At 40.8% G+C, this 72089-nt stretch overlaps 2 protein-coding genes across 3 annotated transcripts in view; both read right to left on the bottom strand.

Moving 5' to 3' along the window:
- Positions 1 to 5874: 5874 nt before the first annotated feature.
- Positions 5875 to 38104, bottom strand: kita (KIT proto-oncogene, receptor tyrosine kinase a). Of its 2 annotated transcripts, none has more exons than XM_033621078.2 (21): positions 37729 to 38104; positions 33533 to 33787; positions 30561 to 30845; positions 30310 to 30449; positions 29446 to 29617; positions 27954 to 28140; positions 26589 to 26704; positions 26201 to 26315; positions 23422 to 23606; positions 20089 to 20195; positions 19822 to 19948; positions 19162 to 19266; positions 18721 to 18831; positions 17255 to 17396; positions 16994 to 17088; positions 16748 to 16878; positions 16283 to 16405; positions 11939 to 12050; positions 11730 to 11829; positions 11308 to 11413; positions 5875 to 8903 (listed from the first exon to the last, which is right to left on the bottom strand). In XM_033621078.2, exons 1-21 carry the CDS (start codon positions 37781 to 37783, stop codon positions 8721 to 8723), a joined length of 2952 nt encoding a protein of 983 aa, XP_033476969.2. In that variant the 5' UTR covers positions 37784 to 38104; the 3' UTR covers positions 5875 to 8720. The 2 variants fall into 2 exon arrangements, with proteins under 2 accessions (XP_033476969.2, XP_033476968.2); XM_033621077.2 differs by having other exon boundaries at positions 29446 to 29638.
- Positions 38105 to 68414: 30310 nt separating this feature from the next.
- The window catches only part of pdgfra (platelet-derived growth factor receptor, alpha polypeptide), a 21382-nt gene continuing 17707 nt past the window's right edge, over positions 68415 to 72089 (bottom strand). The window contains exons 25-29 of the mRNA XM_033621075.2: positions 71918 to 72029; positions 71726 to 71825; positions 71406 to 71511; positions 70399 to 70634; positions 68415 to 70304 (exon numbers count right to left, since the gene is read on the bottom strand). Of these exons, the coding sequence (XP_033476966.1) occupies positions 70157 to 70304; positions 70399 to 70634; positions 71406 to 71511; positions 71726 to 71825; positions 71918 to 72029 (702 nt within the window). The 3' untranslated portion in view covers positions 68415 to 70156. The remainder of the gene's footprint in view (positions 70305 to 70398; positions 70635 to 71405; positions 71512 to 71725; positions 71826 to 71917; positions 72030 to 72089) is intronic.

The raw sequence follows: 72089 nt of genomic DNA on the forward strand, positions 1-72089 counted from the left end.
GGTACCGTCCGACACACGTTTCCTTTGCCCGGTCCATTTAAATCTCTCGCTTCACGTTTCTCTCCCGGCACAACACAACGTAAACAAAACAATTTGCCCTTAAAAATGGCGCTGGTTACACACAATGCATTGCTAAGTCACATGCCCTTTTGAGCCCTATAGATAGTGATGTCTGTCAGTCCACCACTGTGACTCAAACATCTCAACAGTTGTTTGATGGATTGCCATTAAATTTTGTACGGATATTCATGTTGCACAGAGGATGAAGTCAACTGACTTTGTCGATCCCCTAACTTTTCACCTGGATCCATTTTAATGAAAAATTGGATGCAAAAACTTTTTAAGGCTTTGTATATGTGAAACATGCTGTATGCTTCATTGCCTTTTTGCAATTTAATGGCATAAAAGAAAGCAATATATTCTGCTTGTACTTTAAAGAATATTTAAACATCTTAATTAATACACTTTTTCACTTTCTTGCCAAGAATTAGGTAAGAAGAATGATACCAAAACTCCTCCTTAACATGAGCAAATGCCTTAATGTTATGTGAAGCTATTAGGTAGTGTGTATATAGATAAGACCATATCTTGGGCAACTTTTGAAGCTTGAATCTACAACCCCTGGCAAAAATTATGGAATCACCAGTCTTGGAGGATGTTCATTCAGTTGTTTAATTTTGTAGAAAAAAAGCAGATCACAGACATGACACAAAACTAAAGTCATTTCAAATTTCACCTGACACTGTGGCTGGTGTACTCCAAAGTCTACCAGGCCCGTCACTGATTTTTGTGGCTGGTGGGTGAAGAAAATCTCAGTTAGCTGGTGGCTGGTGCTAATTTCCAACCCTGATTTTGGTATTGGAATAGGGAACATTTGAAATGAGTAGAGCAATCTTGGGAGGTTCTCTTTTATCCAACAGGGAAACCACTCTCATTTCTGTATGATGAATATGATGCTGGACCGAGGTTAACCGAGGTTAACTTAGCTTAGCATACAGACTGGTGAAAAGGGAGAACTGCAGTGTAACACACTTCTAGGTAGGTTCGAGGTACAGAGGTTTATGCTCAGACAACAATTTCCTAGAGTCTCTGCTAGTTGTCTGTTTGGTTTTTGTACAGATAAAATAAGTGAGCTTTAGAGGTGCTGGTAGGTGAATTTTGTTACCTTCTGATAGAGCCAGGCTAGCCTTTTCCCTGTTTCCAGTCTTTATGCTAAGCTAAGCTAAGCGGCTGCTAGCTGGAGCCTCGTATATTACAGATAAGAGAGTGGTATCAGTCTTCTCATCTAATGCTCTGCCAGAGAGCACATAAATTTATTTCCCAGAATATCGCACTATTATAAAAATATGAAGCAGGAGCCTGGAGACAGTAGTTTTATCTTTTTGTTTAATGATAGGAACTGGGGGAGAAAACTGTGACAACATTGCTCCAGGAGGTTGCTGTGCCCAGCCAAGGAAATAGTTTCACACATAACTCCACATAAAACCACAACTTGTGGCTTTTTAAAAAAAAAGAATAATATCTGTAATTATGTTATTAGTGTTTAATCACCTCATACTAAGAATTGTTATGTTTCCATTAGTCTAGAATGAGAGATGCACGAAAGGGTTCCCTGTTGGTATTTGAAAACCTGGGAATGAGAACTCATCATTGAACTCTCTGCAAGCAAATAAGCGTATTTCATCTACAAGTTGAATTCCCTTAAATTTCCAAGACCTTTATATCTCTACCAATATAATCAGAAAAGACAATGTCTATGTTCACTTTACATGTCATGAGAAACAACTATAAAATGTTACAGATCAAACAAAGTATAAAGTTGTTTGTCCATCAAGTTTGTTCAGTGTTTTTTCATATTTACAACAGAGTCATGGCAGCCATCTGCTAGAGTCGGGAGCCTGTTACAGACCCAACACCCAGCGCTGGGAACAGAAGGTTCTCTCTTAACACATGAGGAAGTGCAGTGTACCTTAGATAAAATGTTGCCCCTCAACGACCCCCCCCCACACGCACATCCTTTACCCACCTTCTGCACACACACAACCACACACAACTCATCCTCATCCAACCATCTCCGCCTGCTCTCTCTGCGGTCCGTGTATCTCGGCACTTATGGCTGGCAGGCCACAGCAGCACCCCTTCTCAGCTCTGCCAGGGTGCACATGGGGGTTATGTGTTTCCTGAGCAACTTGAGCAAATATGGGAAGTGGTGGTGACCTGAAAAGTAACCCTTATGTGACACCCATGCTGCCCTGCTTTCACACCCAGCACATCAGTTAACTGCTAAAAGTGCACAATATTAATAATTTAGAGACTTCATGTCGGTTAATTTTGGTTCATGCAGGACACAGTCTGTGACAATGGCAGTATTCAGCTCAGCAAAGCTGTGGGAGACCAGCGTGTGTGAGAATGTGTTCTGGTGAACAGTACATAAAGAAAACCCTTTTTTCAAACCAATGAATTGATGTTATCTTCGTAACATAGTAGCTCGCTGATAAAAGGCATAAAGCATCACATGGTAAGGTACGAAGCGTCACATGATGCTGAGGAAAGACACTGTGATGTGTTCAAGGAATGCCTTTAGTAGAGGCCCTGGAGGTATGCTGTAAAATGTTTTTTTCTCTTAATACATTTCTATAAAAAAGTGAACATCACAGAAGCTGCAGGCAAACTTTGTTTTTGTGTTTCCTGCAGTATAAAATTTTTTGGAAATGCAGAAATTCCTGGCAGTCTTAAACCAGTAAAAGTCACACTACTTTCCACAGAAACGGCCTCCACGCTTTGTACTTGCCACATCGCACCAGCAACTCTGTTTCCTTCTTACCTTAAGCTTGAAAACATGCAGGAGTGTTTCATATTAAACTGCCAGATTTACCACAAACTGTGTCGGAAGGAGTGTGACATGCTTATCAAATTTACAACCACAGCAAGGAACCACAGCAAGGTTGAGCAATCGCAGCCAGCACATATTGACAGGGGACCTGTTGCACAAAACACAGGGGGTTACATGCACATGTTCTTACTTATCTTTTCATATTTCAAATTGCAAAATATGAGTCTACTCTTTTGGAGCCAGAACATGTCCCAAAGTTGCATCCTTCTGAGGGAAAGGGACTATTGCCAAGATGAGTGATGGATCATCTTTATAAAGTCTGATTTGGAAAAAATAAAAACAAAAACTGCAGTGCTAAATGTGTCAGTATCAATAACTCTCTAGGATGTTTGCTTCAACAAACCTGGAGCCTAGAAGTCAAAGTGATCTATTGTTAAATAAGAGCTGACAGGTCTTAATAGGTTAATCAGGGTTCAAAAGCACCTCGTTCCACTTTATTCCCACATCTGCTGCATATGAATAAAAGGAGCAACTGACTGTGTAACTAAAAATGACTGCTAACTGGGGAAACAACAAGAATGTTTCTAGGATGTTTCTTATAGCCATACTCAAGGCAAACTGTAAATCAAGATTATATACAGAATTAAATGGGGCTTCTCAAAGTCAAGGATGCTTCCTTGGTAGGATGGGTCCTTCGAAGTCGGATCCTACAGAGGCTAAGTAGGCAAGACTCCTTCCTAGCATTCGATAAACACACAGTGGAACAGGCTAATGAGTGCTCAGGTGTGTGTCATTGAAGAGGCCCCGACTTTGTAACACATAATCATGAGTCAGTAATTCGTAATATAGTCCACATAATCAAGAAGACTGGAAAGAAGGAATTATTAAGAACCAAGTCACTGTAAGGACGGAGGTTAAGGTGGTGAATGGGTCAAACAATCACAGTACTTTCCACCAGGAGACTGTTTGCGTCCTGTGTGAAACCAAGTGAACTTTTAGTTATTTAAGGTACTTCATCACTGTTTCTTTTTCCTAACCTGATCTAACCTAACCTTACATAACTTTACATTAAAGCCACAGTGTGTAGGAATTTCTCCCATCTAACGCTGAAATCATATATTGTATTCAAACAGATAGCTCATTCTAGCGCCTCACTGTTTCAAATGCGTATTGCAACAGCAGCTTCAGCAGCTCTTTCCACCTGGGAAAGGCTACCCTGATGCTGACCCTCGTTTTTTGAATTTGCTGGTCATGTTGCCTTTTTGATTCTCCATTGAGCTTTTTGGTGACGAGGATTCCGTCTGTCGTGATGCTGCGTATGCATGATCCTGCATTATGCTCAAAGAGTGGGACTTTGTTATGCTGCAGTAGCGCCGGGGTAGTAGCAAAGCGCTGGCTTGGCTCTCAACTAAAACACAGAAGGCCGGGTTCTTCCCTGGTAGTGCTATATGTCCTTTACTGGCAGATGCATTTTCAAGATGGTGAATGTTATGCCATATAGTTACCTGACAAGTAACTTAGCAGTGTTCCAAGTACAAATGTATTGTTATCTTCCCTGATGTGTTTTATCTATCAACTTCCTGGTCCTTTTATCAGCCAGAAATGAAAGAATGAGCAAAAGCCATTGCTTATGTGAGTATATCGTGAAAAATAAAGGGATGATCCACACACCAATTGAAGCTCCCATAGTCAAATTTATTCTCTCATAGTGTGACGTTTTGAGCCAGCAGCCAGAGCTTCAATTGGTGCGCGGATCATCCCTTTATTTTTCATGTTTATACTTTTTTGATCCAGCACCCTGAACCTTCACTGTCGGATGTGCGTGTTTTTTGATCTTTACTTGCGAGTATATCCCCATACAAGACACACAGACATCGACACTTTCTTTTTCTCAAGAGAGAAAGTTTTATGACGTCACCTACGTAACTTGTGTAGCCTTTCAAATCATGCATTGTCATAGTCTCATACTTCAACAGTTAGTGAACTGAAAAGATCATTTTGCAAGTCAAGAGGTCGCTGTTTGTCGCCAAACATCATGTGTAAATTACGGCACGGCAATTCAAAGGGGATCAAAAAAATGTCTCACCATTGACTGGCGTACAAATTTCACCAGAAGGAGAGGGGACATAGTATGAGTGTGGTTTGACCCCCAGCTCCTCCAGTCCACATGTTGAAGTGTCCTTGGGCAAGATACTGAACCTCAAATTGCTCCCGATGGCTGTTCCATCAGTTTGTGAGGGTGTGAATGGAGTAGCAGTTTGCACCATGTATGGTAGTCTTGGCCACTAGTGTGTAAATGTGTGTGTGTGAATGGGTGAATGTGACACTAGTGTAAAAGTGCTTTGAGTGGTCAGAGCACTAAAACGATGCTGTACAATGCGTCCATTTACCATTAACAACTAACTTTAATACTGTGAGAGCTGCCTTGAGTGTCAACATCACACCACTGGCCTAATTACAATGATACTACAAAGATTCTTCTCAGCCTTTCTCTCTTTTTAAAACTTCCTTAAGTCTGACAAACAAACATTTACATCAATGGTGGGATTTCCTGTTTTCTCTTATCAGTTAGATCCTGAAACAATGGACTCTGCCCACGCAAAATTTGTGCACCAGGCTCGTCTGCTCACAGCGCTGTCGTCCTCCTCGCGGCTTTCCCCTTGCAACCAGATGTCCCTTTCTGGGCTGGAGCCAAAGGATTTAGAGTACAAGCAGGAAGAATGGCTGGCTAAAAAATCAGATAGTGTGTCATCCATTACTGTACTTTACGTTAGCTTTTCAACCTCCATTTCACAGCAAAGTAGAGATGATCTGGATTACTACTCCCTCGGGGGAGAACCTGCTACGAGCATTTACACACATGTGCAGCTGGCTGGCACTGCACTTGGAAAAATATGACTGTCATATGTCAGGCATGAGAAGATTTCTTTGCATCACCCTGCAGACTTTCAAAGATATGCAATGATAGAAGCTGCATGGAATGGTGTTGAGCCTGATGTGGTTGTGTGCAAGGACGTAAAAAGGGACCAAAACTATTTCACTGGGAATTCAATATACACAATTTTATTTACATTGACACATGTAGTAGCAACACATCAAATTTACACAGTAACACTAAAGCCTCAGGTTTAATAAATATGTAGCAAAATGCAGGAAAACTCGTAGGGGAGCAATGACATGAAAAATAATCTCTTATTCTCTTATCCAGAAATATCATTTCAACTGATATTACCAGGGATATTGATGATCAGATATGATCACTGGGAGCAGTTTAGTCTGTTTGACGAGGCAGTTACCAAGTGAACTGGTATAACTGGTTACAATGGTGAATCAGCCAAAATTAAAACATTAGCCAAAATGAATCTCTTCTGTTTAAGTTACCATGGTGACAGAGACACAAGCAGCTTTTTTTTTCCAGTTGAACCTCCACTTTAAAATCTGTGCACACATAAGAAAATACAGCATAATAAAACTCTGCGTCAGTGTACCACATCTTCATTGAGATAAACATCTTCAAAAGCATCGACATTACTTTACAATATACACACATTTATATTTACAAAAAGACAGAGCAGTAAGACTGGAGTTTTAGTAGCCTAAACTATTTGATGAATCTTTAGTAGTGGCACCTCTTGACAGTGAATCTTTTTAAATTCTGCAATCATACCGACATGCACATAAAGACAAGTACACGTGCATGCTCACACACACACATTCACACACATGTTCATACACACAAACAGGACACTTTCCTGGTGCTCTTCACAACAACATCCACCAGTGGGAAAAGGGGAATCATAATGGTCTGGAATGATACAGACTACTGGCTGAGAGGAGCTGAAAGTCCCACTTCTGATGGAGGAAACAGCTGGATACAAAGAAGAGAAGAACTGCCGGGAAACCAGCTACTGGTCGGAGAACAATGAGATGACCAACACACTGAGACTGAGCACTGTGCCCAGCGTCATAGTCTGAACAGATAGTCTTGAAGACCGACTGGCTTGTCACCTCAGGGAATATTGCAGTCCACTTAATGGCAGTTCACATGAGCATTGCCCTGACTTTGTCCATGATATATACTGTACTATGTAGAACCACAGCGGAGCATGGGCAAAAACACTCCCAATTGCCTCAGCCAAAACAAAAAGTTCCCGTTTCCTGGTCCTTCATGAAGGGGAAGAGGGTGAAAAGCAGAGAAAACACGTCTCAGAAATGGCAGTACCTGTCTCATGCTTGTAAACAAAGATCATACACTGGATGTGGCAGGAGAGGCAAACCATATAAACCTGAACACCTATTTACACCTTTACAATAAAACTCTCCAGCAGTCCAGCTGTCAAAAAGTGAAACTATACACCTGCATTACATGCTTATGCAACAAAGCGAAGATCAAAGTTAAGAGTTACAGGCTTCTCAGACTGTCTTCTTTGTCACACATTTAACTGTCAGCCTAGTTGCCAGAAGGAAATGTTTGGATTTTAATTTCTGCAAACCACGGACATTTGTACGTTTCATTCGTATCATATCAACATTTATAAAGTGACACAGCTGATTACATGTATATGAGTTGACTTTGTCATTGGGAGGTGGAAGGGACAACTAGGTGAAAGGGCTGCCAATCTGTAGACTACAGGTTGAGACCAACCAACAAGGAAAGTGGTTGTTTTTAGCAAGACTTTGGCGGCATTTCAGGTGGTGATTGTGCCACAAAATAGGGTGTTTTCAGCCAAAATATGATCTCCTCCTAACCATTACCATGTGGTGTTGTGCCTAAACCTTTCAACCATCATTAAGCAATGTTAAGTTTCAACATTTTCACTGAATAATAACATACAAATGTTACATATCATCAGTGGTTTGCAGAAAGGTACAATACCAATATTTCCTCTGGCAATTGGATTGTTAAACTCTCAGCTCATTGTACAGCAATGACTAATATCATTACCTACAGATATGTACACATATACAGTCACAAAGCACATATATGAAAAGCTAGCGTACCATACCATATCTCAGAAGATGACTGTGTGTGTGTGTGAAGCAATCCACATTATGTGTTAACAGATCCAGTGAAGATAGTTGCTCTCTCGATAGTGACATCCAACATAAAAAGAGCAAAAAAATGTATTTTCTAATTGACTTGAAGCACTTATGGACTCTAAGCATGACCGACCACGCTGTCTAATAGCTTATATACCAGTGTTTCGATATCTATATTTGAATTGGCCCCCGAAAAAGTGTCTCCTTCATATCAACATAGGTCTGAACAGTTGGAAATAATACTGACAATAAAAGAGTAAAAAAAAAAAAAAAAAAATTAAAGCTGCATTATATGGTGTATGTAATGATGAAGTTCAAGTGCCTCAAGTGCTTCTCCTCCAACAATTGCAACAGCCAACCAAAATAAAAATGCTACATAAATATCCATGACAGAAAAACAACAAAGAATAACAAAACACAAAATGTATAAAGAAAAAAAACTCCAATTATTAGAAAGAAACAAAATAAACTTTATGAAATGTTTAGGAAAAATGTAACTGAACAAAAAAAATAACAAAACAGATAACAGTGTAATAATGAAGTTAATGACAGTTTAGAGTAACGGTTGATGTCCCTCCACCCGTATCGGTGCCTTTACAGTTCTTTGCTATGAGCAGGGAGCATTAGTCCAACTGTCCTCCCTGTAATCAGTAGGCAATCATAGAAGTGATAATGATAAAAGCCATTCATCCTTTGTTGTTTCTGGTAATAGACGGCAATTACCATTCCTCTGCAACACTTGAAAACAAATGCTGCTGGTTCTGGGTGGGAGGGTGTAGTGGTTGGATGGTTTGTGGCGGAACATTACAGGCACTTTATGAGGCAGCCAGACAGGTTGGGTGGGTCCTTACACCCGTTGGGCTCTGAGGGTTGTCCCCTCCAGGAAGACCTCGTGCTGGACCAGTAAGGGCTGGGTCTGAGCGCTGTTGTTGCCGGTTGAGTTGAGACGGTGAAGCCCAGCGCTCTGAGAACTGGGCTCCTCCCTGGCTCTGGGCGTCACAGGTGGCCTGGAGCTAAAGTTCAGATAAATCTGTAGATAAGGAAGAGGTGGTAAAGAGAGAGAAAGGAGGGTGGGAACTTAGTTTGATATTTCATATTGGTTCAGTTCTGCATTTTCAAACATCTTAGTTAAATGTCAATATTTATCTTATCTGCACGGGTTGTCTCTTGTCACTTAGATGTTTTATTCATGCGTCATTACATCATGCAGAGAGAAGTAAAAGGAATAGTCTGACATTTTGGGAAAAACACGTATTCACTATCTTGCTGAGAGTTAAATGAGCTCTGTCGCAAATCTCCTGCAATCAGCGTTATGCACGATTACACTAAAAGAATGCGTTCATTTAACATGCTCGTACTTTTGGTGAACGGTGAACTGAATGTTTTAGTTTGCATCATATGAACTTGAAAAAGAGCGGTGTTCACTCCAGTGACAGTAAACAACACTTGTGCTGATGCCACTTCAGATAATGCAGCTACTGCTAGTACAGATTCCAACAAAAACACATGACGTTTTTATGCGCATTGTGCCTGCCGGTTCTGACAAAACCAGTCTGAACCTCAGCCACCTTGGTAAACAATTTTAAAACGACACATCAAGTTAAAGCTACCGACCAGTGCTGGGAAATCTGACGATGAAAAGGAGTCATTAACCATGATTCAGCAGCCGCAAAGTTCCTCCACCCTCGCCAGATTTACAACATATTGGTAAAGGACCAGGGGTCTCATTTATAAAACACTGCGTAGAATCTAAACTAAAAATGTATGGACAAAAGCCAAAAATGGCTTTTCAACAATTTCTACAATCAGGCTTCCACGTCACCATCTGCATCGCCAATGTCCGTCACCAAAATTTCTGTAAGTTTGGTTCAGAGTTTCTCCCATCAAGTCTGTTTTTATAGATGACAACTTTTGTGTGGGGAGTAGCGTTCGCCTCTCTCAGGCCTCGTTTTGTGCCCGTGGTCTTTTTTTCCATATTATTGCTTTCTGTAAATCATGCGCTCTGCAGAACTGAAATCACAACACTTCTTTCAGATAGTTTGAATTACTTCTTTCACCTAAAGCAACTGTAGTGATGCCAATGGTGGAGCCGGTGCCAGCTTGTTTGGAAGAATTCTGAATTTTATATTTTATGTTAATGAACTGCTTCACAGTTTGGTTCATGCAGGTTAAATACAATTTCCATTGCATCTACAGTTTACCTTTACTGCACCTCCTTTGTTTTCATTTTCTGCATGACATTATATTTTCTAAGTGGTGAAAACTATAGGCCTACTCAGTGTTTTCTTGGCTTTCAAAACTAAACTCTGTCTGTGATTCTGTAGTAGTATACAGTAATTCATTTAGTTTGGGAAGTGGGCAGTGGCAATGGCTGGGGGCTGGGGATGGATGAGTAGGTGAAGGTTCAACATAAAAAGAATAGCTCGGAGCAGCTAATTTTAAACTAGAATTACCGCCTTGCAGTTGTATGCCTCCACCCACCAGTCAAGCTGCACCTACAGTCCAAATCCACATCTGTGAAACATGGATGCTTCACACACATCTTCCCCTCCGGGCAGCAAAGATCTGTACAAGCAGCACACTTTGAAGGTGGACACTCTAAGGTAAGTGTCACCAATTCACTATCTGACCAAATGCCCCCCCCTCTGCTCCTCAGATGTGATGTTCAGTAATGGCGAGAAAACTGTTTTTGCAGAACATTATGATGTCACAGTGAAGCTGACCTTTGACCTTTTTGGATATAAAATGTCATCTATCTATGCCTCAAATCTAATGCACGAACACAAGAGTGGTATAGATCTTTTTATCTAACTCTCGACAAGAAGCAAACAAGATTAATTCCCAAAATGTCTACTTAACATTGACATTGAACTGTGTGAGCTGTTGGAGTGTGACAGGACAGTCATGAGAACAGTGGAGGAACTCATATGTAGCATGATCGAATCAGACCAGCTGAGAGTTCTAACACAACAGCTGGTGCTGTGAGAGGCCCCTGACCTTTGGCCGAATTATGTGTGAACGCTCAGGAGGTGATTTTAAAAAAACAGTGTTCCCACGAGAAGTGATGCGACAGTCTTACAATCGCACAACTGGTGTGTTAGCTGAGAGATTTGTATCAGAAAATCAGAAAAATCAGAAAAAATTAAGCACTTTTTAAAACGTTTTTAGCATGAAATAAGCCTGGTGTCCATTAGTCAGAGTGCAGTGTTAAGCACAGAGGACAATATTTAGGTTTATGTTGCCCAATATGTAGAAACATTTTCTTTTGTGGAGACTAAAAAATTGTGTCAAAGGTACAGTACACAACCACTTTAAGACCCTGGCGTCGCTTCTTTCACTACCTCATAATTCTGCTGAACCACCTGTGAAGTCTTCATTTATTATTTCTAAAAAATTAACTTTTAAACCATTTAAAGTGAGAGTAAACAACCTACATGTTTAGTGGCATCTGACAGCTGTTGTTCGATCCTTTCCACGACCTTCCTGAAGGGGGGTCTGTTGAAGGGGTCAGGATCCCAGCAGGACCTCATAATCTGATACCTGCATCGCAGCACAGAAACACACAAACACATTCATTTGTCTGCAGTTATTACATCCCCTTTCTTTTTTTATGTGTATATTATTCTCTGTTCTCAGTTCCACCTAAGAGTTTTAGTTATGCTTGTGAAAAGCCAAACGCAACAGGATGAGAGCTGACTGCTATTCAACCCCCCACACACACTGCATTCTTTTATAGTCTCACCACCTCCACCTACCACCTTACACCATCTCTCTCCTATGATCCTTTTACGCACACTTGTGTTTCACTTCCAACACCTTTTACACACACTCATATTTCACTTGAGCAAGAACTCACATTTCACTGGGTGCAAACTCTGGAGCATCCATTCTGTATCCTTCTTTTATCAGTTTGTAGAACTTGGCGTCCACAGGCATACCAGGATAAGGACTGTTTCCTACATTCAGCGGGGAGATTCAGTTACATTGTGCTCCTCTGAACACACACAGCCAGCCAGAAAAACGCACATATACACAAACACACACACAATAGATGTATAGACTTACCTAGTGAAAAAATTTCCCAAAGCAAGATGCCATATGACCACACGTCACTCTCGAATGTATAAACACACTCGAAGATACTTTCTGGAGACATCCATTTCACTGGCAGACGAGCCTGAAAGAAAAACACAGAGTGAGTAGATTGAAAGATTAAAAGCCTTTCCCCAGTGATGTTTTCTTTTCCTTTCATTTTCTTTTTTACCATGGCTTAGGTCAAAAAACTTTGTGACTGAGGAATTCTAACTTAACACACTGTACAAAATGTCAAGTATGCACACTTTGTTTGCCTGAGGATCTAAAATAACAGACAACCACAAGAGCCCATCTGCAACGCCCGTACCTGACAGGTATGGAAAAAATGTACCGACGTGCATCGCAGTCAACTCATCAGCTGTCATTTGGAAATACTACCTGCTTGCCAGGAGGCACAATAAATGCAGGATTTAATATGATTTAATGTTGTATCTTGAGGCTAATGATTTCAATAAAATAGTATATTTGTCGCGATCAATCAGACGAAACAGTTCAACTGAGGCCACCGCAGAGACTGAGGAAAACAAAATGGTATAAAGGTAACACTAAAGTTTAAAGGGAACGTACACCTTGAGATGTGAAATGAGTACTTTTGGGTAATGTACGATAAAGTTCAAGGACGAAATAAGTTTGTCTTGCAGAGAGATATATGTACCTGTGATATATGCTATCCTCACATAAGAAGAATGAAGTGCAAGCGCAATAGATGCCCGGATTTTTTGTTTATTTGTTTTATAACATGATGGCTGCAGATATGAAAACTTTCACATCTCTGGATTGGGTTTCACGAGTTTTGTGTGTGAAATACTAGCTAGCTGAAACCAGGATGTACAATCGAAACCTAAGAATTGCCGTAGCTAGCAAAGCTAAGCCTTTAGTAATGTGTAAATCCATCAAAAACATCTGAAGCTATGTTGTCTCAAAAGCAATCAGCTCTATGTGAAAGTCATTAGTTGGGTTTCCATCTGAATGGGACACAAATTTTATATAAATTTTCAGAATATCGGCAATAAAAAATAGGAATTTACTGGTATGCGCTTTTCTATCCACTATTAAGTGGATATCTGGGGTTGGTTTGAGATAAGCAGTAGGTGGAGCTAATTCTCAGTCAGTCAGGTGCCACTAAAGAATAAGACGAAGCGACAAAATGACATAATTAAGAACGCCAGCCAAATATCAAACCAAGGAAACAATGGATGCATAATAATGGAGAACACCCTGGACAATGGAAGTAAAGACTTTTTAACAACTAATTTTACAGAGCTGTTACCAGAACTCTGTGAAGAGGATCTGGGGTCTCATTTGTAAACGTTGCGTACGCACAAAACGAGGCCTGAAAGAGTCGTACGGCACTTCCCACGCAAAAGTTGTCATCTATAAAACCAGACTTGATGGGAGAAACTTTGACCTATGCTTATGAACATTTCGGAGACAGGAATTTGGCGATGCAGACGGTGAGCTGGAAGCCTGATAGTAATTTAATATTTTTTCAGTACAAGCCATTTTCGACTTTTGTCAGTACGTACACTTAGTATGGAATCTACATTGTTTTATAAATAAGACCCCTGGTGACAGCCCTGTGTGTAGTAAGTGTGTAAAAAGCCATTTACAGATGATAGAGAGCTTCCAATGACCTTTGCAATGACGTAACAAATACCTAACATTATGGTTCAATGGTGTTCATTATGCCTTTAGTTTATGATAGTGACTTTAGTTGTTCTTTTATCTCAGACATGTTAGGATATTCCGCCTTCCTCAGAAGTGTCACTTGGTGGTGGTTGTGACGCGTCTTTATCAGCTGATGTGTCAATCAGTCAATCAGTCATGTGTCCCTAACATCGGCTGATTGACAGATCTCTTATAAAGACGCATCACTTCTGAGGAAGGCGGAAGTTTCCACCGAAACATGTCAAGGTATGTAATATCCTAACATGTCTGAGATAAAAGAACAACTAAAGTCACTACCTAATATTATGGCATGTCATAATTTATTCGTTGAATCTGTTTCCATTGCGCTTAGTCACTTCTACCTTTTAATGATAAACCAACTTTTCTACCTCCCCCAAGTGTAAATACCATATTCACAATACCTCAAGATCTTTTTTAACTGTTGCTGTTTCCATTCAGGTGAATGGAAACACACCTACTGTACTGTTGCACCACAAGCTTTAACCGAACCGCCAACATTAACAGTTAAATGAGGCTAAATGATGTATTAAACCTCAGTGCTAATCCTTTCTATATGTAGGCATGACTGATTTTCTCACTTTCTTTGCTTCTTTATTTATGTTTGAAGAAATATGTGTCAGAGTTGATATTTTCATGGAGTTTAGAGTGTAAAAGACCTAATTATGCTAACGTAACTGACATCATCAGTCTAACATTTTGTTGTTTTAATCTAATTTAACAGCGTACATTGTTAAACGCTTCATTAGTGTCATGTCGATGTGTCAATATTTCATATTACCTCCTTTAGTCTTCACTTTACTCTTCACGTTAGCAAGCTAACATTAGCTTTGTCAGTCAATTACCTATGCAAGAGTTGGCACCAGTAGGTGTAAATATTTAGTGACAACTTATCTCTATGTAAGAACAAGTTTCAGTGGTGCAACCTGTTTCATTTTAGTGTTACGTAAATGTTCACTTTGTAAACACTTATAATTGTGCTAAGTCTGAATTTACAAATAGCTGGGAGGAACCAGGGCTCTACCAGAGGTGACATTAGCTAAAACTTGCCTCGAAGTAGAAAGTCAAATGCAGCTGTATTTACTGTTTGGTCTTGAACATGTGTTGTAACATTAAATAACTTGACTTATCTTAACACACATATAGAGCTAAAAAAATAGCTTTCTAGTGAATTGGTACAGCTCCTGAGGTGGAGGTTTGCTGCACAGTAGCTCTGACAAGTAAAGACATAATGGACTAAAGCCTGATTTATGAAAGTACACTCAGCACTTCCAGTGAATGTTTCATTTTTTATTTTTAGCAGGGAAATGTGTTGCTTGGCACTTATTTCATGATGCAAACCTGGAGAATTTTAAGTTGCAGACACTGTCTTATATTTTTTGCACAATAGACTCTAGGTATGATGTTTTTCTGTGTGCTGACTTGGAGATTTGTGTCGTCCTGGTTCCCTCATTAGAAAGCCAATGCGATTTTTCCATTGGATTTTGCGTCATTGCAGGAATAAGCTCTGTGGTAAACAGGAGTTTTGTGTTCAGCAAGATGATCTACACAAATGAGCACAACTTTCATGACTTTTTCAGCCTACATGAATTTGCCAGAGGTAAAAGCTAACGTTAGGCTGAAAATGAACTACACTGTGGTCCCATGATTTAATATCACTACCATAACAAGACTGAAGACGAGTTCAGCGTGATGACGTTCTGTCATCTCATTTAGCCACTTGTTTGCAAACGCCTTCAAAATTCAAGTGAGGTATTAACTCATGTATTTTCTCGTAGAACAAAACGGGAAAATATCTTCTTACCAAAAACCCATTCAAAAAAACCCATTGACTTTGAAACAAGTAAACCGGGAGTGCTAAAATGCTAACTCATTTCTGGGTTTTAGGCACTCTATGCGATTAGGTAGTCACAGCAAACTTCTCTGACACATCTATTGGAGTTTTTGTGCGCCGGAATGAGCAACATTGGGCCGGTGTTGTGTTGAAGACTTTTTCCCCATCTATGTGTTTCCCCTACTTGAAACAAACCTTGTCCCTGACCCTAAACTCAAACACAATCCGAAGGGGAAACAGACTTTGATACAATGGCAGATCCGGTTGACCATGTCATCAAAACACTTTGCAGACATCTGAAAAAATCAAACGTCTCCTTGTCCATGGTCTGCATTTGTTGGTCCAAAACATATTCACCCTGTAGCTCCCTTGTTTGGCTCAATGGACGTACTGAAGACCTCCTTTTCTTGCTCTCCCTCTCAGTAGAAGTAATCGTTCAACTTACAATCTCCTCCTCTTCAACTAACTCACTGATTTTATCAAATCCCTTCTTTACCTAAATGCAAAAGGATAAAAGGTAGCACAAAAATAGACACAAAGCAAACTGCCCTCAGAAGGACATACCGATCAGGATGATATAATGTACATAAACAATCCTGCTATCGAGCAGCTCTGTAATTTCTGTCTATCGAGCAGCTAAGTACTTTACAAATTTAATGAATTAGAACATCGTTTCAACTCAGGAAGCCAAAGCACTGGGTTTGATTTAAGACAAACATGTTGGAGGAGGAACTTCGTGACACCACTGGATGTACCCTGCATCTCAAATTCCCAAGTGTCAAGCGCAGACTTACATTGCCTTTGACTACGTAGTTGGAGTCCGTGTTGATGTCCCGGGCCAGGCCAAAATCACAGATCTTTGCCACCCTTCCTTGAGTCAGGAGAATATTTCTGGCAGCCAAGTCTCTGTGGATACACTTAAGAACAAATGCACCACTACCTTTAATATCTGATTATACATGTGATGTACGTGACCAATCAATGATATAACATTAGGCATGGATGGAGCTCTTTTTATAATGCAGCTTGGTACTGAATTTCCACACTTGAATGTGTAACACGCAACCACTGACACTGATACATGAGCTCACTGACAACAGTATCTTGCCTCCACAGCTAATAAATCTTTCAACAGCATGCTCCAATAAGCATTTTAGATCCGTTTACTAGCCGTGGAAACATGATTCATGCTCTGATATCATCGATAGAAATAATATCTATCATCCAAAACCAAGATATGATTGATATGCGATGCTCACATTTTTGGAGGCTAAGAACTCCATGCCTTTGGCCACTTGATGTGAGAAGCTGAGAAGGTCTTCAGTGTCTAGAGACAGACCGTCCTCGTCAAACAACTCACTCTCTGCATCTGCTTCAAAGTAGGAGCCGCCTGAGAGGACAAAACAGGATAGATATTATTTTTCTGACATGGTATGAGTCTTACTTCAACTGCTTCTCTGTGTATTTTAAGACTGAGATATTTGATGAATGGCTGGCTTGCTTGCCTTTGCGTAGCGAGCGTCTCTTCTCGGAGGATGAGCTGGACGGCAGGTTGCCAGCAGCAGAAGGCCTCATGGTCATGTAGCCGTTCAAGCTGTCACTGTGAAGAGGAAAGGAGCAGTCTGGTCTCAGCTGAGCACAGCCACACAAAGACACGCTGCTGTCCAAATACCCTCCTCCTACGCACGTTCTGGATAGTAAATACTAGTACTCTTTTCTCCTACACACACAATATACCACTCTTCATACACAAAAAAGAACCTGACCCAGCAGCGTCTCTCTGCGGCATGACGTTGCGGTAGTAGCTGTCTTCCTCGAGCTTATAGCAGATGAAGGATTCCCTCTTTCTGCGTAGAAAGTTAAGGAGGTCTCCAAAGCAGCAGTACTCTGTGATCACCAGTGTAGGGCCTGCAGACAAAGAAATGTGCCTCATGATCATGATCTGTCAACATACATGACTCACAGCTTTTGTAAAAAGGCTGAGTAACTAGGTGAAATAAAGCTCTACGGTGACGGCAAACAGAATTAATCTCTTTAAATTCTGTCAACATTCTCTAACGTTTACAGTTTCAATCCACAGTCTTAAAGGGGCTCTTTGGGAAATTAAGAGTGTATGAGTTGTCTGGTCACGGTGCTCAACATAGATGGGGCTGAGCTGATGGCAAGCAGCTGACAGTGCTAATTCCATTAACAGTGCTAAACAACAGCAGCATTGCTGACATAGATCAGTGTTGATTGGGGAGAACTAGAGGGTGGAGGCTATGCTTCAGCGTGGTTCCGTCTTATACACTGTTTGTACGTATACTATGAAAACTAATGCACCGCAAATTGTATTTAATGCATGTAATCATGAGCCAGTAATTTGTGTATGATAAATGTTATCGAGAGGCTGCATCACATAACCAATGCACCAATATGTAACATTATGATGCCCAACTGTGTTTCTTTTCCTATACTTAACATACCTAACTTTACTTGCCTCAACCTAAGCTACATTTCAGTAGGACAACTCATGTCTTTAATATTTATTTCACCAGCAGAACATAGCCGGAGTTTGGCATATAGACTCCGGCCTCTGATTAAATATTTCCGCCTTAGCCGGAGCCTGCAGGTGCATGCTGAGGTGGAGGTGGGGCTGAAAGAGCGAGCAGCAGTACTGATGTAGGACAGCAGTAGCATTGATAAGGCAAAGGGAGAGCTGGGAAGATTTTGCAGCTTAAATACACGCCAAACTGGGAGGGTGTGTTTTGTAGATGCCATATGGAGAGTGATGTATGACGTGTGTGTATGAATCAGTGCAGCTCGAGTTGACTGCCTGAACTAGCTCACAGGTGTCGCTCCATAACTTAACTTGCCTAAACCTAACCTTTGTAACTTTATATTAAGTTCTTAACTTTACATTTTGTATCTTTCATGGAGCATTAACTTATTTGATATCATATGAACTGCTGAATGTGCCTGTCTGTAAGATATCGTATAAGCTGTTGTACGAGGATACGTCGGTGGGACACACACGTGCACTAACAGGCGTGCTCAGGAGGACTGCCTTACCACAACTGACCACAAAGAAGATCAGATTATAACACACAGAGCATGACTTCATTCTTTGCCCAGGATGCCAATACTCCACTTTATCTTAACACAGCAAATAGTTGTTTGCTGTTATATTAACACTCTGAGTGTCGCGCAAAGAACCTTTAAATGATAATACAGGACAACATGGATGACGCACCTCCAACAGTGCAGGCTCCCAGCAGGTTGACAATATTCATGTGGTTTCCCAAGTAGCTGAGGACTTTCAGCTCTGACATCAGTGCCTCCTTCTCTGTTGCATGAGCGCTGGCTGTGGGAATGAGAAGGAAGATAATCAGAGTCAAATCAGTCAAACAGTGATGACATATCTTGATCTTGTATTTGCAGGATTAAAAAAGAGAGAGCGGCGCTGGAGGCTAATTAAAATAAAAAGGTGCCTGTTAAATATTTTCAATTTGGCAGCAGTGTGCAAGTCACCAAATAAAATTATCCACATAATTGCTGTATTTCTCTGAACACCTGCAGCAAAGTTATTCATTCATCACTACTTCAAAAGCTAGCATGCACATTTGTCATAGAGTCACAAATAGCCACGCTGTGCTTGCTCCACTTCATTTGCATGTGTGTTAACAGTGCTTACATTTGAGCATTTTCACAGCCACCGTCATGACTGAATCTGCTTTCGAGAGTCCATATGCAGTGGCTTCCACCACTTTCCCAAATGCACCAGATCCCAGAGTCTTCCCTGTAGACAAGAAGACAAAACTGTTATTCCCCATCCTGTTTCCCTCCCACAAACTGGCCCTGTGCCAGCGTTCCTAGGACAACACCAGTTTTAGCCCCGGGGCTGTGTACGTAGGCACCAGGACACGCAGGATCCTGTTTAAGGAGGTTTGTTAAAAACAACACCCACAATATGTCAACAATATCATGTTTGCAGTGAGGGAGTGAGGTTACATCATTAATGAGCTGTGAAACTGGTTAGTGACCATGGACATGGCTAAAACCTTGATGCTGTGACCATACACAAAAAACAGAGTTTGTCAATCAGCATGAAGTAGCCTGAGGGGGGCAGCGGTGATGTCATGCCGACTGCACTGTTAGGCATTATTACTGAGACTGTTACTGACAAAAGCCTTCATTTATCTCCACATCACTGTGCTCAGAGGGTGATTTACACCCAGACATAAAAACCAGGACGTACACTACGGTGTCAGAAATGACAGATTAACTAAATTATGGAGGCCTCATCGCAGATCACGCTGCAGATAATTGTGAGAAAGGAGTGCTGGAGGCTCACCAAATCGCAAGTTGTTTCGAGGAAACTCCCACTGGTGATCGTATGGTAGCTGGGTGGGGTCAATGTAAACATAGTTGTTTCCATGGATGCCTTCGATGACTTTCCACTGTATCTGGTATTTGGGTTTCTGGCACGAACGCAGAAAAAAACATCAATTTACAAATGAACTTATGTGGTTTTGACATGCTTTAGTCTACTGATTGACTCTTGTCTCAAAATTAGATAGAAGAGGGTGTGCCATGTGGGAAAAGTGCAGAGCTGTCTTACCTGCATGTACTTGTAGAACAGCATGATGAGGACGAGACAGAGGATGCCTGCTGCTGATACAGAGCCAATTAGCAGTGGGGTGAATAGATCATGGGGAACAGTTCTCTCTGCAGGGAGACAGAAATTATCATTTTAGATACAAGTGCAGCAGCCTGTTATCATGCCCTGTTTGTACGTAAACCTACATAAAGTAATGCATCGCAATTTGTATAAGCTAACCCATGTAATCATGAGCCAGTAATGTGTGTGTATAACCCAGGTAATGGGCAAGGTTGCGTTCACGTGACCATACACTGACATGAGTAAAAAAAGGAAGTAAGACCGAAAGTCCATGTAAGCAGGTAGGCTGGGGTGATGGATGCATCACAAAACACAGGACTTTCCCAGGGAGATGGTGTTGGAAACTATGTGAAACCAAATGAACTTTGAGTTTTTCTAAATTTAACCTACCTAACTTTATATGAAGTACGTAACGTAACAATGCCATTCCTGATGTGCTCTTTCATTAGATAACATACGAACTGTTGTAAGAGAATATGTTGCGTAGGTTTGTAGCACTGTTAAGTTTTGTGTGGGACTGCTCAGTGAACTACATCTGTATCACCCACACCAGCTAGCAAGGTTAATTAGTCGAAGAGTTAGAGTCCTTTTAAGGTATGTTGTCACCATGTTTCTTTTCCTGAACCTAACCTGCGTAACTTTACGTTAGAAGCTGACATAATGTGCATATGCAGCTGTAAGACGATAACTAGCATAGGTTTGTCATACTGTCTAGCTAACTAGCCAGGTAACCGAGAGAGTTAGAGTACCTTTAACTTACATTGTCACCATGTTTCTTCTCCTAAACCCAATCTATGTAACTTTACGTTATGTAGCCTACATATCATGACAACATAATTCGTTGGGCGCTAATTTGGTAGATGTCATAAAACGGTTGTATTTGCATTTTTGTAAGATATCTTACAAACCGTTGTAAGACGATACGTTGCGTAGGTTTGTCATAGTAGCTAGCGAGCTAGGTAACTTAAAGTAAGAGTTCTTTTAACGTACATCATCACCATGTTTCTTTACCTAAACTTTACTTATGGAAGTTTACTTGCCGAAACCTTAAAACACCTAAAGAAATTTAAATTGCCTAAACCTAACCTTTGTCGTAGTAGCTAGCTAGCTAGCTAGGTCACGTAGTATTAGAGATAGAGTTCTTTTAACATATGTCGTCACCATTTTTTTTCTTTTGCCTAAACCTAACCTACATACACATTAAGTACATAACTACATTAAGTATGTAACGTCATTCTAATTTGTAAGATATCATATGAAGTGTTGTATGTGCGTTTTGTAATATCATTCAAATTATTGTGTGACGATACATTGCATAGGTTTGTAGTAGCGAACTAGGTCACTTAGCATGAGAGTTCTTTTAATGTATGCCATCACCATTTTTTCTTTTTCTTTTTTTTTTTTGCCTAAACCTAACCTTCGTACAATTTAAGTATCTAACTCTACGTTAAGTACATAACGTCATTTGTGGGGTGCTTATTCGTTAGATATCATACGGACCGTTGAGGGTACATTGACAGCCGTGGTAATAGAGTCAATCAGTGATTCTTTTAATGGTTTGCCGTGTTTACACTCTAAATGACATTGCAAAGGGGCATTATGGTAAGCCACAGAGGGCTAAGTCACAGTGAAGCTCACTTTGGTCAAATCACAGCGAACTAATCCAATTATATGTGTAAACATACTAGCGTTCTATGCTTTTTTTCTGTGTTTGCAAATTTTGCACTTTATTTTGTACTGACTGTTTGAAATCTGTTTCGATCATACAGTATTTTTCTGTATTTCTGTTGCTTTTACAGCTGTGGCTGTGAGTAATTACATATAATCAGTGTTCTGTTCCTTTGTGTCTGGCTGTTTGTGGTGTCTTATTGTTTTGCTCCTCTGTACAGTGGGGTGTAATAAGCTCTTTAGAGATAAGAAGCTTTCTCTCCACTTCAAATCTGAGAATGCAGAGTCTGCAGGAACTAATCCCCTGTAAACCTGTCAGTGGTTTCTAAAGCTCTGTGTATTCTGTGCCGCAGCTCACTGACACCTCCAAGCCTCCCACAGCCCCAGAATGCCCAGCACCGCCAGGACTCCCACTGCGCTCCACACTCTCAGCGCCTCCGCCTGGTCTGCTGTTACTCTGTGAAGCGCAAAAATCCTGGGCACACGCTCCAAAGGCCTGTCCTGCCTGGCCACAAACACTCTCCTCCCTCATAATGCTCGCCCACATACCCGCTGTAGCCACAGTTAGCCCCCCGTGTCCTGCATAAACCCAGGTTTCCAGGCTCAGGCAGGGACAACTTCGCTGTACTTTCAATTCCTGCACCGACACTGCTTTGAGGACATTGTGCAGCAGATGGGGAAGCCGTTACAACAGAGCGGATTTGGAGTCATAAAGTAAACAATGGACTACAGCTTATTCCTATCTGTATGTGACATCGTATCGTGGCCAATCATGTTTGAGGTATCTCCCCTTGCTTATGTTTACCTAACAGATTGTAGACGACCAACCTCTATTTGTAAGACCACAATTATGGGTTAATCCTCGCCAAAATCATGCTTGTAGTAAATATTTTGAGTTGAGGATTAAGTCCAATGTGGGGCTTACAGAACTGCTACGATAACTTTGTTTTTTAGTGCACAGGACAAGGAGTCAGACTTTTTAACGCCACTGAGATTACTCAAGGAATTTCGAATGAAACTAACATCAGGTGGACAAAGATTTGCAATCTGAAAAAAGGGAGATTTTCATGTCTGTATGTCCTCTCTTGTAGTGTTGACTCTGTTGTGCTTAGTTCTAATCTGAAGGTGAGGACATGCAGAGGATTACATCAAATCAGCAACAAAACATGAGACTGACAGGCGCCCCCGTCAGTATCACATGACCCCTTCTGAACTGTGTGGATGGATTACTGAATGGGTCTACAGGCACAAGCCTAGGGGCCCAAAGTGTCTTGGTGGCATTTTGAAGGTGAATACCAGGGGGGGCAAATATTAACACATATCTATCAGAAAGGGATTCAAAATGACCACAAAGTGACACAAAAAGACCACAGAGAGATGTAAAGGAACTGCAAAGAGAAAGAAAATATCTCCAAAAATAGGCAAAACAACCACAAAGAGACACAAAACAACCACAAGGAGAAATAAAATGACCACAAAGAGATGCATAACCACCACAGTCTGTTTGTCTGGCACCTATCTGTGCCCAGGGACCCATTGCCTCATCATCTGCCCATGCATGAACTGCATCTGACGTGAGCGTGCGTGTATGTGAGATCAACTCACCGCTGATGGAAAAGAGCGTGTAGGCCTGCTCCCCCTCCACCGTGGCCACACATTCCAGAGTACTGAACCGTCCCCTGCTCACGTTCACCCGACTCTCCACCTCCGTCTTCCCAAACATGGGGCTGAAGAGTGTGACGGTGATGACATTGTGCTCCTCCTGGGTGGCATTCACCTGTTGAGAGCACCTGAAAGCAAAAGATTACATGTTGTTGACGTGGCTCACTCAGGCATCTCTCCCCTTCGTCTCTGCAAGACATGCATTCCTAGTTACCTGAGTCTTTAACATCTGTGCGATATAAAACTTTACACAACACTCTACACTGTATGTCTGAACGTCTGGCAGAAGTCACAACAATAGTGGGGAATTCCTCCTGAGCTCATGAAATATAGGTGAAATGTGTAAAAGGTTACCCAGGGTTCCATAATTCACAGCGCTGCAGCATAAAGAAAAGCTGCTGATGTCTGAGTGCCCTCTGGTCACACGCTCATTCAGGTCACGTTTCTTTATCTTTCTGTACATACAGTACATTTGCGTGCTTATATGTAATTAGTATTAAGTGGATTTGATTATAATTAAAAAATTACTGGATAAAGTTTGGATAAGCACTTGTGATTCACGTCCTGTGCTGCTTGGGATTGGTGTCACTATAGCAACCAGGTGCTCCTCCTTCAACACACTTTATGTTTGACACGAGATGAGACGTGTCCAGTAGTATCCAGGCAGACGTGCCAAGTCCCTACCAATCACAAGTCAATTCTTTCCAATCCCCAGTCACATGAGGCCCATCTTAACACTGTCAACCAATCACAAGTCAGCCCACGTCAAATCCAACAATCCCACATTCCACCGTCATCATCAGTCCTGACCCTGTCCAGTGTGTCTTTAGTGTGACCTTAAGGACCCTCGAGATGCACGTCATGAGAGTTTTGCAAGTGTTTGAATGTAATACTACAGATAAAGTGCAGATCTGAAATGGTGGGCGGGTGCTTTGCAATGAATGGGTGGTGGCTGATCACCCACGGAGTTTCACCTTGTATCTATGGTTGAACACACAGACCCGTCACTCCCATTCAGAAAGCCATGACATATGTTAGCAAACAGATCAATTAGTTGGAAGCATGTTTGTTTAGTAACATATAATGCTTTGGATTTTGGTTTGACAGTTTTTCTTCTGTTTAGTCAGTTTGATGACCAGTCTTTCTTAAAAGTTGAGGGAAACTTTAACCAATAAATATGCAGAAATGTAGATTAAGTTCTGGATTGGAAGATAAACCATATCTCCTTTTCGTAAAGATCCAGTGTGTAGGATGTTGGGGTCATAATGGCAGAAATGGAATCTAATAAATATGTTTTCTGTAGTGTATAGTCACCTAAAAATAAGAATCATTTCACCAACCTCGCTGTATATATCTACATAGAGAGTGGGACCTTGTCCACAGTGATCACCATGTTGCACCCTAATGTTTCTACAGTAGCCCTAAATGGACAAACCAAACACTGGCTCTAAACAGGCCCATTTGTGTTTTCATAGTTAACATAGTTAGCAGCCCCTCCAAGACAAGAGTGTGGGGAAAAAACACTAATTTTTAATTTGAAACTGCTTTATTCAGTGTTTTTACTGGTTTAAATCAGCAGGTCCGTTTGTTTTGGAGAGGGAGAGACCTCTGTGGATAATTCGGCTCCTGGTAAAAACCTCCTGAACGTCTAGATCTTAAGTCATCAGAAAAAGAAGTGAGCACACTTAAGCAGGTGCTCATCTGCGACGTGCCAAACAGTGTCAGAGAAACACTGATTTGTATCGTGAAGCTGTTTTATTCAGTGTTAATGATTTTAATCACCTGGTCTGTTTATTTTGGCGAGAAAGAGATCTCAGCGGATACTTCGGCTCCTGGTGAAAACCTCCTGAGCAACAAACACTAAAGGAATACTGTCCAGGAGAAGTTTCAGCTGCTTTTTATTTGCAATCCTCGCCGCTAGATGCCACCAAATCTCCCTAAATCTTGCACACTGGACCTTTTAAGCTACTCAAATAAAACATTTAAATATTAGGTTTTTCTCCGTGACACTGAACATTCATTATAAGTAACAATTTGCATTGCTAATCTTTAGCTATTTTTTTATCAAATGTTATCACGCAAACTCATCAGGACTGTGAGGGTGTGGTTATTATTGGCCTAACTTAACTGACAATGGCCTGGAGGCATGAGCAAATAACCCCACAGATGCCATCACTAAATTCTGATTGGTGCAGAGACATATGGCATCACATTTCCCAGCATAGCCCCACTCACTGCAAGATCAAGAGAAACTTTTATCAGTAAAAATTAATTGGTGTAGATAAAGTTTGAAACTGGTGGACAGGACTATATCTACTTTTCTCCTCAACGTTAAGTTGTTTGCTAAATAAGTCTTTCTCTATAATATTAAATATTTATTGCTAATAAAAGCAACAGTTAAAACAGTTTAAAAAGAATAATCTAGTTACTTTATGAAGGTGTGGTTATCATTGACCTGATTTGACTGATAATAGCCTGGAGGCATCTGCAAGTAACCCCACTCATGACTAAATTCTGATTGGTGCAGGGATGTATGATATCATTATTTTCTTTCCTGCCCCCGCCCGCTGCAAACCAGTGAGTGAAGCTCAAACGAATTCAGAAACAAACAAATCTTTCATGTGAACACCCCGAACCGAGGAGGAAAATTGAGTGGTCATGTAGCACACAATCACTGACAGTCAGACGCTGACTGAGTAAAAAGGTTTTCACAAAATCTCACCTGGCGTAGGGCTGCTCACAGTAGTACCAGGTGATCTGCGGGGCAGGGAACCCCTCCGCCACACAGCGTACCTGTCCGTCCACTGGGCCCTCATGAGATACAATCTCAGGTTTACCTAACAAACAGAGGTTAATGTGAGAATATGTCAAGTAAGATATTTATGACAAGCTGGAGAGACTTTCACATCTAATTGCACTGAACCTAAGCGAGATATGAACGACACAGGGTGGGCCCGAGGTAAAGAGCAAGACCTAATTTCACACAAAGACAAAGGTCAAACCCATTTCCACACGTCAGCTCCTGAAGATTAATGCAATGTGGAGTACTAGAATCCATTATGTGGCTTAAGGGAACAAAAAACCTTTGAAGAAATCTAATTACAACTTACTGATCACAAAGATGGTGAATGTGTGGTTTACTGAAGCGTCACCGTTGGAGGCTTGAAAGGTGTAAACTCCACCCTCTGACATTTTCAGTCGCACCAGCCTCAGCTCAAAGCTGTACCTGAACATAAAGACATTACATTTTCAGCATGAGTGCACTTATCAATGTTCATTAGCTAAGAATCATTAGGTAAGATGTTTTTAATGCTTCATTAGTGCATAAACAGAAAAAAGCAGATTCTCTTTCATCATGCTGCCTTGAAATGTTCTGAAATTTGCATTTTAGATTATAACCAGTCTTGTGTTAGTCTCCTGCTCTGTTATGCAGTTCACTGACAGTATGCACATGCAAATCATGCTGCTTTCAATTATTCTCAAGTCTACTGTAGACATCTCTTTTTATATTGATTGAGATTGTTCTTGGTGTGAGTTGTTGCGTGTAGAGATGTCTGCCTTCACTCCACTATAATGCAACTAGATGGCACTTGGCTTGTGGTGCTCAAAGCACAAAGAAATACATTTAAGAAACTTAACTGCTGATTTTTCCCAAAATCATGACCTGGTTACTCAAGATAATCCACAGACCTTGTAGGAACTATATTCTACTACACCCGCCGACTTTATCCCCGCTCTGAAGGAAGAGTGCATCTACTCATGGATGAGAGGCTTGTGATCGTGACAGTAAAGGGATGTAAACATTAATGGCGTCATCCACGGCTGAGCTGTAAAGTTAGCTAGCTCAGTGAGTGTTAGGTGAGCTAGCAGTAGATGCACACTTCCTTCTGCACAGTGATACAGTTGGTGGGTGTCGTTCTGTAAATAACACTTAACGTAAAGGGGAATAATATGTATTTTTGATTTGGGGATGAACTGTCCCTGTAACATTGTAAAAAAAAAAAAAACAACTGTTCCCTCATTTACGATTTACTTAAGGGAGTCACAACCAGTAGCGGCTTAAAGGTCATGTCCTATCCTCCCCCTATCAAAAGAAATGTTTGTAACAACCCCATGAAATGCGAGCTAAAATCCATTATGCGTAACATGCAGCCTTGGATAATATTATGTAATATTTCTAGCTGCAGCACAGAGGTAATTCTGCAGATATTTCATGCTTTCTTTTCCTGTGAAAGCCATTTATATTCTGACAGTTCCTGTTTCACTAGAAACCCCAAAGCGTTTTCTTTTTTGTTTGTTTCCAGCTGTATTTCTCATGGAGCTGTGACAAGTGCCGCTGTTACATCAGCACCTCCACTGGCCTGCAGTCAAACCAAGGGTGTGAAATTCCACTCAAAGAGGGTAATGAACATTTTCATCTATGTGGCAAAACTGAGGCACTTAAAGCGAGTGTGTGTGTTTCTGTGTTGTCTCACTTGTATTCATGGCTTCGCATGGTGATGACATGGTCGGTTGTGTTCTTCAGCTCGTGGCCCATGAAGCTCCAGGAGAAAGAGTGCGGCTTCGGATAAGCCTCCATGTCAACATTTAGGGTCAAACTCTCGCCTGAACGGACATGGATGGTTTCGTTCATTGTGGGTGCTGAGTTGATGAAGCCTTTCTCTGAAAAATCAGGAAATGAGGTCTTAGGATTTGCAGAAGTAAAATGTATTCTATATTTATTGAAGTAAAAGTAGGTGGTGCTGTTCCGGAGACTTACAGGCAAGTCACAAACATGCATATGAAGACCTCACAGTCCAAAAAGACGACACACAAGAATCACCCCACATACAGTTTATACATGCAAAGGAAAAGTCTGGGAAATACACTTACTTGCGAAGTAAGATGGGAAGATCAACACCTCTCTAATATCTGACTGTTAAACATAAGGCTGGTGGCTAGCTTAACTTAGCATAAAACCTGGAAATGGGGGGTAAACAGCCAGCCTGGTTCTGTCCAAAGGTAACCACCTACCAGCACCTATAAGGCTAATTAACACCATATATCATGTTTGTTTGATCCGTACACAGGCTGAGGCATGAAAACAACAGTTCTCTTTTTCTTTACGTGGGACTATGACTATTTCTGCAGCCAGAATCCAGCCAGCACAAACCCAAGCTTTGGGGGTCTGATCTGCCCCGACTCCATGCTAGATCAGCAAACTTTCTGTTGCTGCCATTACAATGGTTATACTCCCTCTGACCACTAGCCTACCATGACCCCTGAGGCTGGGGGGTCTGCACTGGCAAAATTTTAGCCACTTCAGCTGCTGACTGATGGTCCATCTTAGAGCTACTGCCCACTCTCCTCCAAGGGAAGCAGTCCACAGTGGTGGGGAGCGAGGTGGAGGGACAGCTGTGTCTAGCTAGCTAATTCTTGTCTGATTTGTGGTCTGATGAACAGAAAGAGGGTGGAGAAACGTTGTAATGTGTTGTATACATCTTTGTACAGAGCCAGGCTAGCTGCTTTCAATCATAACTGACTGCTGAGGGTAGCTTCATATTTACCATACAAATTTGTGTGTGGCAAAGGCGTACATTTTGTTTCAACATTGGAGTGGGGAAACATAAGAAACAGGGGGATTGGATATCCTCTGCCAGAAAACTCTGAGCATCAAACACTTAGATTTTCTTGCATTCTGGTGAGTTTTGGGGGGTAAACATGTCCCTTGTATCCCCCCTGAAATCTACACCTATGGGGTGTGGTATCAATCTTCTCATTTAACTCCGCAAGATGGCAAATGTGTATTTCAGAAATTTCAAAATTGGAATACTTAAAGCTGCTGTCAGTGCTTTTGTGAGGAGATAAATTAAATATCAAGAAATTCCACACAAAACAATTGATTGAAAGAAAATACTCTTTGGATTAATACCTCCAAAAGTTACCGACTGCAGCTTTAGCTAAAAGTAAATGTCTTCATGTACTCACCATAAACATCGAGCCGCACTGACTGCGTGCTGACCCCCTTTTCATTCTGAGCTTCACACAGGTAGCTCCCCGCGTCTTCAGGCCTGACCGCTGCAATGTGCAACGTGGCACTGCGCACATGAGTGAAGTGCTCCGTCAGGATACGCGAAGAACTGTCAACCTTTGCTGGTTGCTGTGGATACCAGACGGCACCCTGTCAACGCCCAGAGATCTCTAGAGATTAACCCCGTCTGCGTGTCTATCCTCGCCAAGCACACAAATACTGACACAGACACACAACTATCTGCATGCACACACACAGTCACTGACACACAGTAGTCCACATGATGCTTATGCAGCCAAGATCCTGAAGCTTAGACAGTATGAACTTTGACCCCTTTTACTCTCGTTCATTAGAACAACCACTGATACCAACTACAGAGCAAGAAAGCTTGACAGTAGAAAGAAAAGTGATTTAAATAATTTAATTTAAGATAATAAAAACAAATGTTTCATTTCATTTGATTGGTACGATTGTGTACTGGAATGCCATTTTCCACATGATTGTCACTGGGGTTTGTTTTCTTGTTTGGGAAACTTAAAGTCCATGAGTTCTGACAGCTTAATTGGGATAATTTTTCAGTCAATAATCAATGTAGCTGCCACATAGTTATCAGTTGGTGTCATAACATTTCCTTCACACAAAAGAAGACTTATAAAGATGTTTTTACAGTGGATTCAGAAAATAATTGAATCCCCAGGACAGCTCATACATTCAGGGGCTGACTCTTCACAATCTTACAAGACAACAAACAACACTCAGTACAGTTTTTCTATTTGTGTTCCACCAACAACAAAGAAAAAGAAAAGGCAAAATGGTCTCACCGAGCCGGGTGGGGTGACCCAATTTAGAGTGATCTCTCCATTGACGTTAGTGGTGTTGCAGGTGAGGGAGAGACTCTCCTTCCAGGTAAGAATTACTCTTCCGGTTGCCTGCATCTCAATCACGGGAGGAGCATCAGGAACTGAAAGGAAAACAAATGTGATTGAATGTTCAGCGTGTGTGTGTGTGTGTGTGTGTGTGTGTGTCAGGAAGCTTTTAAAGCAACAATGCACATGCATTTATACCACTTTACCTGGTTTTACTGTCAGGTAGTAGTCACGTGATCTAACAAACTTCTCTCCAAGTCTTCCTGTGCACACATAGCAACCCTCGTAGGCCTTTTGTGTGTTGTTGATGATGATGCCTTGCTCCAGGCTTGCAGAGAACCGGAGACCAGAGGCCAAAGCTCCACCGGAACATGTTTCCAGGCGCAGGTTGTCCAGACTTGGATCAGTTGCCAGGCAGGAGATGGAAGCGTTTTCTCCCACACGAGTGAGAATCTTGAACACCATTGATTTTCTGAAGGGATTGTCAGGATCTGCCAAAAAATGGAGGCGTCAGAGCTGTAAGCGGGGCTGCACACTGAGTTGTTGAAGCTTCAGTTTAGTGACAGCTGATATAACAATGCTACTCTGTTTAACATGCCCTATTTTCCCAACACTATTTTGTTTTTTGATCTCTTGCCATAGAATTACTAGGACGCCCTTGCTTCTGTGTAACCGTGTGATTGGCTGGCTGGTCACACATCATCACCTGTTAATGATTATGAACTCAGACATCATTTTTGATACTATTTATAGTATTATTTTTTTCCTGTAACAGCCATTCAATGTATATACATTTACTGGTTAGGTTTTTATAGAGTAGATTTCATTTGTAGTGGCAGGGTCCGCCAGTCCCGTACTGGATCCAAATTGCCTTAAAATGCACAAGGGATTAAAACAGTTGGTTGTGCTGGCGCTTCACTCAGGTGCCATTAAATCATTGCAGAAGAAGAGGGCACAATGAGATGCGGTTCACCTAATGGCCACTTGAGGCTGGCTCTTAATATAACATTAGTTGAAATTTTGATGGGTTTAAAGTTACACATAATGGAGGGCGTGGCAGCTTTGAGCGACAGACTGTCTGCGAGGTGTCACAACAGTCTGAGTCAGATCCTTGGGTCACCTCTGGCTCCAAAAATTTGAATGGGGATAAACAAAATGCAAAAGTCAAGGCTTCAAAATAGGAATCCACAAATGAATTGGTGACAGTACGGTGGCTATGTCTATTATTTTTATACAGTCTTATGATCAGAACTCAAATGGTGGAAAACAATATGTAAAACATTATGGAGATCTAGCATTTATGTTTGTTCCGTGCATTATTTTGTTAAGTATTAAGTATAAGTATAAGTATTATGGTCTAGTTAAAGTGGTGTCTTTGACCTGTAGTAGCCCTATGGAGCTGTTTTTCCATGCGTGGTCTGTTTGGTTTGTCACATGCACAACAAGGTCACACATGAAAGCATGTACACATGCTCACACAATCCTTGTAGTGGTTTCACCCTGTTTGACTGATCTACAGGTGGCGGTAACATGACAAGAAGGATAGCAACGAATACAGTGACAAAGGTAACTAGTTAACATTTGTTTTCGTAACGTACATTTGCATAAAAACAGATGGATGAAAATGCACTCACTGCCTCACTGTTTAGCTGTTTACTCTCTTCAAACTGGATCAGAACTGTATGACGTTACAACCAATGCAAACTGGACACGGAATGACTGTTATTGTGAAGCAATCCCAAGAAACACTTTGTAACTGTGCTTAGCATGATCATTCATCTAAATGTGTCCACAAAAGAAAACAGCTACCATAAAACTTTAATAGCTCAGGCTATTATTTGCTTTAATCACTGAAATCAACAGGCCTATTTTTGGGACAGGCCTTTAATTCCTTTCACTCAAAAGCTCAGCAAAGATCAAGAACTACAATCAAATTGTTTATTGAAACCAGTATGAATATTACTTGTTTAAAAATGTAGCTTCAGATTATATATCAATTATGAATCATTCATTTGATCTAGCTCTGACAGACAGAGCATCAGAGAGACAAAGAGTTAAGCACTCGAGGATTACAGCACCCAGCACACGGACACAACATCACTTTATCCTGTTAAAACAACACTCACAACTTGGATTAATTTTTTATGAAAAACCCTTTTGATTCTTTTGATTTGAGGAGCCTTACGGACTTAAGGAATATGAATAACTTACAGAGTAATCGAGTAATGGACACATCATTTGAGTCAGCCAACAACTGCTTTTATACATCCGAAGAACTTCTATTAAATAAATGAACTGTTTGGCAACCAGACCAGGCGTCTATTTAAGACAGGAGTTTATTAGTCAAAATATTTAGCCACACCGGGCTAGTAAAAGAGACTGCGCGTTCAATTGGGGCTCGGCTTTTAATTGAAGTTTTACGGTAATTTAACAAAACAATGTGAGTTTGTTTAAAACACCACATTTTTGGTTGGCTGCACTGTAACACAGATACACCAGCTGCTCCTCTGTTGTATTGTTGACATGTTTGCCTCCCCCCCTAAAATTCTGGGACCTATCAAACTGCAGTTGTTGTTACCATGGTAACCGCGGGTGTCACCACATCAACCAGAATTGAAATTGTAAGGACGACAACTTTAAATCTAGTTATTCTACTGGTTTTTAGTTTTTCAAATTTTGTACAACGACCAGACACAAAGACTGATCTGCCCAAGTGATCACACAGCTGCGATTATCTCAACAGAAAATTGAGTTGTCTCATGATATTAATCAAATTCAAATATCTTTTCATGAAGCGATATCTGAGTGTAAATCTAAAAAGTAGTTACTGCTTGTTGTCTTAACAGTGGACATGGTGATTGTGTACTGAATGATCAGCACATGATACCAGGCAGCCTGCAGTGATGGAACTGGGCCAAGGGGATGTGGAGTCACACAGAGGAGGAAATACAGTAAAACTCAGTCATGCACTCAGTAAATAGTTACAGTATCTACTGTACCTGTCCGGGGCAAAGTTACAAACACCTTTCTCTGTGAGCACACCCACACACACTGCTCCCTGTCACTACAGTGAGAAATGCCAAAATACTTCTTTCTGCTGTACTCTGCTGCTCTGTATTTCAGCTCTCTCTCACGCACACACATAACCAAAAGCACATTGACAGTTGCATCCATTTACCTTTCACATATACGTAGATGGAGGTTTGCTCCTTGGAGCTCTCCTCCAGGCAGATGTAGCGGCCCATGTGAAGAGGTTGAGCCCTGGGGATGCGCAGTATGGACATCCCAGGGGTCTTTTTCTCTCCCCGCACCTTCGGCCGGTCCTCCCGCTGCCACTGCATCTCCTTCTCGCCCTGGCAACGCAGCTCGAAGGGTGTGTTGAGCGGGACAACAAGGTGGGGCCCGGCGGGGGTAATGGTGGGCTTGGTGTTGCCTACAGAAAGGGAAATCAGCTGCATGTCAAACATACTAAAATCAGGATGAGCCAATTTGTGTTATTTGTATGATACAAAATACTTTTTTAACCACACTTTGGAGGGAAAACATCATGACATCATCGCATAATTGTTGCCATGTTGCAGATATTTGTCTTCACTCAGAGGAAGAGAGAGATAATTACTTGATAACCCTCAAAGTTGAGTTATGAGCGGAATCATTTTCCCACCACTGTGAAGTCATTGTGTGTCACCATGTTCAACCCCACAAGATTCACATGCATGAGACAAGCTTAAAGGTACAGCTCCTGATCCAAAGGTAAACTACAGGATCGCTCCACCTCCAGACTCGAAACAAAAGACAGGATTTATACTGGCTCTCATTTCCAAATTGATTGAGAGGATTTTTTGTTCAACAGCTTAACAACCTGACAACACCTACATACTGTGCAAGTAAAAACTGTAATCTTAAAGCAGTGGTTCCCGACCAGTAATGTCTCGTGACATCTTAAAACAAAGCATGGTCCGCTTGTGACCCCTCTTTACGAGGCTTGTGCTGCAGAGGTAACAAAACTATGATTATTATGATCATTTAGAGAACACAAACACTCTTATTTTTCATCTGCAACTCCAACTGCAACAATATGAGTGACGAGACTTGCACATCTAATTCTGACTAGCATCATAATGCAGGTAAAGAGGCTTGATGGGGATTGAACCCTCAGCCTCTTGACATCTGAGCAGATCTCTATAATCACAGGGCCGAGGAAACCAAATGATGTTATAAACAAGCAAAATTCTTTAATCAACCTTTTACCGTCATGCTTTACAGAGGCAGCTCTACCCAATAGCTGTTGCTTGGGGCCCCCTGACCACTGAGGGCCCCCTAGAATTTTTTTTTAATGAATACGAGACAATAATGATAAAAAAGTTTGACTCCCTGAACAAAAATTGACAACTGACAAAACAATAAGCTCAGAGATGGGGGAAATATATAGTTAAAGTGGGCTAAGTCAGCTATTTACTGTTCCTGTAAAACAAGCTCCAACAATTCTGTGGTTAAACAAAGATATCATGTTTTGTGGTTGTTAGTTATGATAAGGTAAACAAAATTAATGAACAGGACAAGAACGAAAGCCAACACAAACTCGGATCTCCACAAGCCATTCTCGCAGCCGATGATTTACTGTAAGTTAAATAAATTACAATTGGAGGTCAGTTTAAAAGAGTGGTATAATTCTTCATTAGTTCCTCCTACGTAGTGACAAGTACAAGCACAATGTACCTTAAACCCTGGTATATGAAAGGTCACGGTAATAATAATCAATTTAAGACAAACTGGACTAAACTACTTGCGTATAGCTTTCCAAACTCGTGCTCCAAACTAATGCTGACTTATGTTTTTGGTTCCTAATAAAATCCCTGTCACTGGAAACTTATGTTAACATTTTATTCAAACAGTGCTCCTTTTGTCTTTCTTTCTCATTTCAGCACTGTGGCAGACTTTGCACAATATTATTAGTCATCTTAAAAAATGTATCTGCTTCCTTGTGCATTATGTCTTTTTAGTCGTATCATCCTTTTCATTCGGGCATCTTACACATGAAGACGGGTGAGGTTCAGCCCATTATACCGACACTATAACATTAAAACATGCATCAGACTTTAACCAGATTGAGCAAAAGGCGCTGAGAATGACCATTTATAGGTTTAGGGTGTAAAAGACAAATAGTGTGTTTACTGTAGTCTGTTTGCTGCTGATGCAGCCGGTCCCATTTTAGTCTTTACATGTTGTATTTGCTTAAACTAATATTTTTATTTACCATACACACGTCGGTTCACTGTCATGTGAAGTGGCAACACCTTACAATAAGCCCCCCCCCCCCCCCCCCCCCCCTCCCCCCCAATCAAATTCTGCCTCAGGCCCCCAAAAGTCTAGGTCTGGTCCTGCTGTGGTGTAAAATAAAACAAATGTCTGTAGCATTAGGATGGGTACTGTGGAGTGCTTTCAGAGCCAAAGATTCAATCCACTGGGTCAAGTGAAAACAGGTGGGGGCAGTGAAGAATGAGTAATGTTTGTTCCCACTGCATCTTTTTCTATTGAAGCCACCTGTGGCAAACTGTCAGCAGCTTCCTCTGGTGAGACTGCAGCAGCAGCGGTGTGAAACAAGGTGCTGCTGACTAAGACGCTCCCACTATCTTCCCATCTCTCCTTTGATTAAATAAAGAAATAAACACGTCTGAAACAGTTACTCTGCCATTCCCATAGCCTTCACTTCAACAGACGAGCCATGAAACGTGAAAGGGTGTGGCGATGGTGGCGATGGTGGTGGTGGTAGTGGTAGTGGCATGATAGAAACGCATGAATACGTAGAATCACAGGACAGCAAACAGGATTGTATCATTGTGCAGAAACTGGTCTGTTTGTAGACTGTTGCTTCCAATGGCTCCTGTGTTTGCAGAGCTTCTGCACCTATGCGTAAATATTTGACAACTGCGGAATAGAGGTGAAGGCATAAAGGTTTGGTTATCAACAGAAGGGAAGAGATAAAAAAAGTAGGATCTACAAGTTCTTTGTTTTATTTTTAGAATTTAAACATATATTTGGTTATTGATGAAATGACCACAGAGCGCAAGAAAACGCGCTAAAAGTTAATTGGGTCTGTCGCCTGCGTAAACGGGCTCAAGGCAAACTTCATGGCGTGCACTATTGCATCACATGACAGGCGAGCCTGTGCACACTGCCTGGAGATGTGGCAGTCATTCAAATACCCAGATGACATCGACACGGCGTGAACATCAACGGTCTCCCATGAGCGCATCTTATAGCCTACTCTCAAGCTGTCGATCAGATGGATACATACGGGCAGAAAACAGAGCCCACCTGATGCCGCTCTGAGCTGCGGGAGGCTCGCAGACGCACCGAGGGCGCAAAAGAGCGCAACGGCAACACTCCACTTCACTTCACAGCTTGTTTCGACAAAGGATGGCTTGTGTACGACTTCAGCTTCCCATAAATGTGCGAGCCAAGTCTAAAGAGTTCCCAAATTCAGCACTACAAGCAACATTTAAAAAAAGTTGACTTGAATTTGATCCATGTAGAGCAGACTAACAACTGTTAAATTAAACCCTCAAATAAAAACAACAGAACGAGACCTGGTAAGGGTATTAAAATGCCATAAAAGCCCAATTACTGGTTTATGGACCGTGACCTCTGAATCCAGATCTTGAAGATGAAGCCAGGCCGTAATAGTTACAGTATGTTTTGAAAAGCACCACAAAAAATGTTCAAGAACTGCTCTGTTAAAGTCACACATGTAACAATGTTTATACAAAAGGTGTTAAATTATATAAGCATGCAAACCAGCTCTGGGCATAGGCTACCAGTTACTAGTTTGCATCGCTTCCTAGGAATTAGGAGTTGCCAATATATTTCCATAATGACGGTTACGCGCGAGGAGGAAAACCGCATGAACCTGTCGCGTTCATCGAGTACAACACGATCAGAAAGTCTCTCTGCATCGCGCTCATGCACAGTATATTATTCTGCATCCTACTTCATCTCTACTGTTTGATTACTTCTTTGTTAATGGCGCTCTGGTGTCTGAATAAAACATGAATTATTAAAGTAGCGCGCTGGCATCCAGATCATCAGCCAAAGTATCCACTTTCCTCATCGGGTTTCAGTGACTTCGGGTTGTCTTATCAGCAGCCTTCAGATCTCGTTGCACCGCTTTCCCAGAACAAAGAAAAGTGTGGAGAAACGCATCATGAAGACGATGCGGAACAAGTGGAGCAATTCACTTCACTATAGTGTGGATTATCTTTGTCTAGCTGGGCTAAAGGGAGATGAATACCTGTAGTCGACCCCGTGGTGCTCAACAAAGGCAACAAGTTGCGTGCGTAAAGTGGCGCATCAAGTGCAAAAGCTGAGTCTTACCTGGATGAAAGGTTAACTGTAGAAAGACAGACAGCAGTATCCAGTGGTATTCCATAGTGATTATTCCATGGGTCTAGCTGTGAAGGTGAGCCAGTGCCTCTCTGGTTAAGGTGTCTCTACTCTACTCGCTGAGCGCGTCGGAGTTGTGGGAAGTTGACTGTGATAGAGGTGCACTTACAAGTCTTTAAAGGCACAGATGCTCGCTCGCAACAGCAGCAGTCGTCGCCTATCTGCAAACATGCTGTTCTCCTGGAGCGCGCCAGAGGGGACGATACAGGCCGACCAGGTATCTCTGACTGACTGTGGCGTCAACAACATGTTTATAGGAGCCGGTGGTGGAGCCTATTACTGACACGCTACACACGGAGAGGGAGGCGTTTGGGACCTGTTGTCTACTTCCCGACAAAGAAAGAGAAAAGAGCGAGCAGAGGCAGACTGACAGATCAAGACAAAGACACATGCATCCAGTTTTTATGTCTTTTTAATTTATTATGGTATATCATTTAACTTTTTCCTCCTTTAATCAAAAACAAACCTTTTACAGCCAACACCGAGAACATACATTTCAGCTCTGGGGATGATTGGCCTACAGCAACGTTTCTCCAGTATTTTTTATTTGATTTTATATGATTCATTAATATTTATGTCATCTCACAACAGATAAGCCATTGTGGCTAAAATCCTAAATTAAGACAAGAAAACCACATAAGACCCTCTGTTTTGCCGCCTCATGATACCACACATGACACTTTTTGAACACTGGTACACACACACACACACATACACACACACCCTTTCAGAGTTGGCCTATTTTAACATTGGCTATGAAACACCCACTGTTTTTTATGATGCATGTTAACAAAGTTATTGCCTTTTTTTAAATTGAAAACAGCCTTTCGTAATGAACTAAACCACCCGCTTCAAGTTTGCATCAAATACTGTATCCAATTTGAGTGACGTTTTAGGGGAAAGCAGAGGGGGAAAGTCAGGATAAACTGAAATGCTTTGTCTCTGTTTTTCCTGTGATGTGATGTTTAACCATTTTATTAAGATTTCTGCACGTACACTGTCGACTGTTGGTGCATTATAAGGGGTTTGTTGCATGGAATTTCCACACTTCTCTGATGGGAGCGCTATAAGGGCTTTTTAAAAATCTTCTCCAGCGATTATTCTTGCACATCCATAAATTGGGAGATTTTTTTTTTTATTAGATTTATTTATTCATACAGACAACGCACATTTATCAACATTTGTGTAAATGTGCCAGTGTTAGCCAGCTGGCTATTTTTCAACTGCAGTCCTTTGGCAAGATGTTTTGAAACCAGCAATTAGAAATTGTCATGATAGAACAGAAGCCATGCAAAGCAACTACCAACAGCAGAGCACCAGTACAATACAATAACACAACAACAGCAAACAGCATGTTAGCACAGACATGCAAGCAACACAAAGCACCAACACACAGATTAGCATTACATTCAGACATGCAGAGCAGAAATAGAAAGTAAAAGCACACAAAACAGCTATGAGTAACTGATAAGAAAAGAATGATCTAGTATATCTGTAGAAGCAGAGATATACTGACTTTGCAACACATTCTCACTCCGACCTCATCTTGGATTTTCCACGTCTACACATGACCAAGGAGCCCAGGTGCTGCTGTTGATGTTCTGGGACACCATGTCAACTTCAGCCTGTTATATTGATTCTGTTTTTCAAAATACACCTCTGTTTTCACAGGAAATCTACAGTTTGCACACAGCCTCTGTCCAAATAAACATACTATGTCGGTACAACACCTCAAATAAATGTTTTTTCCTTCAACAATGAAAGCACATAGGGGTGTGGCTTATATACATATACATATTCATGTGGGAAGTGTACACCGGTCTCCCAGGTAAAAGTTAATGGTTGTTGTACCCATCCGACACCCCTCTCTCCTGTCCTACTCAGACTTTCTTTCTCTTAACTTACATTCTTGTCCAGCTGCGGTGACCCCTGATGCCATTAAGCGCCATCGCTGCATCTCATGCTGATGTGAAAGGACGGCTTTTTTCTTTATCTGACACAGGAGTCACTGCCTGAAATGCAAGTATTCGACAACTTCAGAATGAGACAGGGTTAGACTTTTAGTCCACACTGTAGGGCCCAAGATCCAGAAACACTGGATCCTACATTTCCCATGATGCACCTTAATGGCATCTTTCATGTAGGTGTTATTGCTCGTAAATACCCTTGTCTTTGAAACTCCACCCTCACAGTTTATAACCAGTTTTTGCACAGGTTTTCTGTTTCTATTTTTAGTCTCAAGAGTATCTAAAGATGACCCATGATGACATCATCATTTTATTTTCTCAGACTTTAGAGACGTGACACAGTTGTTTTTAACTCTCCATGAGGAGTTCACTGACCTTATGTGTAAAACTGGTGAAGTTCCTCTTCAAACGCCATGTAGTCCAAATGCTAAAAAGCTTGGTTGCCTGCACATATCCAGTTCACTCTTTATGAGTTGTAATAAAAACTTAGAAATTCTGCCTCTATTTATTTATTCTATCTATTTTCTTTATTTGCATAATCTGACTTAGACTCTTATGTTGGTATACACAGGCAGACTCTCCTTTAAGGCACAGTTCACCCCACAATCAAAAATACAAATGTTTTCTCTTACCTTTAGTGCTATTTGTCAATCTCGACCATTTTGGTGCAAGCTGCCTAATGTTGGCGATATTGGCCGTAGATATGACTGCCTTCTCTCAAATTTAATGGAACTAGAAGGCACTTGGTCTTCTCTTTACAGAAATCATGACCCAGTTAGTCAAGATAAACCACAGACCTTGCTTTGAGCAGTTTCACCATGCAGAAGGAAGTGTGCATCTCATGGACAAGAAGCTGAGGCCTCGGCTGAGCTGTAATGTTAGTCAGGTCAGTGGTGCCAGGTGAGCTAGCAGTAGATGCATGCTTCCTTTTGCATGGTGATACAGTTGGCAGGTGTAATTCAGTAGGAAGAAAATAGTTCCTACATGAATCTGCTCAGAACAAGGTTTGGGGATGGCCTGAATTCTAGAAAGAGACATTGCTGTTGAGTTTTACAAACGTATGTTTTTGGCAGTTTAAGAATCTAGATTGACAAACAGCACTTCAGGTAAGAGGAAAAAAACTCTATTTTTGATGTCGGGGTGAACTGTCCCTTTAACATACAATGTTTGGATGCACATGCAAATAATTTGGGCTGTGGGTGTGGCCTAAACCAGCCCCAAATCCAAACATCCACAACCAAAACACCTTGTGTGAGCAATATGATACTTAGTCTACTTGTTTTACAAATGACAACAAACAATTCTGCGGTGGCATTTTTGACCCGAGGCCATGACTGTCACCATTAACCCATTTAAACAAACGACATGAAATTTGAGACACGTGCTTAGACAGAAGGTAATCAATCATAATTTAAAAACTGTGGCTGAAGTGACACGTGGCGGATGCATAGAACTTCACGTGTCGCATTTGGCAAAAAATCTTATCTAGATTCTTCTTCTTTTTCTGGTCTGTAAATACTCATTACCTCCTCACATGGTTTGTGTGCATTTTGTCATGAGCGCTATAGGTACTTGAAGCACAGAAGTGCTGCAGGCTGCTGTATCAATATATTTATTTAACACAAGACTCCTGCCACCTGACAGGGATCTGCAGAGGAGAGTTTGAAGCTCCTGTTCTCATTCTGTGTGCTGGGTTTTCTTTACAACCACACAATTTTGTACTCATAAGCAGTTTTTGTGTGGGAAAAAAACATGCTTGTTGGTAAAAATGTCTCAACATCATTAAAGGTATGAAGCATAAATTCATTCTTTCTGTCATTTAATATCCTCTAGAATGATTTCTCATAACGTGAGCACCACAGACCACTCTTAAAGGCCCTAATGGCTTACACACTGAAACCAAATCTCTAATTTGACTTCCTCGAAGCATTAACTCCTGTAAAAGACCCATCAATTATCACACACTGATTTTTCCATTCACATAAATGTCTGTTAGGATAACAGACAATGATTTTTGATCAACATGTAAAACCACCTTGAACAACAGCTTGTTGTCAAATCGACCAATGACGGCATTTTGTGTTTCCGGAAGCACAGATATTGAATGGGAAAATTATATCTATTCATTCACAGGTTGCTTTCAGTGGCATAGCCCAAACATACATGAGAATGAGTTGCTTCCTGCAGGCCACAGAAGTGGGATTCATGTGTGAAGCAATGTAAAGCTCAGAAACTTCAATTCTTCAATTTTCTTGTTTACAGAATAAAGTAAGGATACACAGGTTAGAGACAGAAGGAAAAAGACGTAGTCGACTATGTTATACATTTGTAAAATAGTACGTGTTCTGTAAGACTCTTATCATAGAAAATGCACAAAAACAAAGCTGTATTTTATTTCCTTTTTAACCAGAGCATTACATCTACTCTCACAAACATGCTGTTATGTGAGATGAAAGAAAGTTGTGTCTATGCTCAGAGAGGAGGCACCAGCCTCATCTCTGAGCCTTCAAAACAAATGTCTCTGTCCAAAACATTTCCTGATGTGTTGGTTGAAGTCAGTAGGGAAAGGCACTGGGTTACTGGGAGAGGGAAGTGGGAACATGATATTATCTTCATGCTAAATAATGTTTGTTTAAGTCTGTACACGCCCATTTATGAGTAACGGATTCTGAGTCCACAGTTACAGTTAGTTTTGGTAAAATAGTCATACCAACTTTGTTTCAACTGCTTCCCTGGGAGTTACAAGCAGGCGCATGCGGGCATATACTCATCTAAATAAGCAAACTGTGAAGATGCATAGATGGAGGGGTGATGCATTGTAGAAAGGCTTGTTTAGGGAACTGAGGCTTGTTACAACTTGTGCAGGTGATTTAACAACTCCTTAGGAGCCTTCAATTCCAGAGAAGCTGACATCCCAGCAAGTCTGTGGTATGTCACCTAAAAAGAAAATGGATGTAGAAAATAATGAATAAATGAAATAGAATGCTACCACTAATGATTGAGATATAATGAAAATCATTAAATTAATGAAAATGGTTCATAAAAATAAAAATAACCTTTTTTCCCCACTTTGTTTTTGCTATTTTAAGTTTCCATTTTTATGTGATATGTGTGTATATGAAGACATGTGGCCAGCAGGTCTGTCAAAGTGAAAACATATTGCACGTTTCTGCAAACCACTGATGCTTTACATTTACACATGATTATGTTGCAATGCATTGAGACAATGCTTTGTTTCAACAATGCTGTAGTTAACGTGTGGTTGGGTTCAGGCACAAAAAGCCCTGGTTGGGAAAAGATCATGTTTTGGCTTAAAATACCCGTTTTTTTGGGGCACAATCCGAACAGGAAATGCAGCCATGTCAAGGTAAAAGTTATACCCCTGCTGAGAAAACAGTCGCTACAAAATGCCCTCGTTTGGTGCCTAAAAAAGCTGTTGGAAAAACATCCACAGCTTACTTAAATTGCCCATGTTTGGTACTATAAAACACCTATATTTGATGCCAAAAAAGCCACTCGAAAAGCAGTGACGGGTTGCTAAAAAAAACCAAACACATTTAGTGCCCAAAAAGCAGCTGGAAAGCAGCAAACGGTCACTACGGGACACCTACATTTGGTGCCCAAAAAGCCACTTGAAAAACAGCAACAGGTTGCTACAAAACACCTATGTTTGGTGCTTCAAAACCTGACAGGTAGCTACAGAACCTGTTTGCTGGCTCAAAAGCCATAGGAAGAACAGCCATGGGTTGCTAAAAGCAGTTTGGTACTATAAAACAATCAACATTTGGTGCCCAAAAAGCCACTTGAAATGCAGCAACAGGTCGCTCATTCATTCCTACATCCTTCTGTGCTTTTCATTAATACAATCCCTTTGCTGCACTCCATCAGAATTGCAGTGAAATCATAAATCTTTCACTATTGGGGTTGATGTATTACATTTTGTGCAAGCATCTGTTTTCACCACAGCTAGCACTGGAAAAAGCCAAACAGCTTTCACCCGTGGATCTGTTACCACTTACTCTGTGGTCTGTAATCACTGTCTTTTAGTTCAGTACAACTCAATAAGGCTGCTGACATTAGGTGACGGGGTAAAAATGCTCCTTGCATCTATGGTATAATTTACATTCCTTTCTATTGCTGTTGTCATAGAACTCCATAGTAATATACTTCAAGTGTGAAATGAAATGTTTATGGATTTATGCAGTTTTCTAACAGAAGTAAAAAAAAAAAAAAAAAAAAAACAGAAGTAATACACAAGACATCACCTCTATTTGGTGATACTTGTACTATAAGAATAAGCATAACACAAGGAGAATAATCAATCACACAAGGCAGTGCCAGACCTGGTACATTTGGTACCCCAGGCAAGCCCTCCCACCCCCCAACCTCCCTTGTAGTTATTCCAAACAAAAACAAAAGCTAATGTGAAAAACAAACAATAATAAATAACAAACAATACAAGAACATGGTACATGCCAATTTGAAAATTTCATCTTTTTCCTGATTTTTATTTTTATTTTTTGGGGGGTGGGGGGTGTCTGTGATGATCACTCACTGATGAACACATTAAGGTCCTCATATATACTTTTTTTTGGAGGGCGGTCAGATATTACCACCCAGAGGGAAGGGCACCCTGTCACATGATCTGCCACTGCAGGGAGGTGACAGAAGATTGGCTGCTTAGCCCTGCCAGCAACAGTGTTAACAAGTTTTATTTTGCGCTGAGATGAAGCAGAGCTATGTCTGCCATCTTTTTGAAAAGGCTAATGTTTCTCCTGCAATGCTGCAAAGTGATACTCAAAGGACAATGCTTTGTGGAGGGTAAAATTAGATCCCACTCTCTCAATACATCAACATTGAAGAGCACTAAAACAGTTTTAGTTCTATTCATCAGAATGTGACAAGACGATCAAAGACAGGAGGCAAACACTGCTAGAAATCATTTTCTTTTTCAGTTGAGTTATCGTCATGCCACAAGCAAGGTATGGACTTAACTAAGGATGTCAAAGGCAAATGGTGTCTCTTTAATCTGTTAAAGGCTGATAAAAAGAGTAGTCCAGAGCTAAAACCTAAAGATGCCGAACTGAAATATTCTTTTACCTTGATTAATTTTTGAGAAATTGTGATTTGAACAATACGAAAAAATTCGAAATACTGATCATGGCAGAAACAGACTAGACTTGTAGCTCCCTTGAAAATATGACACTGTATCCATTCCAAATTTTCACATAAGTATAAAGTGTACTTTATCAGATTTCATAAAAACCCATTCAAGCTTTCAAAATAAGTGACTTTTTAATTTCTGTGTTATAGTTCAATAGTTCATTTAAGACAGGATGTGACTTCCACCAGCTGTGTCTAAACTCTAGATAACATAGAGGGCACACAAATAAAACATCGTCAAACCCACAGTCAGCGGGTCCATGTCATTGGTTCGACAGCCCATTGATTCGACATCCCATTGGTCCGACTGTCCGCGGTGCTGAACGGCTCGCGGCGGGCGTATGGTGTACCGCGACCAGCTTGAGGCCGAGCAGGCTCACAGCTTATGAGTTTGTCACTTTCTTTTTCATTTTAACCCACACCATGATCTTTTCCTGACCCTAACCAAGTGGTTTTTGTGCCTAAACATAACAAGACCTTAACCACAGGGCATCATGATGATTTCGGAACGGACTTCAGAACAATGAGTTTAATATGGTTGGAACAATGGGATGTCAGACCAATGGGCAGTTCCCCAGTCAGCGTGGACCTCTTGACCTCTGGCTAAGCCACGCCCCCTCCACTCACTCGGACAAACTATCAACATTCAGTGACCGGCGCTATGGCAGATGTCACAGTACACAACATTTTGCAGGAGGCAACTGATGATTTTTGGGGACATAACAATTAGATGTCATTGAGAAGTAACCAAAAGGGCCTAAACTACGCATTGGAGGGATATATTCATCATTTTATTGTTGAGAAGGTCGATGAAAAGCTTAAATTGCAAGCCAAAATTTACAGGTCACAGTGTACGCTTGTGAAACCGCATCTCGTTGCCGTCACCATCAAAGACAACAAGTTAAAGTGCCACTGAAGTTAAGGTTTTTGGCTCAGAATATGAGAAAAGGATAACGGCCATTTTACCATCTTTACCAAGAGTGTCTCTCCGTTAGTTTGGTGCTACAGTATTTACACTGAATCATTCAGCATAACGTTTGCCAACCTTTGTTATCTCTGCCATTACAGATAAGTTAATGAAGCTAAGCTCCAGAAGTTAACGTTAGCTTAACTAGAGCCCTTTGGACAACAGCTAACAATGATGTACGATCACCAAAGTACAAAACTAGAACAAAATAGGCTAATGAACTCCCAGCAAACAAGGTGACATGATGAACAACGCAGCTAGGAGCTAACCTTAGGCTAACTTTAGCTAATGTTAGCTAGAGATGTTAAAGATAACTTTATATTTCTTTCCAGCAAAGTGACAATATGTTGCCTCAAACACAATGTTGACTTACCTTAGAACAGATGTAGACATCATTGTTAATCTTATTCACGTTGAGTTGATGTTGTGGTCTAACGTTACCACACAACTTTATCCAAAGGAGACACTTTTCTCTGTTGAGATGTGGTTTAAAGTGTAAAAAATACACCTTGTCGCCCAGCCTCTCAGGATACCTTGTGTCGGAGTTGCGTGTACCCCATGCACACCGTTTGACCATTTTTAAACTTCAAATCTCCAAAAAAGCTCATAGAACCGAACAAAACTGACTTTCTGTAATGCATTTCAATGAACATGATCCAGCCAGAGAATGTCCTATGGGAATAGTATACGCACTGTGATTGGCTCATCCCATTTGAGGGCGGGCTTAGCCATAGGTCAGTTAGAGGTGACAGGTTTTGAGGCTGGACAAAAAAGTGTGGTTTAAATGGCACTGACTAACTTTGAAATGAATGTATATGGGGATTGCTGCGGTACCCAGACAAGAACAGGATCTGAAGCATATTACTGAGAGGATTACTTAACATGAAAGCAGCAGGACAAAGCGGTAAAACTGGGCTTGGCAGTGCCCAAATTGACAGCACATACAACATACATGTGCTCTATTAGATTATTGCCTGTACCCAACTGTGGCAAATCTGAGTGTCAGCTTATAAAATTGTGTTATTTTCTGATTTTCCTTGTGTGCAAATTGTTGCCTCACCATTTGGTTCCATCAAAGAAATGCTACAGGGCTATTAGATAACACTGTGCAATGTGTGCCAGTAAACATGCTAGCAGATTAGCTTGCTAGTAACAGCGCCAGCTCGGCTCCCTTTGACTTGCTGGTCGAAAAGGTCCATGGAGAGTCACCAAAGGTCGAGGGTCGTATTTCCAGAGCACAAAGGCAACCCTTTAAGCTCCTTATTTGGAACTTCCTGGCTCCAAGTGGAAGAGATGGACAAAGAAAAAGAGGCATATATTACCGACTGTGCACAGGATAGGGCATTGTTGTGGTTATGTTTAGAGTTTAATTTTTCCCAAAGGTCACTATTGAGTGGCACATGGGTCAACAGGGGATTTGGGCTGAGCCAGAAGGTCATTCTGGGGGCACTGGGGCTGCTGGAGTGCCAAAAGTTTAACTTCAGGGCAAAAATAAAGCATGGAAGTGTTGTGTTGGGCACTTCCTGGTCGACAAAAGGACACTTTGGCATTCAGAGCAAAAGTAATTGACACAGTAGAATGAAAAACAACAATAATGAAGTTAAACAAATTTGGTGCATGCAATGTTGAAAAAAAACTTCAATGGAGACCTGGGGTAGGATGGTGGGAACTGCACTTTGGAGTAAAACAAGGCACAATATTGACTACAATAAACATTATGAATGAGTTATTGGAGACTTGATGGCTGAAGGAATGAGAAAGGATCAGAGCCAGAACCATCACAGAAATATGTTTAGAAGCATTTGAGAATCTCCTCCATGAGCAGAGCTCTTAATTCTAATAATTATAAAACTAAAGAAGATTTTGGAACAATTTTAAGTCTCATACATTTGTTAAAGTAAACCTATGTATCTTTTTCTAAACAGCCACTGTGGCCATATGTGACAAGGATAATTGTTAACGCTAAAAAAAGTGTAACAGAGGCCCGGATGACTCAATAATGTCAACTAGTCCTTACCCATCGGTAGCTTTGTCACCTTCTACCTATGCCAATCCTCAATGCCTATGTGCAGTTTCACATAGATTGACCACGTCAGTGAGTAGAAAAATGTGGGACAGACAGAATGACTGATTGACAGAATGACACACTGACAGTTTTCATGATTATGTACAGCATACCATACCATGACTTAGTCATACCATTGGTCCACAGGGGGAGCCACAGCGATCGGTTGCATTTTAGCCATTTTGAAGCATTTTTCTGTTGTTATAGCGCCACCCAGTTGCCAATTAGAGTTAAATTTCTCCAGTCACCTTGAGGCGTCCTGTTCTACATATCTACCAAGTTTAGTAAAAATCCATATGGCAGTTAGGCCTAGATAAGAAATGAGCTCTCTAGCGCCCCCATTTTGTTTGATGGGGTCAATAATGGAGGGGTCCCCTCAGATTATGTGTGGTCATATGCCTACAAAGTTGCGTGGTGATGGGTGAAACCCTTGAGATGTTATACACCTTTATGTGATGAGCCACGCCCTCCGCAATATTCATTGCCTTATAGAAGCTCAGTTTTAGTAAGTTTTCCAACTTTTGCCAAGAGGGGACTTTAGATATTGGTCCCTAGATTATGTTCACCCAGTTTCATGCAGATCGCTCAAACTTCCTAGGAAGAGATCCATTTGAAGTGTTTTTCAAAAAATTCAAAATGGCGGAAAATCTATATAAGCCAAAGTTATGGGTTCCTGAGGCAAATGTGTTCCTCATGAGGAGAGGCATCTCTGTGCAAAGTTTCATGTCTCTACGACATACGGGGCATGAGATATGCCCATTCAAAGTTTGCAATTTCAATCGGTTTCTATAGCGCCCGCCTTTGGCCAATTGATGTAATATTGCTTCATTGGCATCCTCCCATGACCCTCTACCACTGTGCCAAATTTCACATGGATTGACCAAGTCAGTGAGGAGAAAAACGTGGAACAGATACACAGAGTTTTCGTCATTAAACAGTAAGATAAGATGACACAGAGAAACCTACAGATAGCTAACATTAGCCACAATAAGCTAGCAGTTGTACCAGGTGAAGTAAAACTGAAACTGCAAAAACTTCTGCTTTTCATTTGTGAGTGAAAAATTGTGTTCTTTTTTTCCTAATTTAAAAGTACAGATGTCTAATTTTAAAATCTTTGCATGAGTGTACTATGGGTACATCAAACCAGCACTAAAAACAACCAGCGTAGTTCTGACCAATCAAGAGCAGCTATCTTGCGCAAGGCTTTTGATCTGGTCTGCTTGTAAATGCTGCCGTGAGAATACAAACAAACTCCAGGGCAATTAGGCAACTTTGTAATAAAATTAGTCCCTGATTCGACCCAAGCAAGAGAGCTCTAGGTCTGAAAGCACCCTGAAAGTTTTGGCATACCTGCTACATATGAGACGGACAAATGTAACATGTGGTTTGCAGAAACGTACAATACCAACATTTATTATGGTGATTGAGTGGAAATGATACAACTTTGAGCACTTAAGAACTTACAGAACTTAAACCTGTACCTTTCTAAAAAAATGTATTTTTATCTGAACAGCTGAAGTCCTTAATGTCTTTTAGTATTTTATCATGAGTTCAGTTTAAACATCAGAAAGTCTCTGCTCAGTCATTATGGACAAGAATAATAACAGTGTTTCACACAGGCTACATCTAACAACATAATAATCGTGAATTATTTTGCTAGCAAGCTCCTCATTGGAGACCACTTGGTTCCCAGGACCACACAGTCAGAAATATTGCCGCTTTTCAAAGGAGGCCAGAATGAAAAATGAGCTTTTATCACTTCTTTTACTCCATGGTGTGAATTTTCAACGTTGCCCTTCCCTCAATTTTATATGTATCCCATGAACTTGTTGCAATCTCTTCCAACTATAATGCTTTGTTTGTTGTGCTATAAACCTATCAACTTAATGCTAACAGACTGCAATGAACCTCTGAGAGTCATAGAAGAGGAAGTAGCAGGTCTGACACAGCTATACTTTAACATTGTCTATAATCCACTTCTGCAGCGGGGAGGCCCAGCTGTCTGTTATCACCCTGTAGACATTAAAAACACAGTTTCCCAGACAGGGAAGGCTGTTTGTTGCAGGAGTTCAGACACATTTATGATGTAGATATGACTGGAAATTGCAGCTTTGAGAGAAGAGACGTTTTTGTTTTTAATGTTGATTATTTACTCCACCAAGGTTGGTTTAAAATTTTACTCAGAGAGTTTGCTTGGATACAAATTATAATAAGAGAGCTCTATTATTTTCTCCATAGCCTTTTGTTTTTGTTTCAAATGTTCTTGGCAGCAGGCAGGTGAAAAAAACAAAAAGCCTGTGAGAATAAGCTTCAACAGTGCTTCTGCAGAATTCCCCACAGGCCTCATTTGCTTATGCTGATATTGGCATAGTCAATGAATGCACAGAGTAACAAACTTGATATACAGATACTGTTATAACCACTGCTCAACCATTATGTCTAGTAATGAAAATGAATGTTATTGCTAAAATAATGTGTTATTTGTCTTACAGACGATGCGTTATTTCCTACTAAGAATCCATTATTCACAGTTAATAAAGTTTTGTCAGTGTTATTTCCCATCTGTTTCAGTTTAAGTCAGAGCTGTTAGTATGAAGGCTTTGTGATCTCAAAGCACTAAATGAACCTTAAACTTAATGCAGGTGTTGACTAGCACCCAGTGAACTGCCAGTGTCCGGGTCCGACATTTTACTTAGTGTTTGTTGTCCCGTATAAACAAAAAAAGGGCATGAGAGAAACAGGTGTTTTTGGGAGGGTAGGGAATCAGTTTGTGGATCATGGAGGGATTTGAAGCTGCTCAGCTGGTTAGACAGATCCTTCAAAACTAAAATTTCATCAATCCAACCAGCCCATTGTCTTCCCAACTCATCAGATTCTTTGTCAGTGGACCAAAATGTTAATTATGACACGCTAGGTAGCCTCCTGTTCTCTGGATGTTCACAGACGGGGTCTCAATTGATGCTTGTTACGAGTATTGTGTCTTTTCAAAGTACATTTCTATGCTCACAGGAAATGTTGTTTCTGTTGCAGCCCTGAGCTCTGTAAGCTTGTCTTCTTCAAAATAAACTTAGAAGGTCGGAAAAACACTTTGTTTTTAGGTCTATTTCTCTAGGTTTAGGCAACAACATTCACCTCAACTCAACTCAGCTATATCATTGCACCTTTCACACAAACATGCAGCCCAAAGTGCTTTACTTAGCAAAATTAGAAGAACACGGACACAGTTTAAAGCAGTGGTTCCCAACTGGTGGTTCGTGGTCCAAAAGTGGGTCACGGCCCATTCTGAATGGAGCACAAGTGACTCACGAACATGTTAAGTTTGTTAAAAACAGACTTTGGGCCTGTCCCAATACCCACACTTCCCCTAGAAATACCCACTCGCACTTGGTCGTGCATGTTCATGTTTAGGCTAGTGGTGTCCCAAAACAGAATTGAGGTAGTGGAAGTGGTTTCCAACACTTAAAACCCGCCCTAGATTCCAAGGGAGCCCCGACTCACACTTGAAGATGAAATTTCCCAGAATACCTTGCGAAGTCAGCAACTTTGGCAGGTTTTGGAAAACAGTTTGTTACTGTATGATCGGAATGAAGGCTATACAAACAACAGATGGTTGGACTAGCGTAAACTCATCAGCAACTCAGTTGATCAGAACTAGAAGACGTCGTAGGCGCCTCCTGTTTTTAGCATTTCTTTTCTGTTGATTCATCAGACGGAGAAGAATAAACATAGCACATGCCACAACACAAGTGCTGGAACCGGCATTTTCAAACCTGAATGACTACCGGTATCTTGCATCGCCACTACGAGTGACGTATGTCTGCACGTCAGCCACGCCTCTTTGCATGAACTGGTGCCTCATTTCTTAGGGAAAGATCTCTACCATAATATTTCTCACTTCCTTCATCAAGGGTTATCTTGCAAACGAGGGCACTCAATACCAAGTGGAAGATTTAAGGGGTAGAAATGGGATTGGGCCTTTATTTTAGAGTGCAGTGAATTTCCAGCTTTTATTTTAAAGTGCTGTTTCCTGCTGTAGTGTGAGTGACTAATGGACCAACCCAGTCTTACTCCGAAATCATCGAATCTCGTGCTTGGGCAGTGACTTGCAGCGCCAGATGCCGACAATAAAAGCCATCCTTTAACATTGGTGTGATACATGGCTGGTCAGCATTATACCGCCGGGCACTGTTAAACTATAATGGTGACCAGCTGTGTCAGGGTAAAAAGCAGCTGGACAAGAACAAAAGTTAAGGCAGCAAAATTCCGAGTGGGTTGGCAGGACGGTGGTGGATAGGTCCAGCACTGACTTTCACCCAGCAGAGTGGTGTTCACATCCTGTAAGATTCTAAAGCCAAACCCTCTTCTCTTTTCTTCATTTTCAACCATGTAGCTGGGTCACAGGGGCAGCGGGCTGAGGAAAGTATTCCAGATGTCCCTCTCCCCAGTAACACTTTCCAGCTCTTCCTGGGGGACCCTGAGGTTTTCCTAGGCCAGACGAGATATGTAATCCCTCCAGCGTGTCCTGGGTCTGCCCCTGGGCCTCCTACCAGTGGGACGTGCCCACAACACCTCCAGCGGGAGACGCCCAGGACGCATCCTGATCAGATGCCTAACCACCTCAACTGACCCCTTTTAGATGTGAAGGAGCAGCAGCTCTACTCTGACCTCTCAACTCAGACTCTCAGCTCGCCATTTATCCTCACTCATTTCCTCTCAATACAAGAATCTGGTGCCCAGATTTTAATATGGTTTGAGGTTCACACTCATATCCTCCAAGATCACAAAGATTTAAGAAATTCAGAAAAAGAATTTTGCTCCCCACACCAAGGCAAAGCATCTATGGTAATGTGGTCTACCAGTCAGGCTGTGACTAAGATTTGTAAGTTAGTGTGTAAAGACATTTGTTTTTCATTTCTGACATCCATTTTTTTCTTTGGTAAATGCTAAATGAGTATTTGCAGTTCATTTTTTGTATTTATACACGTTGGTCGTCTGTTATAGACTGCTCGCTTTATATGAGTTCCTCCTTGCTGGCTGTTGGGTGTGTTTTCTCAGAGCTTTGTTATTTAGTGCAGTTTGAACAGTCGCAATTTATTTTTAGACATCCGGGTGATAATTGAGATAACTGTCCACAAATTACAGTGTAATTATTGGGTATATGGGATAACAATTAAATACTGGGTTAGGTAATTACACTCTACGTCACTGAGGACTTATTTAATACAAGTCATGCAATGTCTCAAGGTGGGACACATAACAGTGGTGATACTGAAATGAAAATTCTTATGATATATTTTTATTATGGATTGTCGTTATTGCTAAAGTGTATATTATTGTTGGAGAACAACATTAGGCTGAGCCTGGGAAGAAGGACGCACCTTTACAGCTGTGGCTGTAAAATAGTTACATTCATTTTATTGGACAAACTATAGTTTAAAGATCAAGATCAAGATGAACTTTATTGTCCCACAGAGTGGGAAATTTGTTTTGGGCCCCACACCCATACTGCAGCCACAGAAATACAACAAAGACAATAGTGCATAGACGAAGAACAGTGTGATATTCTTAAGAACATCAAATGACTTATCCATTTTTATATATTTGTTACCCCCATATTCTCTGTACTTCTTCATCTGCACCTACCCAGCAAATATTTCTGTGTGTGCGAAATATTTACCCTGTCATTTGTACAATTATAAATTACAGCGTGAATTGTAATTGTGACACCAACATCATATACTCACCCTGAGTTACATTTAACAAATAAGCCAATAACAGAGAAAATTCTTGAAGAAGTCAAAGGGGTCTGCGTTTAACAACAGCAATGCTATATCAAAACCACTCCCACACAGCTCCTGCAGTATAATCCAAGTCTCATTTATCCAGTTGTATGCTCAGTACTTCCCAAACACATGCATCTTTGCAAAGATGTTCCAATTTAAAACGCGTTTACATAAACAGTGCCACACATGGACGAGTAGTGTGCCTGTGCTGGTTATACAAAAGTGTTTTAAACATTTACACATTTAGAGATCTGTAAATATTTTCTCTGTAGTAAGAATGCAAATTGTGAATGTGACTACAGTCAAATAGAATTGTGAGTTGTTGGGACCAGACCTCACAGCAGGTCACCAATTACTGGAAACTGGTGGTTTAAAATATCTATTAGAAATTATTGATAATAAGAATTATCATTAATTATGTTACATAATCACCTTGTGGCGCACCATTCCCAAACAGGAAAAAAATGATAGCCAGGCAATGAAATTAATTGCATATAATGCACTAAACTATCAGTTTGGAGCTCTGATTAATAATTAAATCAATAACTATAGTATAACCAGAATTCGCTCTTGTGCAAAATTACACAGACAGCAAGTAAGATCCCAAAAGTGTTAATTCACAAGAAAACAAGAAAAATAAAATCATGTTTGAAGCTGTGTACATGGGCAGGATGTCACCCTGAGGTGGGACACTTGAGGCACCTTTGTGGAGATGAGTGCCAAATGACTGTCCTTTGTTTGATGAAAAAAAAAACATGCGGTATCAGCCACTATTTCAGACAGGAAGACCCAGAGGAAAATCATCTGTGCAGTCCTGGGAATCCCAACAAAGTGCTCCAAGATGGTGTGTTTTACTGCGCTTATATTCATATTCAAGCCAGAGCCAAATGAAATCATGAGTAGCAGGCATGAATAATACTATTAAATGCTGTTCATTAGCCTCCTGACAAGCCTCAAATGCTGGCAAATGAAATTCATACCATGGAGGTCTAAACAATTTTATGGACTTTTCCACTGTAGCTGAATCATAATGATTGCTTCAGGCAACTGCAGTTGTTTTGAGTCTGCTCTGGAAGCCATCACAGTTTTCTTCTCATATGGCCTATCACTGCTCACATCGACAATAATGATATACAAAGACAGTCAAAGCAGAACAATCAATAGTTCAGCAGCCGTGACAGAGGAATTGAAAAGCTGCTAATCAGTCATTTCAAAGGTTCTGCTCCACACATGGAGTTGAATTGCAGTCTGAACTACAAACACTGAACCGTGTAATGATGCATTTGGTTCAAACAGAGGGCTTTTATCCACGCTGACCCTGAGTGAGCAGCGCACTGCAATGTAGAAACATGTGCAGATAGACAAAACAAAAGCACATAAAGGAAACATCAGTGGAACCATCTTTCACTCTCAGTCCAGGAGGCAGACAGCATCTCCACATTTAGGAGTAGCTTATAGTCAGGGCTGGCTCAGGCTTCCCTTGGGCCGACCCGCATTTAGGCTGATATAGGCCTAATACGCTGAGCTCCTCTCTCCTCCTCTTACTCTCTTTATCTCTTTACACACAGTCAGGTCCAATAAATGCACATTACTAACTTGGCTTCTTCCTCAGAGCTGTTGTGCATTCTCATCTCGCAGGGTCCCAAGGATCAGCAATGCGCCTTGATCGTGGGTCGCGGCTGTGCTGCTGCCGTGGGTCCTGCCTGATGCCTGCTGCTACTGCCATTATACACATATTGTCATTACTGTTACGCACATGTACTAGCTTATATTGATATATACATACATATAACATATATACTATCATATACTACTATTATTCATTCATTTTCCGTAACCTCTTATCCTCTTAGTGATCACTGTTAGGGCTGGAGCCTATCCCAGCTGACACTGGGCGAGAGGCGTGGTACACCTTGGACAGGACGCCAGACTATCACATGGAGACAGACATCCATTTACACTCACACTCACACCTACGGCCAATTTAGAGTCACCAGGTCACTCAAACTGCATGTCTTTGGACTGTGGGAGGAAGCTGGAGTACCCAGAGAAAACCCATGCTGACACGGGGAGAACATGCAAACTCCACACAGAGGATTTCCCCCACCCTGGGTTCAAAGCAGGAACCCTCTTGCTATAAGATGATAATACTAACCGCTGCACCACCCTGCCGCCTCACTACTATTATTTGTAGTCATATTTCTATTATTATTGCTGTTACTGTTTTTATTGTCATTGCTGTGCATCTCCCTCTCACCACGTATCATTTTGTCATGTGGATTACTGTAATGTTATCATGTTAGTCTGTTCTATACACATGACATGTATTGCACGTCTGTCAGTTCAGGGAGAGGTTGCTCCTCCTGGGTTTTTCCTTATCCGCTGTGAGGGTCCAGAACAGAGGGATGTGTCTGTTGTAAAGCCCTCTGAGGCAAATTGTGATGTGTTATATTAGGCTATATAAATAGAATTAAATTGAAATGAATTGACTTTAGGAAAAAAATGCCACAAGGAAAGAAAACTCGACCAATTAGAGGAACGTAAGTTGCACTTGTTACTGGCTCACCCTTTTCCCCCTTAAGGGCGGTGGCCTTGAGGGTAACCTGTGAGGGTGTGATGTGTGCTTTTATGTGTGTGTGTGTGTGTGTGAAGGGAAGCAGCTCTCGCGGGGTGTCATGGTGAAGACGGCAGGCGGCAAAGAGCAATGATAGTCAGCAGGATGAAGTGTCTCGATAAGCTCACGGTTACTGTTAAACCTCATGACAAGGCCACATTAATTGTTTTGTGGTGAAGACTGCAATAAAGCCACTGTTGCTGAGCGGCACCCTGACGCCTCTCCATCCCTCCTTCTGCAGAGTGGGCCAGACCGCTAGAAGCTAGTTACCAGCTAATAACAATGTCACTGAGAGAGGTAACACACAGAACACAACGGAAACAAGATCATTATTATAACTGCTGCGCAGCTATAATCTGGGTCTGGGCATTTTTAGGCAATTCTGAGCAACAACCATAAGAATTGGAAGGCACTCACAACCTCTGAGACTAAGGATCAATTTCTATCTCACTGAGCTAATTAGTCAATGACTATTCATGTGTAGCTTCACAAATTGACCAAGCCAGACGTGCAGGTTTAGCAGCTGTCCATGCATGGAAAAGCAGATTTCAAACCACTGTAAAAAATTCAGTTATCAAATCAAAAATCTGAAAATACACATATTGCATCTAGACAGCATGGAGATGTTGGCAATTTATTTTAACAATGATTGATTTGCTCCATAAGTGAAAAACTGATGTTTAACTAGGTGAGCTATGTGCAAAGTGAGAAGCCTCAGATGGTTTCACACTGAAGTATTGACACTGGATCTTTGTGCAAAGTTTGGTTTATTTTCAAGCATGAGAAGGCAGATTTTCTAGCAGAAAAAAGACTTGAAGATGCTGCACAGTGATGAGTCACGCTCAGGCAATTTTAAGCAATAAGCTGGAGCACTAGAAGATGTTTACATTACAATGTGGATTCTGCACCAGTTGAGACTTGAACCCGTAACCTCTGGAACAGACAGTCATCTACCGCTCTGAGCTAATTGGCAAGTAGCAATTCAACAGTGGCTTTACAAACTGAGTAAGACATTCACTGTTGTGTAGGAAAGCAGCCATCTGTGCATGAAAAGGCAGATTTGAAACCACTGTAAAAAAAATTCAGTTATTAAGATAAAAATCTGAAAATACACATATTGCATCTAGACAGCATGGAGATGTTGGTAATTTGTTTGTAACAATGATTGATTTGCTCCATAAGTGAAAAACTGATGTTTAAAATTGCCATTTTTACATTGACTCCAATTGTTCACATTAGAGCAAAATTCAAAATGCTGTCAAAAATTCAGTTTTTGAGATAAAATTCTGAAATTTGCCACACATCATCTACCATGACTCTAGAACTTTGTCTTTTTTTCATGAACATTGAAGATTTATTTAGCAAGAATTTGCATGTATATGTTTACAGTACCGTTTACAGTTAAACATTTTGATGCACTGTAGGCTCAATTTTTGATAAATCAAAAATCTGAGAAACACAGTTTTTGTACGACAGTCTGAAGATGCTCTGTAGCAAGTTTGGTGTCAATTGAGCAAAAATTGTGGGAGGAGATAGGTTTAAGAAGTTTTACAGTTTTTGAAAAAACAGAGTGATGAACTTCATAATTTTTAATAGGTTTAAATGTACAAAAGTTTCTTCAGTATTGGGGCTACAGTTTGATGGAAATTGTGAAGCTGTAGCACGTATGGTTGATCTGTTATGAATTTTCAAAGTTTTGAACTTTAGATGCTTGCTGTAGCGCCACCATCAGGACTATTGGCTTGAGTTTACAGCTGAGGATATCTGGCAAGAGACTGGACCTTTGTGCAAAGTTTGGTGAGTTTTCACCCATGGGAAGTATGATTTCCTCGGAAGAGGAAGGAGGAATAGGAAGAAGAAGAAGGAGAAGAAGAAGGAGAAGGAGAAGAAGACGAAGAAGAACTAGGATTACAATAGTGTCCTGGCAGCTTAGCTGCCCAGACCCTAATAAGACACATCTCTGTGTTTGGTTGTGTTTTCTGTATTTGCAGTGCATTAGGAGAGCAGCATCCTGAGAGGAGTCTGAAGTAGTGTTAAAGTTAGTGTCACGCTCTGTCCACCACCACTGCAAAATACAAGACCAAGAGCTGAGAGTAACCAAAGTCTTTCATGGCGCCCTTTTCTGTTGTAGGGGAAGACAGACTCAGTCCAACTATTGCCTGTGCTGAAACAGTAGAGCTGCAGCTGTAGTGGCTCTGCCAGACTGCTGCTGGATTAAAACCCTAAATACTTTATTCAGTGTGGCTGAGAATTTAATGTGTTTCCTTCACACCACATGGAGAGCATATTGTGGCCATTCTTTGAAACAATTTGGGAGTCAGATGCACTTTGGTGACTTTAGAGTGTTTATTTCTGTCAGTCTGGAAAATGAAAAGAGTATATTTTCCCCCACTTAAGCCTGGGGCTCATACAGAGTACCAACACAGTCCACTGTCACTGATCACATGAATGGAAGGATGTCATCCTCAGGCCAAGGCCACAAGTCAAAGAGCACATGACTACTACATTGGCTCAGTAGCACGCAAGTGCACATGCATCCACACAGACAAGCAGACACACCAAAGCAAACACACACTTGCTTGTGTTTGCATGAAACTGTTTTTGTGTCTTACAGTGTCTCCTGCCAGTGTAAGATACAAAAACAGTTTTATGCAAAAACAAGCCCTCACACGTTAAAAAACAAGCCACACAGTTGTTTTGAGTAAACAAGGTTGTGTCAGTCTTCCAGGAAGCAAGGTGATGTTCTAGACCAAATCTATAAAGACAGAGGCAGGGAGGGGGTTAAGTGATATGAATTCAATATGAAAAAGACAATCATCACTTCGTCAGAATTTCCAAGAGGCCAGTGTGTGTTTGAGAGGAGAGGGAGGGGTCAGGGGGTGAAACAGATGATTGGATTGTTTCAATACATTTCAAACAGCCAGAGATCATACTGGAGATTGTATCGCTGATAGAGCAAATTCCAGATAACCTTTTCTGTGTAGCACCAACTGGTGAATCAGAATAGAGGAAATACTGTAATATGAGGCAGGCCGTGTACATTAATGTTTAAATATACTACTGCATGTGGCTGGAGTGGTGTATGCAACAGTGGAACTGAATAGCTGGGTGTCTGGTGTCTCGAACAATCACTACTGTAGTCCAAGACCAAGTGGTGCTTGTCAAACCTGAACTGTCAGAGACTGTCTTTTCAAATTAACATTATGCTGATCTCTACAGTCATTTATTCATGTTATAGCTGTAGCAGGTGGAGCTATATAAATTGATTTGTGTGGCCCCTGAGATGAGTTTATGGACCAATTTAGAAAAACGATCCTTGCAAATATGAAAATGAAAGTCCTTTTTTATTTGATTTGATTTATTAAGTGAGAAAATTTGGAGGGAAAAAGCACATTTTTCACTCTAAGAAATGGTATGATGTCACTGCTGCTGACCTTTAGCCCTGAACAGACATGGGACCAATCGGAAACAGAGAAAGTTTTGTGCTTTAAACAGCATAACCTCTTAAATACCGGTTTCATTTGGAAAGCCCTGACCCTTACTAATCATGTACGAAATCAAGTGTAAGAAAAAAAGTAAAAGTCTGCATGAGGACAATTTCAGTCTTTATTTTCAGTTTTAGATCTGTCTTAAACTCTTACACTCAGGATAAGAGAAGCTATTTGACTGCTGATTACTGAACAACAAACCAAATGAAATTGTCACATTAAAAAACAGATTAAAAAAAACCTTATATGTTAGCTAGCGAATGTCTGCATTAAATATATACAAAATTCACGATATAAAATTATATTTTTCTTATTATTTGTACATTTGTACAAGGAAATATGAGCTGTTTGGAAATGACATCCAATAAACATATTCTCAGTTTAACAAAAGTTGACATTGATTTCTTCTTATTTCAGTTCCCGCCATGGAGGAAACTGTCCTCCGGCCATGTGCTCTCCTGTCACATGACAACGCAGTCACCAAGTACACAAACTCTAAAAACAACCTCCCTGAATTTACATTCTGTGCGGTGTGGTGGAGATGACAGTAACTCCAAAACACAGGAGTATCTTGTATGAGAAAATACATAAAATACTAATATCTCACAACACATCATATATTTCATTAAAATGGGTATTTATGTGTCAGTTAAAATTAAATTAAAAACTAAGCATGTCCAACATCTGGCCCAGGGAAAGAGGAAATACACTAAAAACACACATAAAAGGGCTCTTTTTATTCAATAAAAATAATCATTTATTCTTGTATGTTCCTTTTGGTGACAAGTGTGAGAAGAGATCTTATTACTGACAGGTTACGTAAAAGAATTAATACAAAAAGAAGTCTTAAAAGTGCTGTTTCTATCCCTGTTCTGCGTGAGCCTCCAGCATCTCATATGATTTCTGAAAGCAAACTTTCTTCACAGTCATGAGTTAGCATGTTTTCCTAGCTTGCAGCAAGTTCCCAGCAACAAGGCCTATGTAATTACAGCTATGAATTAGACATTAAGGGGTTTTTGGTCTTCCTACAGCATATACAATGTGTGTGTGTATTTTTTAGGAGGTCGGGCTAAGAGAACTGTTTATGTGATGTGGCCGCTGTTTATTTTCCCATTTTCGTGTGACAAATCAATGAAAGTATCTCTTACAGAGATGGTGTTTTAATCTGTATATGATGCCCCGTTAAACAAAAAGCCTGGGAAGCACATGCCGGCCCCTCAGAGAAAAAGCTGGAAATAGGACACCGGCCTCGGGGACATGCTGCGGCCAAGAGACAAATCTCTTTTACAGCAGATCTGTCTAAACCCCGGACTACTCCTGGACCTGCTCTCCCAGAGGAGCGAGGATGGAGACCTCACGGATGGCAATAAGGTGTCGAGTTTCACGAAGGAGACTGATGTTACATATCAAACAAACCAAAGAGATGGCTAATCTCATTGTCTCACACTCACTCGTGCAGCCAAATATATCAAAATCAGATTCCCTCTCACTTTTGCAAAGTAAAACATGATGCAATCAAATTTCCCCCAATCTCTCTAATGACTTATGATCTGGCACGGTCTCACCCAGTCTTTCCATATTGTTAAAGGAGATCTTTATTTGTCATTGTAAATCAAATCTAGTGTCAGCCTGGTTCTTAAAGCATTTAGTAGATGCACCACTTGTTCTTTGTTTGCAATGCATTTGTTGTTCAAACCTCTGTTAGCAAATCAAAGAAATGAATTGTTCCAGTAGGAAGGCAGGGTCAACCAGAATCCAATCATATGATTTGTAGCATATTTCTGTGTGCTAACTTGCCCAACAGTAGTTTTTTGTACTCCGGGTTCGCTTGAGTACAGCCCCTTTGACACATTTTGACAGAGGCCCAAGCCCTGCAGGGCACTAACTGTCCTCAGCACTGCAGGGAATTAGCTTAAGAAATGAAGACAACAGCGTGAAGTGTATCAGCAGCGCTCCAAATCACTTTATAAATAAACAACTGTTGACACAGCCAATAATGTGTGGCTTTGTCTCCATCCTCTCTCCTCAGCAAGATGTTATCTTTAGCACATTTATGAGGTTGTTAGGTTGGTTTGCTTTGCTTTAACTGCTGTGTCTGAGTCACGGCCGGAGCCAAAGAATCAACATTTAGAGGGGACCAAATAGGTCTCCACCCTAGAACTAAACTAAGCATTTGAAAACTAATTCCGCATTATATTTTATTGTTAATCATATAATGTTCAGCTATACAGTGTACTACATGAATCCATCCATCCATTTGCAACCAAAGCTGGGTCGCGGGGGCAGACAGCTGAGCAAAGTGTTCCAGACGTCCCTCTCCCCAGCAACGCCTTGCAGCTCCTCCATGGCGGTGTTCCAGACTATATATGTAATCCCTCCACCCTGTTCTGGGTTTGCCTATATGTTTGTGCTATATGAATAAAAAGCTGCTACTGTTAACATAAATTACACATGCACACATTCTAGTTTTCCATTTTTTCATACATTTGAAAGTGCTAAGACAGATCGGCCGTGCAGTGTTTGACACTGATTGTCCTTACAGCAGTTGAGCAACAGTTTCTGCTGGGGCGCAGCAACACCACACAAACAACTGCTCACACAGCAAAACCAGAACTGGACTTTTTTTTTTACTGAAATTTAATTGAAATTCTTTTAATATTTTCTGTCATAATTTCATTAACATTTAAATCGTTTGTAATTAAAAACGGATAAAATGTAAAAAAAATAAAATAAAATAGGCAGTTAAAAAGGTCACTTTAATTTAAAAGTGATTTAAAATATACCACCTTTAAGATATTGTTCAGTTAAAGAAAAATGTATTGTTCTTTATGTGAGTTTATTTTGAAAAGGAAGTACACACGGCCCCAAAATAATAATATTCTGCATTGTCCATGAGGCACACACCGTAATTGCACCTTTATTGTTTTATATCTGATTATAATATTTGTTTAAGTGGCCTGTTTGGACAATTCAATATATTTTCTGTTACTGTGCTAACTTTTTGGAACTTGTCTATTATTGGAAAATTAATGTGAGAGACTATTGTTGGGCACGTCTAAATGCTGGACATTTGTTGAGAGACTTTAAAAGTAATTAAGAGATTTGTATTTCAAGCCTTGTTTTTTATTTTTGTATTTTTCAGTGTCTGCAGAAGATTGAAGCACGGAAATAAAACTTAAGACATCTGTATGATGCTATATCTGCTATGAACAGTGTGTATCCTGATATATATTAAAACGCATCCAATGGATTGCTGCGAAAGACATTCTTGGTCCCCAGAAGATGAGTTGTAGCCACTTTGACGACTTTGTTTCCTCTAACGCAGCAGGTTAAGTTTTTACTTATTTTGTGAAATATCTCAACATCTATCATATGGGTTGTTATGAAATTTTGGACAGACATTCATGGTTCCAAGATGATGTATCTTGATGAGTTTGGCGATCTATTTTTTTTTTTTTATTGTTTCCTTATAAAGCAAAGACAAACCAGATTGTGTACATCTGATATAACAAAAATGACATAAAAATATTATGAAAGAGAGATATTCAAAACATGGATGTAAAAAAATAAAAGCAGGTAAACCAGGAACAGAAAAAGAAAATAAATTTAAATAAATTTAAAAAAAATAATAATAATAAAAATTAAATTAAATAAATAAATAAAATAAAATAAAATAAGAATAAATAATTGAATTAAAAAATACATATGCATATACACACATATATAAGTAATAATAATAATAAAGATAAGAAAATAAAAGCTCAAAAGACACATATGGACAATATGCATAATGCAAAAATCTACATTAGCTGAGATTTTAAAGATTTTTTTGGGCCTTTTGCCTTTAATGGTCAGGACAGTGTGAGAAATGGGGCAGAGAGAGAGAGAGTGGGGGGACGACATGCAGCAAAGGGTTGCAAGCCAGAGCTGAACTCGCAACCGCTGCAGCGAGGCATTACCTCTATACATGGGGCGCCGGCACTATCCACTACGCTACTGACGCCCCAGCTGAGATTTAACAAAGCCATAAAGGAGACAATGGTTTACATTAACAACCAACAAATTATTATTTATCTTGTAAATGAGATGCTCATAAGAGGCTGTTTCTGCCAGAGTGTTAAACCATTCTTGGTAAGTTGGGGGTTCGCTGTCCTTCCAATGTCTCAATATTACCCTTTTAGCAGTAGTAATGGCAACTTTTAGCCACTTCAAATGTTTAACCCTAACATCTTTGATATCTTCAGTGATATTCAGTAGACACAAGCTTGGATTAATGGTTATCGAAGTTCCCAGGTTGTTGCTGATTTTCTCTGCGATCTTTTGCCAAAAAGTAGTCAGTGAGGGGCAACTAAAAAACATGTGCACTATGTCGCCTAGGCTGGAGTTACATCTCCAGCATGCCCCAGATGGTATCAGGGCCATCGTCTGTAACTTTGCTGGGGTAAAATAGATCCTGTTAAAGATTTTGTATTGAATCAGTTTTGATCTGGCGTCTCTCATAGGGAGGAGCAAGTTTGGCGATCTCTTGATTTTTCCATTACCGCCACCATCTTGTTTTAAGTAAAATATATCCGTAGTTATTGGCTCATCAGTTCAAAAAAGTGTCATTCCACTATGCTAATAAAATAGATAAATACATTCTCATCAGAAGCTCTGGTCCACACTGAAACATATAAAAACCTACCAAATGGATTGCCATGAAAGACATTCATGGTCCCCAGAGGATGGATTCTAATGACTTTGATGATCCCCTTTGTTTTATTCAAGCACATGGTTTTCACTTATTTTGTGAAATATTCTAACATCTATTCAACTGATTGCTATGACATTTGGACAGACGTTTATTGTTCCAAGATGATGAGTTTTGTGATTTCCTGGATTAGTGCCACCATGAGGGGGAACATTTGTGGATCATCAGGTCAAAATTTCCATTTGATCAATAAGTTGGTTTATGACCAAATACCTAAAAAATCCACAAACAACATTCCCATCAGCTTCAGCTGTACTTCCTCTTTCATGCTAATAAAATATATAGATTATATCATTCTCATCAGATATGTTACTCTGGAATACATTTTCATAAATGCAACCGTCCTGCCAAACCTACGGTTATTTTATTGCGGTATGTTCACCACAACACTTTGCATGCATGTCTCACATTAAGTATCATGAGGGGATCTTTCCTTCACCCCGGCGCACACCACAGGGGACTCCATTTTTCTCAAGAACAGAGCCTCCCATGGAGCCATTGTGGGCTCAGTTGTTTCACTCTAAATTAAAATAATACTCTAGAATTATCATTCTGATATATTTAGATGTAATGTGGGCCTTTTTTTGAAAAATCATGTGATCCATTTGCAAGCGCCTGCTGGCAGACCGCAGTTCATGCCTCACTTTGACGGATTCTTGCAATTATTTGACTGAACCCCAGATGTGAGGGTTAATCCTTTTCATTTCTTGGCCCAGGTGCAAATATGTCAAAAAGATAGTTTAAAAACTGTTCCCAAGCTCCAGCAGTTAATTTCTGATGCAAGAAAAACCTTCAACTGTTGCTTCTTCTTAGCACGCTGATGTGTTTACCAGTAGCCTCAAGCACGTCTCTACCAGCTATCATAACTTGTCCATCCAGTACAAGCTCCTTTGCAAGCTCCCCAGGGGTTGTAAGCTGCGTTGTGGTTTGGAGCAGATATTGACCCTGCTTTGTGGTATCACCGATCTGCCTTATGGGTTTCAACACTTTGAGCAAACAGAAGAAAAGAAAAAAAAAGGAACACCAGTAAAACACGTCTGAATTAGTAACACAAATACAGGAAGAGCTGTTGCTGTTAAAGTTGTAGAACTTTGCAGGTGTGTGGAAAGTTATAAAGTAGAACTGTCGCTTTATGATTACAGGTGAAGATGCCGGTAAACAACATGTCAGTATTGGGTTAAAGCTCCAGGAGGTCATGGGGTGGTTCATATGAGGTGCAGGTGTATGTGGCTGTGGCCTGACGGATCATAAAACTGTACTTTCGTCATGCCACACCCGCCTCAGGACACACACCCTCAGAGCTTGTCATGATTGGGATTGAAGACAGTGTGAAAGTCCACCCCAGGTCTGCAGGCTCAGATCACAAGCTGCACCTCTACATCATGCTGACCCTCATCTTCTCCCACTTTAACTCCCACCCTGAAGCCACTGAGCATTATCTAGATACTACCTCCCTCTAGTGGGATAAAACGGTAATGACAAGTCACTCTGGCTGCTGTGAGCAAATGCAGAGGAGTTTTCTCTGGGATTTTCACATGCTCAAACATAATCTCAAACTTCCACCACAGAAACCACCACTGAGGCAGCAACACTGGGAAAACTGAGCAACATGTTTAATGACTTAATGACTGTTTGCTGTCTGTTGGCAGAGCAGCTGGCAGCCTGGGAGTGACAGCATTGCCCTCTAGTGGCTGTCTGTCAGATTGCATTTGTGATAGTGGGGCTTTATTGTATGTAATCAAAGAATATTGATATTTATTAAATATAATATCGCCACTTATTACACTTAATAATAATAATAATATAATTTAACTGCAATAGGTTCCTCAAAATATCCATTATATTTACATGTATATGTAATTATTATTATTTGTATTTTATACACCTAGTGATACAAACAGAAAAAATAAACCAAAAAAAAAAATCTATTTATTATTAGTGTGATTGTTTATGCACATAATATATTAGTAGTTTGCCTGCATGGAAAGCGACTAAGTACATTTACTAAAGTATTGTACTTAACTTACTTCCAAGTCTGAAATACTTGGAATATTGTGACTCAGGGCATGTTAAAGATGTCCATGAGTTATTAGCAGTGCTGGACCTGGCACATTTGGCACATTAGGCACATTTTGGCACATTAGGCAAGTTTCTCCCAAACAACTGAACCTCCACCATTGCTTTTTAATGTTCTCTTAATGTAGTGCTCTCCACATACACTTCACTCTACCATTTTACTTAATTTATTTTATTTTTAAAGATATTTTTTGGAGGCTTTATTGCCTTTATGCAGAGGGACAGCTATATCGTGAGGGGGGGATAGAGATGGGGGGAATGATATGCAGCAGAGGGATGTGGGTAGGAATTGAACCCATGGCCAATGTGGCAGAGACGCAGCCTTTCTACATGGGGTACCTTCTCTACCAAGTGAGCTAGTTGGCACCTTATGTTTGATGTTTCTTCATGTTAAAATAAATAGGACATTTTGGGAAGGAATTTGGTTTGCTATGAGAAACCATATAGATATTAGTGGGCTTCATTTAGATGTAACTATCAAGGCCCAGAGATGAGAGGGTGTCCAAACAACTCTTTCCAAGAGCTGTGGATTCTCTCCTCAAACATAAACACACACTATTCTCATAAAAACACACATACACTTACCTGACGAACAGTACAAGTGCAATATCTGTGCATTATTTAATCTGTGTATTATTTATTTATTACCTTAAACTATTTATGTCCTTTTTTATGCTGATTTTTGGTGCTGCAAACGAATGACAATAAATATCTATCTATCAAATGGTAACCTCTGGGCCTGAAAAATGATACCAATGCAGAAGTGCCAGAAACTGCTTGAGTCTGGCTCCAAAAGCAAGTCAATCCATTGACATCTATGTTAAACTGCACAGGGGGTGAATTCTTATTTAACTCATCTGTTTAAATTTCATTAAGGCTTAAAGTTACACATGTTTAAGGGCAAGGCTGCTCAAGTGTCTGCACAGTGTAGCTGTAATCTGTGAGTCAGATCCCCCTACTCTTGTCCAAATATGGTCACTTCTGGCTCCAAAAAACAAGAATGCTACTCCATTATTTAAAACAGTCTATGTAACAAATGCAAAGATTGGAAAAAACAGTCTAGGTAATGAATGCAGCTTTGATTTTTCCTCCTTTTTGCTTCAATTATCTCACGTGTTCTGACCTTGCAGATTAACCTGGAGACCCTCTGGGGAGACTGATCCCAATGTTGGACCACTGGACTAAACTACAAACTATATATACAGTAATTATAGCTCTGCCTCAAGCAGCTACAACAGCAAAATTTTGTTCACACATTGTTGCATCACTATAAATAATAATGTCATATATAATAATACAATCACAGGGAACATTTTACTTTTACAGGGATTTATGCTTGTAATGGAGTATTTTTACACGTATGCATTTGTATTCTTATCTAGTATTAATGATCTGTGTATTTCCTCCACTAGTTCTTTGTGTGTGTCAGTGCCTGTGTGTGTGATAATGCCCACATGTGCAGAGGGCATTTCCTTTTCCAGTCTTGTATTATTCATACTGATTTTACTTATCAATATGTTATGTTGGCAAATACATAAAATGAGTCTCAATATTCTTGTCCAGGAATGCTGCATCGTCTATTGCATCTAATACCCCCGTGGACAAAAAAAGTACATTACAATTCTTTATTTGGCCATTTTTCCCTCTCAATACACATGCACCTCATAAATCCTTTTCTATTACTAATGTTATTTCTCTTTGGTTGTGTAATCCTTTAAAACCCCAGAGAGCAGGAGAACATGTCTTTTTTTTTTTTACATTATAAATCATTTATTGAAATATAAATCATCTGAATGTACACGATGTAACATAATGAAACATAGTATTAAATCATCATATTGGGTGTGATTACCTATAATTACAGATACTGTACCGTCGACACATCGCTCACCTGCGGCACAAACATTCACATCCACACAGCTTTAAAACATCTAAAGCCAAAGCAAGACCTTTCTGTCGTACTTTTTTTTTCTCTTTTCTTTTCTTCTGCAACATCCAAAACAAAATGGAGGACAAAAAGAGGAAAGTGCAACAACTGATTGCAGATTATATCACAGTCAACAGGAAGAGGCAGAGGCAGTGGCACAGCTGGTACAGTAGCTGGAAGATACGGAGGATTACAAAGAGTCTACACATAACTGATGTATAACATCAGATCGACATGAATCTCTAGTCCATCTAGTGTCTTCGTATAACTAGAACCTGCTACTAAACATCAGGACAGCAGATAAAATATGAGACTGGAAGACATACATTTAAATGTTCTTTTTTCAAATACTGACCTGATGAACTGGGTTTTATTTTCATCCCTTTATGTTCCTGTTTTTGACGTAAATTACTATCCATATCATATATTAAAATGTGAATATATCTAGTCAGCAAATATTGTCAAAGACCATGCTGCCCACTATGATGGCAAATGTTTTTATGTGAGTCCAATTGAGGGAAATTATATTTCCTTTGTTGTCGTGTATTGGCTCCAGCAGGGCGAGTGAGGGTGCAGAAGCTTAATATGTTCTTACATGAAATACTGTTATCCCAATAAGTCTCTCTTAAAAAACAACTCTCGAGCTATTTACAATACAATCATGCTTCATTTTGTTTTTCAAAGCCCATATGATTCATATGACTGATGTCGTCAGGGATGACATTTGAGAACATTATGTTGCATTCGGGCGAAAGGTGACAGTTGAGGCACTGCAACTCAAAAGCTCTATTCTCATAACCATTCAAACATCTATGGTCCACATCGACTTGATATTCACAAATAACACGTTTACATAATGATGACGTAAAAAAATAAACTTGAATTACCCCACTTATTCCGCCATTGAAAACACTATATGGTCATAAACAAAACACAGTCCAGATTTTGTGCTTTCAGATCTGAGTACTGCGACTGATTGTGCCAGCATCAGGTGCTTCTCTTGCAGCAGGTGAGTGTGAAGTGAGTTTACCTGCCAACGCTGTTGCTAGTATTGGACTCATTTAGTTTAGTGCATCTGTAGTGGTTAAATATATATCATGTGAATGACATCCTGTAGTGTTCATTTAGAGTTGCTGACCAACATGGTGAATTCGTCCCTTCTTGCTTATATTGCTGTTTAAAGAATGCCCGATGGAATAAAGCTCTGCAGATTAAAAAGACAATCTTTTTCTATCTAGACAGGTCCGACACAGGCTCGGTGGTTCTTTGATTCCTTGATGTCAGGTTTTCATTAATGCTCTCTCACTCCTCCAGCCCAACAGGGGGCAGTGTCCAGGGAGAAGGACAGGGTGTACCGTACTGTCACCACAGACGCATCCAGACAGTGAAGTGGTTTTGTTCTGTCTTGTGATCGGCAGGTCAAGGAGGAGGAATGGAGGAAGAATTGAGGGTCGACAGCCAGAGTCTTTGGTTGATTTACAAGTTTTTTTTCCCTCTAGTTTCCTGTCTCCTTACACCCCCTTTTCCTCACTGCTTCTGCTCTACAAGCTTGGTAGTTGTCACAGGAAGCTGTCCTCCCCCAGGTCGCTACAGTCCAGACACATCTCGTCCAGCAGCGTGATGTCCTCCAGAGTCTCACCCTCGCGCTTAGCAAAGGTGGAGCTGCTGGAGCCCGTCTCAATGGCGCTCTCCTCAGATGTCTGAGAGCTGTGGGGGACACAAAAAACACAGGTTAGTGTCATCTGTGGTGCACCATAGAGACAACATAGAGTAGAGGAGGTAAACTTTTGGTTCCATTTACCCGTGTCTGTTCCTCTTTCCATATTCTTCATCAGATATAGGGTCCAAGTCGGGGAGGGGAATGATATAGCCGCTGTCAGAGCTCAGCCGCTGCTCGTCGAAGCCGCTTTCCCTGTCCTTCAGCTTGCCCTGGTTTTTGTAGGTGATGCCAATGTAGGCGTCGTCGTTTTCCATGCACACCCGAGTCACAGCGGGGTGGTCGCTTTTCAGGAACTCGTGGTTCACCCTCTCATAGTGCTGCACAAAATACACGGATACATTAGAATTAAACGCTTAATTTAATACAGTGTAGCGTACAAGTGTGAGCACAGAATTAATAAAGCTCTACAAAGCAACAGGAGAGCTGTAGTACGAGTGTGATCGCTGGTTGTGTTGCCAGCTGGATGGTGCGACCCAAACTGAAAATCACACATCCCATCCAAGCCCAAGGTGCTAAAACAAGAACTGGCTCTTGTTTTAGCCAGTTCCTCCTCTGCCCTACAGCCATTAAAGCTCTGTGAAGGAGGCAGAGGTAGAGCTGTTTTGATGTGCCATGTGCGGTGTGGAGTTTAATGGGGTAATTAAGGTTGGGTGGTGGAGGCGAGAACTGAGGCTGCGTCATTACACAGTCTGAGGCCAGCCGCTCTGACATCCAGCTGCTGCTGTTGCGCTCTAATCACTTGTAGGTTTTGGTTTCACAGAAACACAGTGAGCCCACAGTAACACTCCTAATGCGCTCTCTTAGGAAGCGGAAGGGGTTTTAAATGAACAGCCTGCTACTTTTAAGAGTGTATTTAAATTATTTTCAACCTGTACTTTGCTTTGCAACACTGTTAAAAACAAAAGTATGAACGAGGAAACTTTGACTTCTAAAAAAAGGCAAACAACAGCCAGAAAATGCCAAAAGAGCGAGAAGAGCAGAATGTGCAGGTCCAAACATGGGGTCAAGAATGAGAGGTTGTAAACTAGAAAGCAGGTGTTAAGACTCCAAAGAGGTCTGAGGACGTGAGAGGTCACAAGGAGACTCACCCTCTTGTAGCTGGAGGGAAGCAAAGACGATACAGTTTCACTCAGACCCATGAAAGAAGGCCTCTTCTCCGGCTCGCTGTTCCAGCACTTCATCATCATCTCATACCTGAAAAAAGCAAAAAACAGGCGATGTTACCACAGAGAACAGTACGACTTGTCCTGTGCTTTGTAATTTTGCCATGACTCATGTCAGCCACTGTATATCACAGTTCAGAAACAAACTGTTCTGAGTTTACAGCCCAGCGCATTCCTCGTCTGAGAGGATGTTAGGTAATGTAATGTGCAGCAACAGTACAGTCATCATGGGAATTATCACGTACACGTCAGAGGGTGCATGCTCTGGTTTGGACATCCTGTATCCACTCTTGATCTTGTTGTAGAAGCTCGAATCCACCACCATCCCCGGGTATGGGGTGCCACCTTCAGACCAAAACAGATTCTCATGAGTTAATCATCCAACAACTCCAGTCTCGAGGATTTCAATTCTCTAATAGATGTTCGCAGAGGCTCACCTAGGGAGAAGATCTCCCAGAGGAGGATGCCATAGGACCAAACATCACTGAGAGTGGTGTACATGTTGTCAAAAATACTCTCTGGCGCCATCCACTTCACTGGCAGGAAAGTCTGTGTTATGATGGAAAGAGGAAACGTTCAGTCACACTTGCAAAGCCATCATGGAAAACA

This window comes from Epinephelus lanceolatus, chromosome 6 (assembly GCF_041903045.1).
Source record: "Epinephelus lanceolatus isolate andai-2023 chromosome 6, ASM4190304v1, whole genome shotgun sequence".
Classification (NCBI taxonomy): Eukaryota; Metazoa; Chordata; class Actinopteri; order Perciformes; family Serranidae; genus Epinephelus; species Epinephelus lanceolatus.

Bases quoted from the DNA above. Each gene is read 5' to 3' on its own strand.
- kita (XM_033621077.2), bottom strand. From the start codon at position 37,783: ATGGAATACCACTGGATACTGCTGTCTGTCTTTCTACAGTTAACCTTT. The intron at 16,879-16,993 runs GCAAGCAAGCCA...TTGTCCTCTCAG, and splicing joins GAGACGCTCGCTACGCAAAG to GCGGCTCCTACTTTGAAGCA. The intron at 8,904-11,307 runs GTAGGTTGTTTA...CCTTATCTACAG, and splicing joins TGTCAGATGCCACTAAACAT to ATTTATCTGAACTTTAGCTC.